General features: G+C 39.7%; 6 protein-coding genes across 6 annotated transcripts; 3 read left to right on the top strand and 3 right to left on the bottom strand.

Moving 5' to 3' along the window:
• Window positions 1-557: 557 nt before the first annotated feature.
• On the bottom strand, window positions 558-16,215 carry fkbp5 (FKBP prolyl isomerase 5). Its single transcript, XM_080845514.1, has 11 exons — window positions 15,955-16,215; window positions 11,721-11,844; window positions 8,428-8,572; window positions 7,919-8,061; window positions 7,407-7,521; window positions 7,026-7,182; window positions 6,767-6,857; window positions 6,440-6,523; window positions 6,019-6,204; window positions 4,681-4,920; window positions 558-3,060 (listed from the first exon to the last, which is right to left on the bottom strand). Exons 1-11 carry the CDS (start codon window positions 15,981-15,983, stop codon window positions 2,971-2,973), a joined length of 1,404 nt encoding a protein of 467 aa, XP_080701640.1. The 5' UTR covers window positions 15,984-16,215; the 3' UTR covers window positions 558-2,970.
• A 7,238-nt stretch (window positions 16,216-23,453) lies between these two features.
• Window positions 23,454-28,141, top strand: srsf3a (serine and arginine rich splicing factor 3a). Its single transcript, XM_080845523.1, has 7 exons — window positions 23,454-23,562; window positions 24,316-24,369; window positions 24,606-24,816; window positions 24,978-25,109; window positions 26,564-26,602; window positions 26,833-26,919; window positions 27,701-28,141. Exons 2-7 carry the CDS (start codon window positions 24,363-24,365, stop codon window positions 27,726-27,728), a joined length of 504 nt encoding a protein of 167 aa, XP_080701649.1. The 5' UTR covers window positions 23,454-23,562; window positions 24,316-24,362; the 3' UTR covers window positions 27,729-28,141.
• Window positions 28,142-39,043: 10,902 nt separating this feature from the next.
• On the bottom strand, window positions 39,044-44,525 carry entpd8 (ectonucleoside triphosphate diphosphohydrolase 8; the record flags this gene model as incomplete). Its single annotated transcript, XM_080845515.1, has 9 exons — window positions 39,044-39,238; window positions 40,537-40,671; window positions 40,884-40,994; window positions 41,163-41,429; window positions 42,311-42,541; window positions 42,643-42,802; window positions 43,157-43,307; window positions 43,916-44,033; window positions 44,397-44,525. The coding sequence occupies 9 exons, from the start codon at window positions 44,523-44,525 to the stop codon at window positions 39,044-39,046; spliced, it is 1,497 nt and encodes a 498-aa protein (XP_080701641.1).
• Window positions 44,526-48,370: 3,845 nt separating this feature from the next.
• On the top strand, window positions 48,371-51,398 carry trub2 (TruB pseudouridine (psi) synthase family member 2). Its single transcript, XM_080845518.1, has 8 exons — window positions 48,371-48,821; window positions 49,002-49,136; window positions 49,280-49,354; window positions 49,478-49,539; window positions 49,689-49,770; window positions 50,173-50,245; window positions 50,465-50,601; window positions 50,854-51,398. Exons 1-8 carry the CDS (start codon window positions 48,707-48,709, stop codon window positions 51,225-51,227), a joined length of 1,053 nt encoding a protein of 350 aa, XP_080701644.1. The 5' UTR covers window positions 48,371-48,706; the 3' UTR covers window positions 51,228-51,398.
• Window positions 51,399-51,723: 325 nt separating this feature from the next.
• On the top strand, window positions 51,724-58,597 carry hdhd3 (haloacid dehalogenase-like hydrolase domain containing 3). Its single transcript, XM_080845522.1, has 3 exons — window positions 51,724-51,815; window positions 57,022-57,356; window positions 57,649-58,597. The coding sequence occupies exons 2-3, from the start codon at window positions 57,027-57,029 to the stop codon at window positions 58,039-58,041; spliced, it is 723 nt and encodes a 240-aa protein (XP_080701648.1). The 5' UTR covers window positions 51,724-51,815; window positions 57,022-57,026; the 3' UTR covers window positions 58,042-58,597.
• A 2,769-nt stretch (window positions 58,598-61,366) lies between these two features.
• tgfa (transforming growth factor, alpha) lies at window positions 61,367-71,908 on the bottom strand (the record flags this gene model as incomplete). The annotated part of the gene is made up of 5 exons (XM_080846085.1): window positions 61,367-61,395; window positions 61,891-61,980; window positions 68,866-68,975; window positions 70,923-71,072; window positions 71,763-71,908. The coding sequence occupies 5 exons, from the start codon at window positions 71,906-71,908 to the stop codon at window positions 61,367-61,369; spliced, it is 525 nt and encodes a 174-aa protein (XP_080702211.1).
• Window positions 71,909-72,089: the final 181 nt, after the last annotated feature.

Raw genomic sequence — 72,089 nt, forward strand, 5'->3', positions numbered from 1 at the left:
TTGTCTGGTTTAAACGATAGCATGATGGATGTGAAGGAGGTGGAGATTTAGCAGTGACATAACTCACCAAGTGTGGACCGCATGTTGGCCTTGCCACATCAGTTCTGTAGCCTTGACTTGTGAGCCTTCCCTACTTTCCCTTTATCCACTCGGATCCCAACTATTTAAAACGACACAGAGGTCAGGGGGCAAGGATGGCCACAAAACTGCAAGATGCCAAATATTTTTTTTTATCCATGTCACTTTCTTTTAAGATGTATAAGCAGTCCCACTAAACATCAAAACTAAATTATGTGTTGATGCACCTATTGTGGATAGATTTTAATTGTCCCCCATATTTAGGTTAAAATAAAACCTATTTTAAAGTGGGAAATAAATTAAAAAAAGATCATGTATGATTTTCTAGTATCTGTGTGCATTCCAATGCTTTAGGCCCATGTAACTCTTGAACATGATACATAGTTAGGAGCTCACACCAACAAATACAGTTTAATCAAAAATAATGAATGCATCATTACTCAATATACTGCTTCTGACAACAAAATGTTGCATTTCTGATTTTTGTTTCAGATTTAAAATATTTATTTACAGTACTGCTCATTAGCCTCTTAGCCTCCATAAAATAGTTTTTCAAGTATTGGGTTTTCTCTTTATATACTTAAACAGTGTTGATGACAATGTCTTATGAAGTAATGCCTTAACTTATATCTGTATTCTGTAAAAACTTTAAACAATACATGTTTAATTTTTGCAATCACATTACAGGTTGATTAGAATTTGATTAGACTTATATTTGTACTTGTCCATTAGCTTCAGTAATAGGTTTTAAAGCAACTTGTGTGCATTTTTTGTCAAAGTACAGATAGATAGAAAAGCTCAATTCAAATAAGAGACTATGATCAGACTTAACAACATCCAGAATATTCCTTCCTAACATGACTTAATTGTATTTGCACAAAAATTATCAAATCTTTCTTTTCACATATTCTCATTGTATATTCTCAATTCTATTCACTGGTAATAGGCAACTTTGGATGAAGCAAAGATGGAAGTTGATTTGCAGTATTTAAGAACAAATGGATCATAATATTTATACATTCTCTTTTGACACAGTGGAGCCTATGAAGTATTTCAAAAGAGCACCCTCTATTGGCCAGTAGCTTTAACACATTTAAAAAATAACAGATGTAATTGAACAAGGGGCACAGTATATATATAGTTTGTCTTACAATGGTGGTTTGGTATGGTCTTAATGGAGCCTAATTCTTCTCCAATATATGATTTTCAGCTATTCAGTCAGTTTTCTTACGTGTGTTGAGTATGTTGGTTATTAATAATACCTGCACTGTCACAAACAATAATGATTTCCTTTTCCTCTTACTTTCTTGAGAAAAGCTTCAACTGTACATCTTAAAGAAAAGTTGAATCTTATAATGCATGTAAAATTAATGTCGTTATTGATTACCAAGGCAATAGAGCTTTAAACAAGAAGCACAATATGTTGCAGATGTGAACAGAAGAGAGGAAAGAAGGGGGAACAATTTGATGTCTCCCAAAGCTATGAAAAGATTGTACAAACATGTTTGGACACACAATAAAATATGAATCTGAATAAGGAGAACGCAGTGAGCTTTGATTCTTTCTTCTTCTTTTTTTGATAACTGTAAAACTCTCATTGATACTGCTGTAAACATTCAAACACTTTATAACCACCCAATGCAAAATAAATGTGTCATCTAGGACAACAGTTTTATCAATTGATCAACAGAATACATTATTGAATGGAATCAGTACAAACAGCACTTGATGTAAACTACCCAACCCTTAGGTGAGAGAGTTCAAATGACACTATGTCTGATGAGTGTTCATGACAGCATTACTCCTTCAGAGAGCTGCAGAGTTTAAGGACACATTGGAAGAGAGATCTGCCACTACAAGAGTAAAAGGGTCATATAAATGAAAACTATCAAAGATTCTATAACATGGATGCTGCCTGATATTTTCATCTGTTTGTTTTTGTATACACATATGTGCCCATATTGACCACCTCATTGTACCAAAATAACATGCAAATGAAGCTGTTCTCTCCCTTATGTTCACAGCTGAAGTGTGAGTGAGAGAGTGATGTTTTTCCAGAGTGATGCAAGGAAAATTGTGTTCCCAACCAGGAAGCGATCCAAAGGGTCTTGAGTTTTTGGATCCTTCACTGATACTGAGGCAGGATATGCTGTATGTCCATAGCTTCAGCAGAGTGTATCCCTCTTTAGAGTCTGATGTGACTTTGTCACGTTTCAGTTTTTTTCCCTTTGGGGAAGAGTGCACTCGTCTGCATAATTGAGAGAACTTTTAACACTTTAAACAGTGTCAACAGAACGGCCTCTTGTATCTTATAAACTTAATATTCATACTCCTATTCATGTAAATGCACTGCGTGTAACACTCGGGTCCATGTCCATCCAGCTGACAGACACCTTGTCCCTTTGTGCTAAATAAACAGAGACAACCAAAGGAATACTGCATCTAAACCAAACTAAATCTAGAGCATCCACACAGTTGCATAACAAATTATTAAGAGATCATTCATGTAATGCAATATTTAACTTTAAATTACACAGAAAAAGACAGACAGAGAGATTGGTGAAGCACAAAGGGTAGGGAGGCTAGTTGCAAGTAGACATGTAGGAACCATGTGCAGTTTTTCAAGCTTTCCCCAGTTTTGTCTTGTTTTGTTTTGTTTGCGACCCATGTCTTTGACAAAATGATGTTTGGAGCCTCCTTTGTCCCAGTGTTTGAGTCAGGGCTGATTTGTGTATTTTGGTGGATAGGGGCATGAAGCGCCATAATTCCCTCACAGCCCCCCAATCCGGCTGTTTCAGTGTGGGGTGACAGGGGAGACCAGACACCCGGCCCCTATCTGCGGTCCTCTGGGGATGTGGCTTTGGTAACGGCCCCAGTGCTCCTCCTCTGAGATCAGGAACAGTCCTGACTTCTGCGCTGTTTTCGTTTACTGCTGAGGTCGCCTGCCTTGCTGCCATCTCGTTTCCTTTTTAGCTGGGCCACCTTCAGAAACACAGAGGTCAAAAGGTTACACAAAAGAGACAAGTAGAATACACTCTAAAGCAAAACCAGCAATGACATAAAATTGAGGAAGTAGCTTGCTTCTCCTGTAAGAACCTACAATGTACCGCATACACAAAACTGTGAAAAAGGAATGGGTCCTCATGTGTCCTGTTTCCAGGAAGCTGGGCATTGCATAGATTATAAGAGCAATCTGGTTCCACTTGTTGAGAGGTTTAACATATCATTTTATAACTTTGTAACATGGATAGTGGTAGATCGCTTTGGTACATGGCTGTTTCATTTAATGAGTGTTCTTCCTTCTGTTACGCAAAGCTTCAATTATGTCAGTTAAAACTGTGGTAACCAGTAACCAGGTCTAAGGACACAAAGTCAAAACCAATCTGAACCTGTAATGTTATACAAATGCACACATCAAACAAATGTAAACAAAGTAAAAATGCTGTACATTTATGTCCTGCCTTTTAGCTGATTGTGAGCTTAGCCCTACTTGTTAGCTGAATTCAACTCATAACTGTAACTATAATTTAGTGAATTCACCTATGTTCACGTATTTTACACAGTTGTATATATATTGTTTCTTTGATGACTATTGTTTCTAAGTTTTGTGAGAGTTTACTTCGCTATAGCTATATGACGAACTACAGCAGATGGAGAGCACGTTCAGCCACAGACTTATCCCTCCTCGGCACACCACAAAGCGCCTTGGCCAGTCCTTTGTGCCAGTAGACATCAGACTCCACAACCAACACAAACGAACATAAGTTATATGTAATGTACGCCAATGGAGTTGTGCTATGCTGTCTATTTATTTTATCTATTAATTTATTTCTTATTCAAATTTGTATTAAGTATATTTTTGATGTTTATGTATATAGATACTTGATTCCTTTTCCTACTACCTTGCTGCTATGTCAACTGAATTTCCCTCACAGGATTAATAAAGGTTTATCTTATCTCTTATCTTATTTATATATTACTTGCCAGTAGTGGTAGAGAAATGAGAATTTTGTCACCAGACTGCATTTATAAAGTGCTTTTCTACTCATTAGAGAACTTAAAGTGCTTTACCGGTTAATGCCTCACACATCTACCCATGCACACAGCGACAATGGAGGCTACAATGCAAGGCACCAGCCTGCACATCGAGAGCAGTTATTGGTTCAGTGTCTTGATCAAGGACACTTCGATACATGGCCAGGAAGAGTCTGAATCGAACTAGCAACCTTCCAATAGCCAAACAACTCCTTTACCTCCTAAACCACTGTTGCCTCAGGGAAACTCTGCATGTAGTTCTAGCTTAAGTATGGTTTTTAACGTAAATGAGGTATATGTACCTTCCTGCAACCATCCTGTTGTGTTGATGTGTTTGTTTGTAAACAGTGAATATATTTGATGATTAATTTAAGTTAATGCTTTCACTATTGTCACTATCTCTCCCTATTTTTCAGGGGTGCAACAGTAACAGTGACTGAACAGTAACACTGTGTCTTGTCTGCTTATGGGAACACCGAGGCAGACTAAGATAAGACAAGAGCCGCAGTCACACAGAGATTAGGAGAGGTCTGCAGGTGACAACATAAAACTCTTTATCTCAACTACCTTAGCATCGTGTTCTGCAAATCTCTGGAACATGTTGGCATAGATCTTCTTGTCCTGTTCATGGTGCTCACGCATCTTCCTCTGGCAGATAGTGATCTGAGAATGAGCGGCACGGTTGGAGGGGTTCACCTGGATAACATGCCGGAAGTCTCTTAAGGACAAACTAAGCTCATTCCGGTGAAGACGAGCCACCCCTCTCCGATAAAGGGCCTTCTCATTTTCAGCATCAGTCTCAATCACCTGCAACATGAAAGACATGGGATATTGATTTTAAATGTCCCAAACTCAGAGGGAACATGGACACATAATACCTTACTTTACTTTACTTTACTACTCTGCCAGAGTATCACCCTCTCAGATTTGATGCATGTCTGGAAACTCTTAGTAAAGAGGTATTTGAGCCCTGTAGATTTTACCACCAATCAGCGAGCTGTATGAGGAGGTTTAGCTAATGATAAAAAGGAAGAGCTGCCCTTTAAAATTCAGCTAAAACAACAACAGTCGAGGGTCAATATAGATGCCATGATGGATTCTTAGAGTCAGAATTGACTAGAGTAGAGGGCGATTAAACCAAATATGGCTATTCTACTATTATTTTGTATCATCTGATTCTGTAACTCATACTCCTGGATGTGTACTCTGTCTGTCTCACTGAGACCTGAACTGTTAGCATATGAACCCCTTTCCCCCAGATAGCCTCCTTCCTACAATTAACAACCCCACTGTCTCCCCTGCTATGTCCTATAGGGTGTGGTCTTAATACCCCACCCCTGTAATTTCTCTGACTGAATCGTATAAATGCTAACCCATTCATACAGTCAGGTAGGCCATTCTATGACCAACACGCTCACACGGGGTCTCCACACTTAAATAGACTCTAAAAATCCTGGCTGTGTCATCCAGTCCATTTTTCAAGTTTGGCATGCTCATTAGATTCTATCAAGGGAAACCTGATCAAACTTCTCCCTACTGGGTATAATGGGGGTAATCAGTATGAAGGGATTTGCCAACTGGCACTGATTAGCCAGGGATTGCTAGATTAGATCTTGATAGATCTATGAGTTGATCCAATCACTTTTTAGGCACTCCTAATTAAAAGGGCACTAACCTAAATAAATGTATCAAGGCTTTCTACACCACCATATACAATAAATGCCACAAAATTCACAGGAAAGTCAAGACAGATTTTGCAACCTATTGACCCATTTCCTAACTTACTAAAGATCATTTTGTTGTGGGAGTAATCTAGATCCTGAGAAATTAACTGCAGGGGACACATGGGCAGTAGGTAGAGTGCAGGGTTTAGAGTGCAATGATAAAGGGGTGGTAGTCTTGTACCTTGTTGCAGTTCTCTACCACATTTGAGAAGTCCCGTAGTCTAAGGTAACAGATTGCCAGATTGAGGTGAGCAACTAGCAGCAGGTCCTGGATGCCCTGTTGCTGGTCTTTACTCACTCCACACTCCATCTCCAGCCAAGACACAATCCGCTGGTACTGGATCACAGCTTGATAATATCGACCAGCCTGTCACAAGAAACCATCATTACATTTCCTCATCAACATCTTTCAGCCGTCTCATAAAACCAGTATTTGGTGCCCTGAATTTGAAATGACCTAAATATAGCCGATAGGGTTCACAAATATGTTACATACATACATTGTGCTGACATTCACAATCTTTTTCTCTCTCACAGACACACACACACTGGAACAGACAACCAAATTGCCGAAACGGAGAAAGCTTCACTCTTGGTGTTACCTTGAAATATTGAGTCCCTTTCTGTTTGACCAAAAGTGACTGCTCAAGTTTGTCATTCAGGTCCATTTCCCAAGATTCTTTGGCCTAAAAGTGTAGAAATATGTGTCAGCCCTTCAGTGAATACCTTCAAGTGCAGTAAGTGACTGATAAAACAAAACCCCAGCCTTTTCCTATAGACAACTGACACAAACTTAATTTGATATATCATATAATGTGGGACTTGGTGATATTAATTGGCAGTGACATTTTTGATGTGCAACGAGAACAACAATAAGAATGCAAACAAGAACAAGAAGTTATTTTGAGATAAAATATCAGAATAAATACCTTTACAAAGTCTTTAAGTGTCACTTCATATACCACACTAGCATTTGGTCCAATGGCATACCGCTGTTTCCCCTCAGTTCCAAAACCATATCTGTCAAAACAATCAAGGGTGTCACATTCCTCTAATATTTACAAATGAGTGTGCAAAGACAGAAGCTATACTGTACACTTCCTTTGTAGTATACACTCTTTTCACAAAGACATGTAATTAGCAGACTTCAATGTGATTGAAGTCATGGTCAAGGAGAGCGAAACTTACTTGGGCTTCAGATACAGCAGGCAGCACTCTCCCTTCTGCATCTTTTCCATGGCCCTGTCCACTCCCAAAGGCACTCCAGCATCCTCTGACTCTCCCACAGTGAAGTGCACATCCCGTGTCTCAAACACTCGACCCCCATAACTACCCTCTAAGTGCACTGGGGACAGAGGCAGAGAAACTCAACTAAATTTCAGATGCATGCTTTAATCCTGGTAGTATTTAAATAAAGCTTTCCGGTCTAATATAATGGCGCTGTATAATCACAAACCGTCAAATGGCTTTCATAAAAGGTTATGTCATATCAACCCTCCATTATTAGGCATACTGCGTTTTATGTAACAGACACTATAGGTTGCTTTGTGGATGCCTGAGAAGCCTCACCATGGACTGTTGCTCCATCATTGGGATTGTCGAAGCCTTCACCTTTGACCTTTATCCTCCGGACGATGCCACCATCTTCTGTCAACTCCTCTCCACTGAAGTCCAGCAACTCCACCTGAGTCAAATATTACCCGAATTAAATCAAATCTGTATGAACAGTTAAAATGTTCATTTTTAAAAATGTGGCCATGAGAGATCTCATCTGTGGTTATTTAATCTCTATCTGTCAATATTGTGGTTTAGAGGCATATATATATACAGTATGCATGTAATTGTAACACTTATCCATCGCAGTAGTGAATATAGTAAACTTGAGTCATCATCTAGCTCCCTTCCGTTTGTGTATTCTGTGCCTATCTATTTAGTACGGTAAACCTGAAAAAACCTATTTTAATAGCTGATTCCATTTTATTAACTATTATTATTTTTCCACAATCCACAACTGAGGTGATACTGGATAATTCCACACTGTGTGTTGGGTTCTTGACTCCACAGGAAACAAGGGGTCTTACCTCAAACAGCAGTGAGCTATTGGGGGGGATTTTGGGGGGGTTGCCGGCTGTACCATAGGTGTACTCCGGATAACAGAGGAGAGTGCAGATCTCTCCTTTCAGCATGGAGGTTACGCCTATATCCCAGGCCTTAATCACCTGACCTACAGCAGAAACATAAACAGAAGAATCATCAGTGTCAGCAACAGCTTCTTAGATGGAATTGCATCATAGAAATTAAATTCACACTGTTTAGGCAGATTTAGATGTTCAGTGTGTTAAATGAATAAAGGCCAATTTAGTGATCAGTCCCGTACAGTAGTCCTGCAGTCCTATCTATCCATAATCATGCAATAGTACTACAATAATGTCTTTGCGAATAATGGTTGCTTCTATAATCTGGTTTAAAAAAAATGATCAAATACTTTTCTTCATGCTGTCATGTTATTGTGAGGACATAGGGATATAACTTGAGTATGGTTTTAGGGCTATTATGAGTTTTACTGCATCACATGACACAAACGTCATACCTTTGCCCAGGTTAAAGCTGAATGGCTCCTTGCGGTCAAAGCTTGAGTCAAACCGTTTCCCATTGAGCAGTTTTCCTGTGTAGTGAACAAACACCTTGTCACCGATCATGGGACTCTTCCCCTTCTCTCCTTGTCTCTTCACCACCTGTGTGAGGGGAGAGAACAGAGTTACAGACATGTCAACCATAGGCCTCTTAACTCCACCATCCTTAGTTTTCTTCAACACAGAAACTGAAAGACATGTCATATAAACATATACCATAACATATGCTACATGTGTGCATGAAAGAATTGGAATATAATCAATTACAGGCATATGTGCATATACAAGCACGTATAATATACTGTTTGCCTGTGCTTTAAATTACAAGACCAGCAACAGTTAGGGGTATGATAACCTATAATTGGTTCTTACATATCTAGTAGACAGGCAATAGTTGTTCATTTTGTATGTTTCCATTCCCATACTCTTGAAAGCTAATTTACCTGTACGGCATTTACACAGTTGTTTAAATCACATATTAACAAATGGCAGACCTATGTTTGGTGTTTTGGCATTTCCATAAATAGATATTATAGGTCATGGCTGTTGAACCACATTGTGACTAGAGCTTTTGTTTGAATGAATACAGTTCCCTCATGTAAAGCCTTTGTGCATTGTGCCCCCTGTACCTACACATTGTGTGTGTTAACTCACAGCTATACTGCCATGCAAACCAGCTCTCAGCATTACCTTAAAGTGAGATACATCATATAAAGAGATTTTACCTGTTTGATCTGAAATGTAAAAAGATCTTCCCACTTAGAGCTGGGAGAAAAAGTTGATACAGTGCCGTATTGCAATATTTTTAAAACAATTAAAGTGGTGGTGCAAAATATCGTAAAATATAAAGAAACACAATGATATTGTATCATGGCCAAAATATCACGATAGTATCATGTTATCAACTCTGTGGACCCCAAGAAAATGGCCAAACGGCCTTTTGGGAGCCAAGCGGTCAGAAGGATTTTGATATTCCAACCCTACTTGTACTTACAATATATTTTAGAATTGGTTTCAGGACTTTAAAGACTTCCCTCCAAAAGAACCACATGGCCTTATTCCATTCTGCATATCAAAATGATTAACTTCTCACTTCACTGTTATGTCCTTACATGGCCCTTCAAACTATTTGATCAATAGCTTTGGGTTGTTCTACAGTCCAGATTAAGGTCACAGGCCCATAGGATTAGCTCATCATCTCAGAGTCCAACCACGCTCCCACAAATGTGGCATAGACTGTCCATCTGATGCTGCTGCTCACAAAGCTGGCACATGTTCTATTGTAGCAGTCCATACTTACTTAAGTTTTCATGGGGACACCAGGCAATAGACAATAGTTTCATTTTGGATATTTGTCTACAGGCCCTTCCTTTTGAAAGTAGGTAGTCCTTGCCCAATATTTTGTACCATTGTGCACAGGACTTTGTTTGGCTTTCAATGCTACTTTTGTCAGAGCTTTGCCCTTGGGGTTGATTTTTAAGAAGAAGAACAATTGAGGCAGACTAAACATTCTGTTCATTAAACACTAAACATTCCGTTCTGTACTGTCTAACCTGACTTGTGTGCTTCAGTAGATCCAGATCCAAACCTCAAGCTGAAATGAAGGTTACATTTCTCCTATTTTGTATTTGGCTTGTCTGTAAATGTCATCTCCCCTTATAAGTGAAAAGTACCTGTGGGCATGGTACCTGTGGGTCTAAGCATAGTGTGATATTAATCTAATTGATAGTATATTGAGTATGTTGTAAAAAAGAAAAAAACATGCCTAAAACACTAAATACAGTTTAATAGCAATAATATTGAAACATGCCCACAGGTACTATCATCATCTGTCATCATTGTGATCACACAACTTAACCTCCTTTCAACCATTTTAAACAAAATAAGACCGACTACTTACTGAGCGAATTAACTACCAAAAACCATGCACAACAGAACATCACAAAAGTGTGAACCCTCTGTTTTCCGTCCTGCTTTTACATGACGTCACTTATATATAGGTATAGGTTATTGGCTAATACAGTACATGTTAAATTAGACTTCCTTGTCACTATCTTCTTGGACCTTGTGTTTCTCAGTTTCACAGTTTATTTAAGTTTATTTAGTGTGTTGCTAATTTAAGTATTTATTCTTATAATTTGTTGAATTGAAACAAAATCTTAATGATAATTCCACAAGAAACTAATGACACCAGTAAGATCTTTCAATACAATACAGATATTAAGAAACAGATTAAACATGTTCTACAAATTGGCAGCCAGAGTGGTGAAACTCGTTGGGCTGAAATGCTTTTGAAAGGCAACTGCCCCAGGGATCGTTGTAATAACATCAAAATCACTACATGTCAACAATTTAACTGTTACCTCTGAACAGTCTCAGATTAACCATGATCCATTACTGTCAACTTCCTCAAGATGACATTAATTCAGGATGTCGATAAATAAATTTAACATTGATGAATAGAAACAAAAACCGGTTTAGTGTTGCAATTTGTGGGTATTTATCACTAATGTACTCATATATTTTGTCCGCATAGTTGATCATGAACTTAAAACCGATGGAACAAACCCAGAGCCAACAAAAAAAAACAGGATGAATTGCTCTTGGACGTAGAGCCATTTTGTAGGGCTGTATTATGCTCTAGATTTAAGGACACCAAAACAAAATATCCCCTCACAAACTTTTCAACCCAGACAATCGTAAAGTTAAAAGCATGACAAAAAAGTTCAAAGCACAGCCAAACGAATGTGTTTAGTAACAAGCACAATATGAACAACACTGATGAGACAACTTCCCTTAAATTATTTTAAATTATCTCAAAACTCCACCTTTTGGCGTCTAATGCACACCGACAAATTCTGTTTTAACTAGTCCATTACTGTCTGAGTGGATCAAGTGCCTTATGTCTGAGTCACAAAGTAACCTGCAAAGATGTCCATGGCAGTGTGTCTCTCGTGCAGCGGAACATTGTGTTCCAAATTTCTATTGACTGAAAGGTCTCTGAACAGCAGCCCAAAAAAAGACCCACCCAGGATTTGCACTCAACAGTCAGATACAGCTTCAATTAAACATTTTTTTTTTTTTTTTACAATCACATAGCTTGGTAGGATATTTGTCAGTTTTTTGTAAAACCATAATGTACCAGCCAGCCTGAGCTCTGCAGACATTCAAAGAGAAAAGTGCATTATAGCTTAAAGATGTGATTTGTACCAGAGAAATGGAGAAATCAGTAATAAGACTGCAAGCTTACCTTACAAACACCCTTATCTTTGTTCGGAGTGATGTCAATACCTTCTTTGGCAAAGAGTGCTGTTATGGACCGCCCATCTGTGAACTCAGCCTTGTGCATGTTAATTTCTGTAGTCCCACTACCCCTGGAAATAAAAAAAATCAACCTTATACAACACAACTATACAACTACACAGACAAACCTTCTGGACTGAAACAAATCTGAAACATTGAAAACCATAACTTTAGATCCTACAAGTATCAGAATTAATTTTGTTAAGCCCTGATCACAAAAAAAACGTACTCCCTTGAGACAGTATGTTGCACGGTATGGCTTCTTGTGTATATCTATCAAGCAGTTGTGTCCATCATATCTCTTGGTTAGAGATCTGTCGCAGTCCTTATCTTTCTGTAAGTATTACACATCTGGAATACGTTTCCAAAAAGCATTGTTGAGCAACCACCTTGGTAACCATGGAAAGCGAGTGTTCATAATAATAGTCTCTCCATCATTTAACTATGGTAGTTGCTCAACGACGCTTTGAAGAAACTCATCCCTGGTCTGTGGCCTCATAATTCCATTTTGTGTATATTGACTACTCTTGTATTCTTTGATATCTGTACAAATTGTGATTGGGCACCCCTGAGACACACTGACAATCCCTCTCGAGGCACGCCAAGGTCTGCCTCTGCATAAGAGCCTCTACTTAAAGAAGTGACAAATTCAATCTCTCACTTCATGTGTGTAAAAACTATAGGCTACTTGTGAAGTATTCATAGAAAACCATACCCTGTACATAATATATTGATTTGTGTTATTAAAAATGATTCTGTTAAGTTTCATGGATTCTAAGACTGTTAACTACATTCTGTTTCTCTCTTTTAACATTGGCAACAAAAAAAAAATCCCAATTAATTTGATCAAATGACTCATTTGAAAGAGTCTATCCTATCCAACAGTGTGGGATGATTTTATTTTTTAGAGAGAACTTTGTCTTTACATACAAAGAACAGTAAAAGCAGTCCCTCTTAAATCAGGCTAAAAGTACTGAGCAATAAGCAGGTTTGCTGTAGAGAGCATTTTTATATAACTTGTCTGATCAAACTGTATCATACTGTATATCTGAACAAATCTACTTGCCCTATATACTGTATGCTTTATATCATACACATACAGTAACAAATATTTCATTTTGTTATGTCAATGTTTAATGTTCTGGCTAACAGGACTTTCTACATCGGTGCATTCCTTGAGTCTTGTTAAACAGACACAAGAGTTGACATTTGACACGTTTCGAACTGTCAGTAGAACTTGCAATGTCTGCCAGAATTCTTCAGAGGATTACTTATATTGTTTATATATTGGCCTGATACTACACACAGTTGCTAAGATACTGCTAATGATAACAAGTTTCCAAGTTCCAAGTTTACAATTATAGGAAAAACCATAGGAAAAGGTTGTCTTAAATCACAACTGTTCTGGGAAATATGTATCCTTTGTTTTCTTGTAAAGTAATGACCTCTACAGTCACTGGAACTTAAGTGCATTCCAAAGATCTTGGTTGGCAGGGTTATATATACTGTATATAGGGAATCTATGCAGGCGTACTCATAGAGTTGTGATATCTGCATACTGGGTACCAGGCAAATCTATACTTGCGAACTGAATGATGTCTTGATGGATTTTAGAAATATTTCAATGTGCTTTAGAAATATTTGATGCTACCTGTGATAAAACTCAAATCTCAAATTAACAATGGCAACAATTCTCCCCCAATTTATTGATTAACAAAAACGGTGGGATATCAATTTGTGTATTGGTGTTTGTCCACATCTTATTTTGTTCTACCATACAATTTGTAGATGAAAGAATTGCATTTCATGTTATGTAAAAAATTGACGAAAATGTAGATTTGGACAAATTTGCGTGCGTGTGTGGGGTACGTGTACATATGTTTAGGTTGGCATAGATGCAGGTTGATATGAGTTGCCTCTCTGAGTGATCCTTTGTGCTTAAATACATCTGAACTTTAACAGGTTGAGCACAAAAGAGTTTGTCATGTGAGACTGGTGTTCTGTCTGTGTGTGAGTGTGTGTGTGCGTGCGTGCATATGTGTGAGAGACAGAGTGTATGTGTTTGTTACCACACCGCTGAAGCTTGTGAGTGTGTGCAGGGGAACAGTATGTTCTCTCTATTCAGAGTTCCTGGCACAATCTGATGGTGTTCGCCAAACTAACTCCACCAACTCAGCATTAGCTTCCACTGGCAAAGCATCATCGTTGCCTCACAACAGACCCCAGACTGAATGAAGGGAATGACGCATCCACTGTCATACAAGAGATGCTCTCTTTAAAAAAAAAAAAACATCATGGATTTAACACCTCTTTCAACCTTACTGCATTGGATTATATTCCCCTGAGCAGATGATGCATGTAACGCACACAGATCTATTAAGTATGCATACATCGCAGGTGACGATAGTCACACTTAAAAGGCCTATATCTAAAAATGGGTATCTCAGTCCTGACAGTTGAAGCGGGGGGCTTTTCAAAAAGAACATACAGTACACTACAAATGTCACCGGTAGACAGAGAGAGCAAGAGAGAGAGAGAGAGGGGAGGGGGTGGTACTTTGCGTAAATATTAGTTCCACTCAGCTCTCGGGAAGAGATGAGGGAACAAAGAACAGCAACAGCATAAAGAACAGTCAGTTCGGGCCACTCATGGTCAGCCAGTACAGACAGGCTATGACTCAGGGTTCTCAATAACAACTCAATGCCTCAGTGTTCATCTGGACATACACAGATTGTTTCACACTGGAGTGAATATGCTTTCAGCCTTAGTAACAAGTAACTTAACCAAATCTTCTTCCAGACAGACAATGTCTTATTATCTACACATAGCTGAATATATTTTTTCTTGTCTCTGGTGATGTGACTTTATGCCATGAAGATAGTCTGAATGTCTTGAATGCCTTAAACAAATCGATGCTTAACCGATGCTCTCAGTTAATCTTCAAGCTTAGCTATTGTACACAATCACATCTATAAAAGTAAATCATAAACAGTCTGTCATCATTTAAATGACACCAAATACCGTCCGGTATAACACAGAAAACCATTTCTCTCAGCCTTGAGGCTCATGCAGTTCAGATCTCACATTTCCCATACTGACACTCCTCATAGGCTACAAACAAAAAACAGTTACATTTGTGACATTGATTGGTTGACAGGTAAACCCACTGCCAAAGCCTTCTCTACAATAATCAGACTATTAGCCTTATTCATATCAAAAACATTTCCTTTGCAAAAAGGGAACAAATTACTGAGTACAAAAGATGAGCCCTAAAGTTTACTTAAATTAATTCACAGGTGATTCCACTGCATGGTTCTCACCAATCAGAGAAGAGAGAATTAATTTCCAGACCGCAAACAGAGTGCAACATTAGATGCATGTTTATATATGGCTGGAGACAAGAAAAATGTTTGCCTATGAAGATGTGTGAATTAACATATCTAAACGCAACCACTGGAACTGACACTGAAAGGATTTGTTGTTTAACTGTTTTTCTGTTTTTCTTTTCAAAATACAACATATTAGAATGTGTGGAAGAAAAGGGAGTTTTTTTGGCACAAAAGGCAGTAGGTGTTCTTAAATGACCCCAGTGCGTGAATGTGTGTGTGTGTGTGTGTGTGTGTGTGTGTGTGTGTGTGTGTGTGTGTGTGTGTGTGTGTGTGTTTGTGTGTGTGTGTGTGTGTGTGTGTGTGTGTGTGTGTGTGTGTGTGTATGTGAAAGATTGAATGAGAACACTATGCAAAGCTTGTTTTGGGTTAAATGAGCTCTGAAACTTTTACTTTACTATTGTGCTGTAAATTCATATCTGTTAAGCCCTGACACACACACACACACACACACACACACACATACACACAGCTGCTTTCTCAACATATTTCAATACAGCCGGTACATCACTGAGTAGCCTAAATTAAAAACATCTAATAATAATACACTAAAAGACCAAATCTATGTCTAGATCTATACAAATTACAATTATAGATTAAGTATGGGGTGTGGTTGTATTAGTCCTAAATAATGATAACGTTGATACGACTAATTAGTCTAATACACTGTATCATCCCTAACAGGTTAATACATCCTATAATATCTGGCATGACCACCACCATGCTGTAACACTGTTAAGAGACACATAATATACATGTTCTAAACGTTTAAAAAAAGAGAAAAGACTGACTTACAAGCTGGTTCTCTCGCTTCTCCCCCTCATGTGGTTCTATATCCGTAATGTAACTTCAGCGAATCAAGCCGGCAACCTGTACTAGTACAGTGTCACGACGCTGGCGGTAAAGCTGTGTTCAAACCCGCCCTCTCCCAGCGAAGGTACTTTGTGTTCCATTAGCAGTCTGACAGACCACAGCCCCCATCTTACACACATGCATATGCGCGCGCACACACACACGCACACGCACACGCACACATACACACACATACAAACACACTACCCGTTACCAGTACAGCCACATGGGGAGAAGGGAAAACTAAACGAGAACGAGGTAGAAGGCGGAGAGAAGGAGGGGGAGGGCGATTTACTGAAAAAAAATATAAGGGCAGGTCTTGGAAAGTATCCACTGAGTAACACAATGTTCCGGCTGTACTGTAGCTTGCGCTGATGAGAACACAGTGTCCTAGTAGACACCCTGACCCGTAACCCGTTAAGTGCCGGCTGCTGTGCCGATGCAGGGAACAGGCTGTACTGTGCACACATCTCTGATATACAGTTCGAAGCCTACAGCATGAACGTCGCGTTTTATGACTCCAGTAGTTTAATAGGAGCGATAAGAATCCCATCTGGCAGCTATGTCATTGGAAATACCTTGCGGGATGGACTACCAAATGCATTTTCTCAGTCTGAATGAATAGAGTAGGCTACATTTTGCATGTGTTTGGAGGGAATTGCTGTTTGGCAAAAAATGTCGCTAACTCATTTAAAAATTAGTGCTAATAAGGAATTGCTTAGCGTCTAACTTTAACTAAAAGCAACATATATTTTGATTCGTGATTAGGCTACTTTTTTATTGCTAAATTCGTTTTAAGCATGGGTTTCACTTGGATGTTCTAACAGTTATTTTTGCTTTACCATATGGACTTTCACCTATAGTGTTGACAGTTAACACAATGTAGACCTAGGCATAAATATTACCTTACATCAGCATAACATTGCCATTTTCAATTAGACTATGCATCATTGTATCCCCTGTTTTATTAAGCAGGAATTTGACTGACCATATATCCATAGCATGATACTTGGCTAACCCTATGTAAACTTTTAGGAATATCTGGTCCACTGATCTTTGAAAGAAGCTGAAATCAAGTTATACTATCAATGAACTATCAAGGGTGCCTCTGCCATTTCTCGTCACGCTGCTTAGGCCTTTTGTACAAATGTAAGCACTGCTGTGAACAGCTTTAGAATGTTGTATAACTATATTTAACTGTTTAATTATAGTTTAGAATTTGATACAAATACTTTGACATAAATCATGTGACTGCCACAACTGCCACAGTGAAATGAAGGGTGGCACTAGGCCTTTACCAAAAACTCTTTCAGTAGACCTACGTGTTCAAATTCAAGAAATGTCTTAAGACCTGGTGATCACATTGATAATGTTTGCAACAACACCCCTATCATTACACCACAAATTAGTCAAAGAACCCAATAGTGTTTATACAACCCCAAAAAATAATGTAAATCCACATAACCGTCTTAAGGTAATGATGTCACTTTGACACAACATTTGGTCGTGGCTACCATCTGATTAATTCATTCAGGACAAAGCCAAGGGGTTTAATCACTCTAAAGTTAAAGGGCCATTAAACAAAGCACAAAGGTCCCAAAACAATATCATATCAAAAAGCTGCATATAGATGGAGGCAGCAATATCAAATGGACAGTCATTCAGTTTTTGTGGTGTTGACAAAATTGACAGGTCAGTCATAAGACCCCCATTTAACAGCTAGCTAACTATAAGGGAACTACTAAGACATCCCCAGATAAACGTTTCAGTGTATTTATACAACCTAGATTAGGGTAAAATGTAGGCTTCCTATCCCCCATGTCTAGTTATGGGCATCATAACATTCGTTACTTAGTTGAAACTAAATCTCCCCTTACAGCTAAGGTTGAAATTTAACAAAAATTATACCTAAGGGAATATTCACTCATGGAACACCAAATATAATCTTTCTTAAAACTGAATTAGGCCAATAGTTTATATAATTGCATTATATAATTGCATTATAAAATAGCGTGCGAAAACGTTATTTCAAACATAACATCTTTTTAGGGATGATGTGGCTCCCTCATCCTTGTTTCATGAGGGTTACAAAAGCGCTGTTTGATAAAGCAGTTTCTGTATATGATATCCTGCTGCTGCCTATGTGAATACTCAAACTGGCTATGGGTCGATTTGGCTTCGTCCTTAATGTATAACTATGAACCTCTGCCTCTTAATTTGATTAAAAAAGACTTGAGACTCCGACTTTCATTGATGGCTACATATCCCCCAAGAAGGTGAATTGAACCAACATGTAATATCTTTAAGCTCTCTTGTTGATAAGTTTGTCTTTGAGAAACATACCCAGAATTAATTTTGTCATTCTGCATACTCAAGCATTTAGAGCGCATAGAACTGAATCTTTTTCCTTAAAGGTGCAGTCCACAAGTCTAATCCCATATACATTTTGTCAGATTCAACAAATTGCTCCTTACGGTCCTCTAGCTATCCGTTCAGTGTGAACCCTCTGGCGTTCAAACATAATCCTGGCTCTGTGGGGAAAAACAGAGGCAAACAAAGCCAATCAACATGTCGTTTCAGAAGCACAGAAGAGTTTAGTTTGATAAGCTGTTGAGCTCAAATATGAAAAAAACTTTTGCCAGAATCACAGACTGTTTTTTATTATTGTCCTATTTTAGCAATGGAAGTTGTTTAAATTAATTCTGGTGGAAGGTTGTAAATATTTTAGCTCAACAGCCAATTTCAGAAAACCTCGCTATAGTGGTATAGTGGATGGTGATCGCAAAGCACGATATAGTGGTATAGTGGATGGTGATCGCAAAGACTTGTATTTTATACACATTTCACAGGCGTCATGCTAGAATGTGTGACATACAGTATATGTAAAACAAGCACACTAACTAGCTATATATTAGCAGATAAACAGATTTGCCTTGAGTTATTTCTCAATGTTTCCTGCAAAAGCTGTTTGAACATTTCCGTGGGGTTTTCGAGCCCTGATCACATAACAACATAATGAATAGTCTTGGCAGCTATGATAGATATATTTATCTGTGGTTCATCATAAACATATACCATACACATGAATGTTAAGGGTGATACAAAAACTAGTTACCTACAAATCCATACCTCAGATATCAGTTTTTAATAAAGGCATAGCCTACTGCTGCTTTAAAAATGCATTACCACATATTTACACAACGCAAATGTTATACATATTTGCTTTGTACATTTTATATCTCATACCTGTATGTCTACAAAACAGAAGCAGGCACTGTTTTTCTTGACATCCTTATGCTCTGATGTTCAAGTGAATTATTATTATTATTTTTTTTTACAAAACACGCAACTGTTTCCTCCATTATCAGTGGCTCAATGTGCCTGTGGGTAGTCAATGGCAACAACAGTCCCTGCCCTCTGCCGGTGGGCGTGGCCAATACAACAACCAACTGTATGGTAATGCTGCTGAGAACTAATTACATGAAATCTAGATTAAGATCTGGGCTTTTAGTGATACATCAGTGTAATGGATTCTATACAGTGTTCCTCTAAGTGCATTCTCACTCATGGTTTGATAAATTGGTTGTGCACTTCGAGGCTCTTCATGCCAAAAATGTGGTGATAGATTGTTTGAGAGACATAGTCAGTACACCAAAACAATTTTCTTTTTGCTGTCCCACATGATGTACACACAGTACACAGTGTCCATTGCACAGGAACAGAATGCCCTTGTTAATTATAACACTGCTATAGTTAGAGATGCTTACTAAGTCAATGAATAATGTACATTCATCACAGAAGGGGAAATAAACAATATTCAAAATGTTACATCATTATTTTGCCATTCTCTTAACTGATACACATCAGTTGTTGTTTTTCCTTTGTCTTAGTGGTAACTCTCCATGCAGTATTTTTCAACAGATCTCTGAATCATTGATGTATGCTTTGTTAGTGCCATAACATTGGAGAAAACTGTATCTGCATGTAGTATACTGTCTATCCTTTAAAGTATTTAAAGTGTAATGCTTTCTAGGAGTACACTTAGTAGTTAGGCTTTGTGACATACTCCTGACATTTGAAAGCGTATAGGGTTGTTCAGGTCTCGAGATCAGCAAGTCAATTCGTAGATTACAGTAGCAGGTTTAACATTCAAAATTGTGTGCGTCAGTGTGTGTGAGTGAGTGATGTCTGTGGGTGTGAGTAGATGCATGAGCGACAGAGAGAGAGAGAGAGAGAGAGAGAGAGAGAGAGAGCGATAGCACGCGCACGCGCGACAGAGAGAGAGAGAGCACGAGGGCAAGTTCATGCAAGGCTACCCAGTCATCAGGAAGTGCAGCAGAACAGAGTGTGCTGTACTAATCTGATTGAAAAACACACTGTTCTGTGTGCAGTTACAAGGGGAAAAGATGTCTCAGACGCTTAAAGAGAAAACAGCCGTTGAGTGATTCCTCCAGATTAAGAAATAGCTCATCAAAAGATGATAACCCAGTGGGGAACCCCTATGTGAAGTGAAAAGAGAAACTGAGACAAGAGGATTAAGAGATTCATTTACACACACACACACACACACACACACACACACACACACACACACACACACACACACACACACACACACACACACACACACACACACACACACACACACACACACACACACACACACACACACACTCACACACACACACACACACACACACACACACACACACACACACATGCTCAAAATGAAACTGAATAGCATAAAGCCCTTGTTTGCGTATGAGATATCTGTGTTATGCAATCCCCTTGCTTCTGCCTTATCCTTCCTACCACTGAACTTTTGCCCCAGAGAGGTCAGAGGATGTGAAGAGTGAGATGTCTAGATCTTATCCCACAAACATCCGCAATCCCAAGGCCTCTAATGCCCATAGGCCTACATAAACTCTTTGCCGTTTATAGCCATTTACACAATTTACACTAACCACATACACTAAAGCTTGTCATCATCTAGTTATTAACCTGTGCCATTTATTTATCTTCCTTTTTTTGTTTGGGATAACTCACTTATGGAATTTAATTAAGGAAAGATTATACTGTATCCTTTTTAAAATAACTATAAAGTTACATGAGTTACATGTTGCCTTGTATGAGTTATGAAGAGTTGAGATGCCTATTACTAAATCTTTATTATTTAAAGTTCACTGTTTAATTAATCAACATGTTATGAATCATCAAGCATTTTTCATTGTTATGAATAATTAAGAGGTGACACCTAAGAAGTTATGGGGATTATGTGGTTAAGAAGACTACATGAAATTGCAAAAATTACATTTTTATACAGCCTACATACATGCAGACCTATATGCATCCATACATACACATGCATACATACCTAACTACATACATACATACATACATACACACACACACACACACACACACACACACACACACACACACACACACACACACACACACACACACACACACACACACATACACACATACATACATACAAACATACATATACATACACACATACATACATACATATAGACGCAAACGAAATATATCAAATACCTTTGCTAGTGTCCTAAGTAGGCTAAGCACAACTTGTAGACGTCGAGTTCACATGATAGGGGTGCAAAAACACACACACACACACACACACACTCACACACAAACATACATACATACATACCTACATACATACATACATACATACATACATACATATATACATACATGAATACATACATACATACATACATACATACATACATACATACATACATACATACATACATACATACATACATACATACATACATACATACATACATACATACATACATACATACATACAGTACTGTGCAAAAGTTTTAGGCAGGTGTGAAAAAATGCTATGAACTAAGAATGCTTTGAAAAATGTAAACAATAAATGTTTATTTTGTATCCATTTACATGATAAGACTGAGCACAGCAACAAGACACAACGTAGTTATACTGCATCAGCAGGGTCTCTCCCAGACAAAGATTTCAAAGCAGACAGGGGTTTCAAAATGTGCAGTTCAAGCTCTTTTGAAGAAGACGTTGAGGATCGTACACGCAGTGGTCAGCCAAGGAAACTTAATGCAGCTGATGAAAAACACATCAAGCTTATTTACCTTCGAAATCGGAAGATTTCAAGCAGTGGCATCAGCTCAGAACTGGCAGAAACCAGTGGTACCCAGGTACAGACATTTACTGTCCAGGGAAGTCTGGCCAGAAGTGGTCTTCATGGAAGAGTTGCAGCCAAAAAGCTCTACCCCGACAAGGAAACAAGGCCAAGTGACTGAACTACGCACGAAAACATAGAAACTGGGGTGCAGAAACATGGCAGAAGGTGCTCTGGACTGATGAGTCAAAATTAGAAATATTTGGCTGTAGAAGAAGGCAGTTTGTTCGCCGAAGGGCTGGAGAGAGGTACAATAATGAGAGTCTGCAGGCAACAGTGAAGCATGGTGGAGGTTCCTTTCCAGTTTGGGGCTGCATTTCTGCAAGTGGAGTTGGAAATTTGGTCAGGATGAATGGTGTCCTCAATGCTGAGAAATACAGGCAGATACTAATCCATCATGAAATACCATCAGGGAGGCGTATGATTGGCACCAAATGTATTCTGCAGCAGGAACATAACCCCAAACATACAGCCAATGTCATTAACAACTATCTTCAGCTTAAAGAAGAACAGAAAGTCCTGCAAGTGATGGTATGACCCCCACAGAGCCCTGATCTCTACATCATCGAGTCTGTCTGGGTTTACATGAAGAGACAGAAGAATTTTAGGAAGCCTACATCCACAGAAGATCTGTGGTTAGTTCTCCAAGATGTTTGGAACAATTTACCAGCCGAGTTCCTTCAAAAACTGTGCAAGTGTATCTGGAAGAATTGATGCTATTTTGAAGGCAAAGGGTGGTCACACCAAATATTGATTTAATTTAGAATTTTCTTCTGTTCCTTCACTGCATTTTGTTAATTTATGAAGAATTGATGAAAATAAACTGTTAACACTTCCATTTTTGAAAGCATTCTTAGTTTACAGCATTTTTTCACACCTGCCTAAAACTTTTGCACAGTACTGTACATACATACATACATACATACATACATACATACATACATACATACATACATACATACATACATACATACATACATACATACATACATACATACATACATACATACATACATACATACATACACACACACATACATCCATACATATGGACGCGAACGAAATATATCAAATACCTTTGCTAGTGTCCTAAGTAGGCTAAGCACAACTTGTAGACGTCGAGTTCACATGATGGGGGTGCAAAAAACACTTACAACCCCTAACCTCTTAGTGGCGCTGTAACAATTATTTTGTGTAGCTTTTCATTCTACAACCGGAACCATAAATTAAATCGAAGAAACAACAAGTATCTATGGTTGGTCGGGCATCCCCCATCTTCACAAGCGAGCGGCCACAAGGGTGTGAAGAAGTGGATCTGTCGTTTGTGTGCAGTTGAAATCCAAACTTTTGCGGTAAGCGATTTTTTTCTCAAGATAATTTAGTAGCCAGACACTTTCTGGTAGAGTAGATGCAGCGCTAGATGCCTTGGTTGAGTTGTATAGCTTAGCGAACTATTCATAGGTAACGTTAGCTAGCTAGCTAATAACGTTAGCTAGATATCTAGCTTGCTAGCCAGCCAATAACGTTAGCTAGGTGACTAACGTATTCAACAAGAGGCTGTGGCGGGTAATCACGGGCCTAGGATAGCTAACCAGATACACACGCGTTTGTTTTGTTTAGCTAGCTATCAAACAAATATCTTTGTTTGAATGCTTTTTTTGACTAGGTGCGCTGCAAGTCGCACCTAGCAATTGTATCAGCCTACATGAGTGATGTGTTTGATCAACCATTTAGCGACGGCTACCTACCGAAACAAGGTATTGTTCCCTAACAAAATGTAGCTGACTAAAAAGTGGATCAAATGCCCTCGAGTTGATGTGAAGAATGCAAGATCCCATACCTAAATTGTATTACATTTTTCCGAACCTTTTTCTATAGCCTAACGGTACAAGATACAGGGCATCGGTCAAGAGTTTTGTGTTCGCTGGTGTAGTGTTTATCGTCGTTTCTTTGGAACAAAAGATTAAAAATCCGAATCGTTGCATAAACTTACGATAATTATTTCCCCCACGTGTAAAGTTACGTGCTACTACTACTTGTGCAGTATTGTGTATATTACTCGGGATTTGGCGAGAAATGTGACTTAAATGTTGTTTTTGTTGTAGATTACCACGGTGTATACACACGGTCTCTGCCATTTGACTGAACAATAATGGGAGGTACGTATCTTAATCTGATATATTTAAACGGGTTGTCTGTGTTATCACCCTACCTAATTCACATTTTGTCTTTGTTTTGTCTCTTAAATAACTTATCTGATGTGATATTTGCAACTAATGGATCCCAAACTGACAGTAACTGGATCAGTTGAGCACTGCTTTGAAGAATAAACCTGAATTTTCAGGTCGCAGCTTGACTTCACTTGTGTTCAGCTTTTCATTTGTGTTTTGTTTAGATCCCGCCATACACAGAGATTGCCCACTTGATTGCAAGGTTTATGTGGGAAATCTAGGGAACAACGGCAACAAAACAGAACTGGAGAGATCCTTTGGCTACTATGGCCCCCTGCGCAGTGTTTGGGTGGCCAGAAATCCTCCAGGTTTTGCGTTTGTTGAATTTGAGGACCCCAGGGATGCAACAGATGCTGTGAGAGAACTGGATGGAAGGTAACATTCATTAATGAAGAGTAAAAAGCAGTCTTGACTGAACTACAGTGTTAGTGGGGAATATCTGAACTTGACTTTTGATTGGTTTAGTCAGTGGAAGACTAAATGCTAAGAAATATTCTACATATGCTTGTACTGACCCCTTTTGTGCTGTTGCCTAGAACACTGTGTGGGTGTCGTGTGAGAGTAGAACTGTCCTCTGGGGAGAAACGCTCCAGGAATAGAGGACCACCCCCATCGTGGAACCGCCGCCCCCGGGATGACAGGCGACGCAGTCCAAACGCAAGACGCCGGTAATGTCTCTCTATCTCCTCTTTACATGGGTCTGAGCAGTCCTCTCCCCGTGACCTGTACACAGACTCATCCCAATCAGCTCAATCTGAAGTGGAAGGGTGGGTGTCGTGAAGGATATTTCAGTAAGCTGGTTTACAAAGTTCAGCTAACTTTAACTTGATTAGACATGCCAAGAATAAACCTGCACAATATATACATCTTCACGATCCTGGAAGGTTTCGCTAGGTCAACAGTAAACCTGCTTCATGACCCTTCACCCTGTGTAAGTGTGACTACGCATGTATCATACATCACTGTCTCTGACCCAGAAGTCTGCCTGGGCCACAAGGTATTTCCTTTAATGAAGAAAATTCAGTACTTGCAAATGTAAAACTAAGCACTGCAGACACTGGCTTATTTTTGTCTGTGTTGCAATTTTTGTGCAGCTTGTGTTTTTTTGTTTTTGGCTCTGTATTTTTATTAATATATTTACTTATACATATATATTAATGAAGATGACCCCCCCCCCCCTTACAGAGACATCACCATGCCTCTTCACCCTCTGAGTCTGTCAACTAGTCTCCTTTCTCCATCATGTGGCCGCTGACCGCCGCGCCCCAATCAGCTCACATGACCCACGCATGGTCCAAAACAAAAACCGCCATCGGCTCCTGAGCATGCCACTCTCAGCCTCTTCCTCCTCCTCCTCCTCCTCCAACCACAGCCAGTCAGCAGCGTTGTAGCTTCCCCACATGTCTTCACCTCAGCCAACCAGCAGCAGTCCACAGCTAAACAATCAGAGCACAAAACGTACCTCCTCAGCCAACCATATCAGTCGACAAAGTTAACAGCTACACCAGCCCCAGTAGCAACCACCTGGCAAATTCTGCCTGCAAATTCTACCCGTCTGATGGTCAAACTGGTTTCCGTGCATCATATCCTCTGTAGCTTGTTGAAAAACTAGTAAGTTGTTTTTTATACACTACCACACATTTTTGTTCCACTTTTTATAGCCACTTAGATAATATTTCAAATTGGAAACAAAAAAAATCCTTGCCTACTTTAGTGTTTCCAGTTTAATAAGAATGTCCCCTCCCCAATCTTCACACATTTGCTCTGTTTGGAAAGTAGCTGGATGTGTGCACAGTCTGGGTTTGAAAAGGTAAATTCAAAACCCCTGAACTCCTGTTTGGACCTGTTCGGTCTCACCCAACACTGAATTTCTATAATTAGTCATACAGTGTATACCCATCCTCTTCAGCATTGTGTTGCATAAGCAGAGAGCCAAACAAGTGGGTAAAACCCCGAAGTCCAGTGACCTAATGGACCACCTTTGGTCTCCCTTCTGTCACAGGCTCTCAGGGAGCAACTTTCCTCCCACAGGTAGCAGAGACCTGAATGGTATGCTTAAGTTCGGCAATCCAGTAAGATGTTTTTTTGTAACATTCTTCTCTCTGCCCCACCCTTAATGTAGCTCACCGAGGAAGAGGAGCTTCAGTCGCAGCCGCAGCAGGTGAGCTTGTCCCACCCTCACGAGTTAGTGTCATGGTGGTCATCAGGCCTGCCAATGATTTGAGGATTTTAAAGATATTTGTCAATTTCAAGACATTAAAGAAATCTGTATTGCAATTGTGGATTTTCAATGTTTTATTTTTAGAAAAAAAAGGTTATTTAAGTGTTCATTTCACATCAACATGTTAGTTTTCTTTTTTCTGTTACAAAATCCCATGCTTTTATTTGCAGGTCCATGTCCAGAGACAGGAAACGGGAGCGTTCTCTCTCTCGTGAAAGGAACCACAAGCCTTCAAGGTCCTTCTCAAGGTCAAAGAGGTAAGTTGAGAGAGAATGAGAAGGCAGAACACGTTTTTTTGTTTTTCAAATAGTGACTGGTGTGGTGTTCCTTTACAAGCACATCTTGGTTTTGCAAGTTCCTGTTTGTGGTTTCTCTCCGAGTATGTACCACCTCTGTTACACCATGTCCACCATGAAGCAAGCCTTTTGTCTAATGGTTGTGTTCATCCAAGTCACTTTTTTTATGGGATAAAAAAGCCTTGAGGGACATGACGGATTAAAGTTCTTACATGTGTCCCATGTATTTACATTAGATAGTAATTTGTTGTCATAAAAAAAATGCCTCAACTACCTAACATGCAACCACAGAGGATCAGCCACTATGTACAGCTAAATTGATGCCATGTGTGATATTAATGCTTGCTCTCCACCACAAAGCCATGCTAAGCAGGCAGCATTCTTGCAAACATTCATGCCAGTCAAATATACAATTTGCCTATGGTTTGTTTCTCCCACGCAATTGTCAACAGGAAATTAAGCAAGGGTTCATGGAATCATTGCGTTGTTCTGTGGATAAATCAGAAATGTAGTCATGCCATTAATATAATGGTTCTGTGCAATACAGAATGAGAAGTTTTATGACTTGTGAATTTCTCTGGATTGGCAGATGGTGTTGTGGATGACTACAATCTACAGATTTAAAAACATTTTATATACTGTTAGACATTTTCATTTGATATTGCTTTCGTAGATTAAGTGTTTTGAGTAGACTGTAACTGAAGGCCCATGTGGCGACGCTAATAACCCGTCTCTCATGCAGCCGCTCTAGGTCTAACGACAGGAAATGAAAGCGGTGAGGAACTACACGTGTTCCTGGTAGAAGAACCCTTTTCAAAAGGATGTGATTCGATGAGTGTCTATCACGTACCTTCTCATTTTCCTCACTACAATGTGAGACTGTGTAAACCGTCCCGGGTTAACTGTAAACAAATATCAAAATTCTCAATATTGCTTCTGCATTTTTTGTTTTACAATCTGCTCGCCCAGTGTTTTAAAAGGTAAACGTCTCTTTCTCTCAACTATACACCCTTTCTGTTTGCCTTTAGCAGCCACCATGGTCTTGTTTATGCTGTAACCCCATCGAACAACCTTAGCAGCTATCATGGCCTTGTTTATTCTGTAACCCCATAGAATTTTTTTTTTTTTTTTTTATGAAATTGTTGAATGTTTCTCTTTCTTTTAATTAAAACGTTAGTGGTGACTAGTAGTCTCTGTGGTTTTTTTTCTCTCCTTTAAACCGCTTCCATAAGCATTCCTGTTAATGACAACAAAGCATTTTGTACAACGAAAGCCAAATAACACATCCTAAATACTTTTAGTAGGCATGTGTTTTTTTTCTTGAAAGCAGCTACAGAGTTTATTTAAATATGACTAATGTAATTGTAAAATGTGAAGGTCAAATGCCAAAGCTTAACTGAAAATCCTTAATTCTGTGATGCCATTACTTTTATAAGGGAGCCGTGAAGACCAATTTTGTTCAGGTCTCTGTTTGTACCTGCTATATTCTAGCAGAAGACATTTTGAGTCGCTTTGTAAGATGCTGTTTAGAATCAGTCAATTGTCTGTGTGACACATCAGTAGAAATAACACTTTTTGTACAAGGAAGGCAGTGTGCACTAAACAAATAAGACTGGCAGTCCTTGTTAAAAATACAAAAAGTAGTAACTGTTGCATAGTTGGTGGAGAAGCTGAATTAGAGAGGTTGGACAGAATATGGCAACTCCTGTTGAAATTGGATTTGGTTAAGTTGAAACGTCTTTCTTGCTCTAACAGGAAGTGAATCATGCTAGCCTACTTAACACTTTGCTCCGACTGCCTCGTGTAAATAACACAGGAAGTTCGCAACCAAAATTACCTGTTAAAAAAAGGAAATAGCCCAACCTCTACATTTCTTAACTGTTGCGATGAAAACGCAGAACTTGATTGTGAAATTGGTGGATAAATGTATGTAGACTTGCTTTCGGTGAAATACTGAAATTTACTTTGGCACCAAAGGTAAGCATGAAGTTACTGTCCCATTTATGTGATGTACAGCTCCTTTACTTGTGAGGGTTTTTAGTTTTTCATGTCCGCATGTTTCCTTCACACACAATGCAGCACATTTCAGTTGTTAGACAATTCAGATCTTGACCATTTTGTGTAGGATTATTGCAAAAGTTTCTCATCAAAATGGGACTCTACTTTCAGAACTAAAGGACTTTGTGGCTATGCTTGTTTTGGCAAAAAGGATTAAAGAACCAGAGACAATTGTCACATTTCAGTATTATGTTATTTGCTAGTCAAGTAGCAATACCTTTTTGGTGTTGCAGTGGCTCTGTGTTTAACCATCACGGTAAAGTTTACGATGCTGTAATTCAAATTGCTAAAATTTGCAGTCGATCTCTAGTGACAATCTGTAGAGATATCAAGCATAGGGCGTGAGTGCATGTAGGGATAGGCATATAGGTAGCTAATTTTATTACATCCTCATTCATTGTAATTGTATGGTCATGTGAAGGAGAAATAAACACATGTCATTCCCACTAGCCTTGCAGGCTTTTTAAATGGAAGCTTTTCTTATGTCAAGAAATGTATCACCAAAAGGCATCAATTAACTAGCTGGGTAGCTTTTATCAGTGTCAAATCTGCTGTTGATGAATTTTACAAAGCAAACTGTTTGCTAAGTACTCTTTTATTGAGCCATGTGAACTTTCATTTTGGATTGTTTAGGCCCTCAGTGTCTCTGCTTGCATCTGACCACTAAACAGTCTCGGTGGTCAGTGGTCACTCCGCCATATTTCTGTCTTTGCTGCACCACTCCGTTGAGAGGAAGTGTAGAATTTGAGATATCTTCCCCAAGTATCTCTGGGCTGTTAGTGTAAATTAAATAATTCATGATGAGAATGTGTTTTATATATATGGCCCATTATCACTGTACTTAATTTATATTTAAATTACATTTGCATTTGTACCGAGGCACCAGATAATAGCTGATAAGCCACCTGACTGTCCATGTTTTTTAACACAGGTCTGTCAAAAGTCATGTCTAGCAGAAAGTCCAAAAAAAGAATTGGCTCAACACGACAGCGCAACCTAGGGCACAAGGCAGAAGAAAGGGAAGCTAATGAAGAGCTCGCTGAGACAATAACTGAGACACCAGATGAAGCCAGTAATGTTCAAAAAGCAGGGGTACTTCAAGAGTTTTCCACTGTCCAACACATGCAACCATTGTACTCAGGGGAAATGCCAAAGTGCCAGCTTGATGTTCTCTCTGAGAACATAGAGGGTGACCAGCATGATCCAGCCAAGACTAGCTCAGAAAGACTAGAAACTGGAGCACTGGCTGAACTTTGTGAGGCAGAGACAAGTACTTCTGGGAAGAAAAAGAGAATGGGTTCAACTCGAAGAACCAAGCAAGAATTTAAAGCAGAAGAGAGGGCAGAGGAGGAGGAAAAGGATAAGAGCATGCAGATGATACAGGAAGAATTTAATATCACAAAAACAGAGGATCAGTATTTAAAAGAAGAACCACATGCACCAGTGTCAGATCAGGCTCACACATATTTGCTGGTGAAGGGACTGACAGAGAGGCCTAGGGATGAGTCTCCAGGCGAAGAACATAGTCTTTTGTCAGAGCTGGATGTCAAAACAGAGGCAGAAACCTTTGTTCAGTGTCCTACACCAGCAGTAAATCCACCTTTCGGTGTCACAATCCCCCAAGAAGAGGGGGAAGGTTTACTCAAACAATCATGCTTCAATTTGTTTGAGGCCAAGGAGATCTCTTCTACTGATATAAGACAAGATACACCTGAACGACTTGATGGTCTTCACCAACAGAGAGAAGACCAAAGTCATGAAGATGTAAGAGAAAGTGATGAGCAAAGGAGGACAGAAGAGGTCATTTTGGAGGTGAGTTTAAGCATAGGAGACATATCTGTTAAAGAACACATTAAACACCATGTATTGCATAGAAAGGAAAGCCAGGAAGAAATGCCAATTATGAAAGTAGATAACACGCCCCTTAGAGAAATGGAGGTGGAAAGTGCTGGCATCCAGACTTTTTCATTGCAGATGCAAGATATGCCACAGGGAAGTAGAGCGCGAACAACAGCAGAAAACATTTCAGAGATTAAAGAACATTTACAGATCTTTCAACCTGGTAATACCAATACTGATGGCCCAGTGATAGAAAGCTATGATAAGTATGGAAATCAAAACAGCTTACAAACTGAACAAACCATTTCTATCAACGTTTTTCAAGAAGAGGATACAAACTCAGAACTAAATGTTCAAAGGCCAAAGAAAAGAATGGGCTCAACCCGGAAAATTGTCAAAGGAAACAAAATGATAGAAGATATTGGAAACAGCCAAGACGAAGCGCATGAGATGAGAGAGGACACATTACTAAATCCAGAATTGACTGAAAAGGAATTGTCTGTCATAGAGGACACAAAGTTCAGACTAAAGACAGTAGTCAATGACAAGTTCGATATGGTCTTTACTGTCAATGAAAGAGGGGCACAGTTAGAAGAAGCGGGCTTTGAGTTTGAGGAACAAGAAAACAAACATGGGAACCTGATTCTAGATGAGAACACTGAAAGTACACTGATTGCAATGGATGCTGGGGCATTTCACTCAACAGAGAATATAACAGGTGACAGTGGGAAAATGACAAGCACCAGTAGTAGTCAGCTTCTCATGGAAGGGAACATGGATCATCATCACAATGAAATAGACAACCAAAGAGTTACTGAAATTGCTGAACTGAATGCCCCTAGATTGAGAGAGAGAATTGAGTCAACTCATGAGCCTCTCCAAGAAATCAGTACTGAGTCTTTCACAGATAAACCAACAGTGGGAAGTCTCTGTGAGGGTTTAAGTCATTTTGAAAATGATTTCCTAGCATCACCACCTATGGTAGATCACAGGGAAGCGACGGTAGATAACTCACTGAACCTGCAAAGAGAGAGTATTGACTGCACAAAGACATGCATGTCAGACAAAGATGCAGTTGAAATAGCTGAATATTTCAACAATCAATCAGAAGTTAAAATTCCCAGTGAAACGTTTAGTTCTTTTGAAGTAGCAGAACATTTTAAAGGAGCTTTTGTGAGGGAAGATGTTGACTACCTCCAAAAGCATGATGAGGGAAAGGCAGAAAGTCCAGAGTCACCTGGAGACCAGGAGAGGCAAAATAGAACAAACATGGCGGTATCAGAACAGCCAGAGATTGATAATCAATTATCATCTCCTTCAGAGGATCCCTGTGCAAATTGTGCAGGCAATTCAGCAGAGGTCATTGGTACCATTCCAGATACCACAGTTGCCCCACTAGATGTGCATACAGAGAGTTCTAGCCTTGAGACATACAGCCCTGATATCCAACACTGTGACGAAGTTGAACAAGGGACACAGGCTCACATCCTCATCTCCACCATGAAACCAGAAGTTCCAAATATTAGTACCGATATTTCTGATGCATTGCACAATGAACAGACCAAGCAGTCTGTTTCTCAACCACTTACTATGGAAAGCACAGATACATCGGAAATAAGAGCACAGTATGACGACTGTGAATCCGCCTTCAAACTTCCATATCATACAGAAGAGGCATGTGTAAAACAGGGTGCCTCAAAACAGAAGAGAAAGATGGGGTCAACCCGCAGGACAAAGAGAGAACAGAGAAGGGAAGAGACAAGTGAAGTCATGAGTACAGATGGAGACTATGCCAATGAGGACATCAATATCAAAATGAACACAGATACTGACTTCCAAGTAGATGCAGAAGAGGGAATTTTAGAAACAGGCATCATAGATGCCTTAACGGACAATGAGCCTTCCACCACTCAGAAAGACGTTGGGATTCTCAAGATGGCTTTGAGCTGTGTTGAACAGGACCGGTATGGTGACTGCAGCCCGTCAGCTGAAGTGATGTCATCATCTGTCCTACAATGCAATCCACTGGAGGATGAGCAAAAACAAGACAACCAGCATCAGTATCTTGATTTTACTGCACAACAATTAGATGGTAATGAGGCCGCAAATCTAGAAGCTGGCAATGAGATATCTATATTGGTAAAGGAAACATCAGAGGGCCTCACAACAAGCGAAGCAGAGCCTTTTAATGAAGCTTTCATAAGTAAAGATGTTAAACAGCTCAAAAATCATGAGGAGGAAAAGGCAGAAATTAGTCTTGAGTCGCTTGGTGACCAGAACAAGGAAAACAGTATAAGCCTGAAGGTATCAGAACAGGCAGAAGTTGTGAATTGGTTATCATCTCCTACAGAAGTTCAAAGTCCAGATAGTGCAGCTATCACAGTTGAGAATGTACGTGCCAGTGAGAAAACAGAGTCTTTCTTCCTTCAGTCTGGTGTTGGGACTCACAGTGAGACTCTTGATCCTTTAGAACAAGAACACCTGTCATCATCTCCTACACCAGATCACATTCCAGATATCACAGTTGCCCCACTAGATGTGCAAACTGGGAATTCTAGCCTTGAGACATACAGCCCTGATATCCAACACTGTGATGAAGTTGAACAAGGGACACAGGCTCACATCCTCAGTTCCACTATGGAACCAGAAGTACCAAATAATGGTACAGTAGCTTCAGAATTTTTGCAAGATGGATGGACCAAGCAATCTGATCACTGCGAATCCTCCCTCAGACTTAAACATCATGAAAAGGAAGGGAGTTTAAAACAGAGTGCGTCAAGGCCGAAGAGAAAGATGGGGTCAACTCGTAGACAAAAAAGAGAAACCAATGAAGTACATTTGGATGAAGAAACAAAATCTTCGCATGAAACAGAGGTTATGACTGTGGTGGTGACTGAGATTGAGGTGCAGCAGGAAGAAAATGTCCAATCAGAGCAAATATCATCTAGAGAAAAAATACATTCAGCTGGTGTAAACACAATTCCTGTTGAAGGGTTTAATTATCAAAGTAATGTCAACCCAGACTGTGATGCTATGTATTTATCAGGGCATTTTGAGGCAGCACACATAGAAACTCAAGCAGGCCTAGGCAAAAGCTCTACTGCCAAGGAAAATGAACATTGCGAGAAAGATATCAATGCTACTTCAGGAAATAAGAATGATTCAACTCACAGAGTCCATAGAAAGCGAGAAGATGAGGGAATTGAGAGCAACACAGAAGACACAGGAGAAGTGAAAATAACCAGACGTAGTCTTAGAAGCCATCAAGAAAAGACAGAGAGAACACATGTTGTCATGGATGGGATACCCATGAATACAGACACAGAAACAAGTTCTTACCATGCTAATGAATCACTGGATAAAAAAAAAAGAAAAATCCGTGATAAGCAAAACACTGAGGTTATGCCTTGCATTCATGTGAACACATTGGATTCACCTCCTACATCAGAATTACCTAAAACAGATCAAGAGAGAAGCAACAATTGCTTTGATAGTAAAGATGAATTAATTGAGAAAGAGCCGTGCATTTTGGCCTCAACTATTACCACAACAGAGCAGCCACTTTCGGAGGATATAACCCGCAATGACAATCATTCAGTTCATGGATACACTCAGGATGACAAACCAGTGAGCAGTGGCACACCACCTGCTTATTACCTCTCCAGTGAAAACACTCTCAAGTTAACCCCACTGGAAATGTCTGATTCTTCAGAGGAGAGTAAACCACAAAAGAAGAGGGTAGGATCAAGTCGTAAAATATCCCAACGGCAGCATAAGATGGGCAAGAATGAGAGTCATGGTGAGGAAGATGAAAGGGATGAGGATTCAGATGGTTTGACTAATACAACTACTCAACTAGTTCAGCTGGAGACTAGCGATGTAGATACACATAATGATAAATTGACAGACATCCATCAGTGTGAATGTTCAGAACCTGCCAGTGGACTCCATAACCAACCTGAGGGCCATCCAGTCACTGAGATGAATGATCTGTCACTCTTAGGACAAATTGAGATTTCTGAGTCAAGTGGGTCCACAGCAGCTGAGGAAACAAGCTCCAACAACCTCTCTCATGATGACAGTCAGAAGGAACCCAAATCCATGCTTCAGAAAAGGAAGATGGGCTCCTCTCGTAGAGGTCAAGGTCTGGGAAAAAGAGGGAAAGGAGAAGCAGAAAAAGTAGATGAGCATATGGATGACACATCGAGACAAGAGGGGGGTGATACAGCTCATGGGGCTCTTCTTCAAAATGAAGGAAGCTCAAAAGAGAGCTGCTCAGTGCTCCTTAAGAACACACAAGACCTGCCAGTAGTGGGTGAGCATTTACTTGCTTCAGTTCAGTCAAGTGAGAGTTATTTACAACCACTGGCTCAGGCAGAAAGGCCTGATGAATTAATTGATGAAAGAGTGCTACCTGCATCTGCTCAGAGCAAGCCATCAGTCCTCAGTGTATCCTCATCACCCTTCTCTCAGTTTCAAGAGGATAGCCCAAATAAAGATCAACAAACCAGCATAAAGAAAAGGAAAATGGGGTCAACTCGTAAGAACATGAGGAGACAAGGGGAAGAAGAAACGAGTGACCTAAAACCAGTTCATGGAAGTATAGAAAGATGGAATGATGACACTGCATGGGACAGTACCATTAGTGATGTGGAAGATCTGCCAACTGGGCCAACTGAGACAGCCACAATCCAGAAAATTACTGACACTCAGGAGCAAGAGGACACCCTGCCACATGACGAGAGAGCTGGACTTGGCTCCGCTGGTCAGAAGAAGAGTCCACAGCGCACAAGGAGGAAGATGGGCTCCAGGCATGGTGGTCAGGGCTACAGAGGGATAGGCCTGGAGGGATCTGAGGATCAGCCTGTTAGCAAACGTCAAGAGAAAGATGGCAGCATCTTGCAGGGAACCCAGGAAAATGTCCATAGTAGGGTAAATATGCAGGGTTTTACTTTTTCCATCTCTAAAATATTTACCCTACTGCCCTTTGATGAAATCAAATGTAACTGACTGCTTCTTACAACAAAAAAACAATAGTGTACATAAATGTTGAAAAGTCACTTTTAAACTTCTTCAGTAAGATTCTGTTATACCATCTTTACAGGGTGTGGCGGAAAAAGGACTTTCTAAGTTAACATTTACTGGTGATGAAGAAAGGCAGAAGGTGAAACTACCAGATCCTTCAGGGGCAAGGAGCAAACTAGATTTAGAGAGAAAGTATGGACCAGGTAAGTTTGAGCGCAGGCAAAGAAACTTTTATCCTTTGTAAGAAAACTATCTAACTAATGAACCCTTCATAGTTTGAATAAGGAAAATATAAGTTAGTTAAGGCATTTATTAAAGAACAAAAGTAAGAAAATCTTATTTTTTGTAGAGCCTCTGGCTTTTGCACAAACTCTCAGAAAAGCAGTTATTTACTATGAAACAGATACCTGTAGAGATTTTACTTTACATTGTTGGTATACTACCAAACCAGGGGTTTAAGATTTGTATACAATATGTTGAATTGATAATGCAGATTGGTATATTCATGCGTAAAAAGATTAATACAAAAAATGTCATATTAAACTTTATCAACTAACTCTTCAGAGAGCACCACCTTCTACAACCTCTCCAATTACTTTCCTTCATTAGGTGACACTCTTACTTCTCTTGAGGAGGCAGTTATGTTTAATATAGTGATGGTTGGAGAGAGTAGTGTGGGGAAGACATCTTTTATCCACCAATTCCAGAATGGACAGTTTTTTGACGATCACTCTGCCACCATTGGTAAGTCTGATCTCTTTTATGTTCTCATTTTTTATTTTCAGTACTAGTCTTCTTTCCTGTGTGTTTATATGCATGTGTATAAATGTGTTTGTGCATACATCACAGGTGTTGATTCCTGCATTCAGACATTGGCTGTGGATGGTAAATTGGTAAAACTTCAGATATGGGACACTGCTGGTCAGGAGAGGTAAGAATATTATTAATATAATAATATAATAGTCGGACTCAGGTGCTGTGAAGAACAGTTTAATCTCACAAGTCAGTTAACATTCAGAAATGATTTAGTCTATATTTATACAATAATCTTGAATCAATGTTTCAACTATAAACCTAGAAAGCTTCTTTTATCAGTGACACAGACATTATTTGGATGAATACTTTAACTTGTTTGTACATAACATATTGTTGTGAGTATTTTATGTTGATATCATACACCTACCATATCTTTTTCAGGTTTCATAGCCTCACCCGCCAGGTGTTACATAAGGCAGATGGACTGATTCTGATGTATGACATTTCATCCTCTCAGACATTTTGTGCTGTTCGCAAATGGATTTCCTGCATTGAGGTAATTGTTACTGAATAAAAGTACATAAGTAAAAGTAAAAAAGCTGCGTTGGTGAGTGCTTTTTCCTTGAACATTTTTGCCAGCATCCTTCAATTCGGACAAAAACATTGTGGCTCGACCAGGAAACATCCAAAGTTACAGGCTTTCCTGTCATCCAGTTATTGTGTGTGTGAAGGAAGGGGCAACACTCTTACACTAGCTATGTCTGAAAGAAGTTTGGAAGAACGGTGAATATCTCTTACTTCTCCTTTCGACAAAACATTTCCTGAGACATCACTTTTGTGTTTGTGCTTAACAGGAAGGGGCTCGTAGTGAGGTCCTCATCATGCTTCTTGGCAACAAGAATGACAGTGAAGAGCGGCAAGTTCTGCATCCTGAAGGGGAGCGCTTGGCTCAGGTGCTGTGACATCTCCTTAAAAATAAGTGTTTGAAGGCAGGCTAGTCTAAACTCTGGCCAGAATAAAGATAATGATCATGTGGGTTCCATGAATAAGTAGGTGTAATTTTTCCCCAAATAACTGTGTTTGCTGAATTAATTGTATTTAAGAATGATCCATAATATAAAGACATTTAGACTTTCCTTTGTCTTATAATTCTTTAGGAACATAACTTCCATTTCATGGAATGCAGCGCTGCAACAGGTCACAATGTTCCACAGGCCATGGAAACTTTGGCCAGGTAAGGGGCCCTCACTTATCCGTTGACAGGATCAAAATGATATTCTCACTTGTTTTAATTTCATTGTAGGTTGTCTGTGATCAAACTAGATATTAACTTTGATTGCTTGTTGGTGCAGGTTATTGAAGCAGACAGTGAAGGGGGGTGATGAAGAACATGTGACATTGCACAAGAAGCCCCTACAGAAGAAGTCAGGTTGCTGCTGAGGCCTCACTCTTTCCTTCATGTTTTCTATTCAGTTTATGTTAATGTTAATTTGCATACTTTAGCTTAAACATTGTACATACATATAACAGAAATTCTTTCTCTTTTAAATTAGACTTCAAACCATTTGCACGAAAAAAGACACTTTACATTATTACAGTCTTACATAAAATATATATTTTTTTCATTGACAATTATCAGAAATGTAAATGTATCTTCGGTTCAACACATTTTACACAAAAAGTAAATTTGTATGTATGAAAATGTGTAAGAGTTGTGTTGTGTTAAAGTAAACAAAAGGCAAATTAGTCAGTTGCTGACCTTTTCCCCCCCTAGAGGAATTCCATTTATTTTGGATCATCTGGAATATAATCTATACAGAGTTCCAATAGGGCTCAGATACACATACGCGTCTTTTTTCAGGCGCAGACGCTTCAGTAACGCCTTGGCAAAGTGCGGAGGCCAAAACAGACTTTTCACAGCTAATAATAATCACTCCGCGATGAAAGCGCATTGATGAAAACCGTTCATTCAAAATTCTGACGTCGAAAATGGAACTATTTTTCGTATTAAAATGTTAATTTGTTGACTGTAGAATTGTTTTATAAAAGCAATACTCGTGGGAGTGGGGTAGGTAAGGGATAATCCCACTCCCACTCGTGCTATATCGCTTAATCATACCACATCTTCCAGCATCAAAACAGGAAATAAGTGATAAAGTAGTTAAGCCCGCCTGTTGCTTGATCTGATTGGCTGCCTGGGCCGAGTGTGACATTAATGAGCGGTGCGCTTCCCTGCCTTGCGCTGGAAAGTTGAGAATAGTTCAACTTTTAAGCACACCTAAAAAACGCTTCAAAGACGCAACGCGTGGTGGAGAAGGGGCGCACGCTTTAAACGCGCCGTACCATAGGAATCAATGCATTTGCTCGCGTCCCGTTTTTACAAAAACGCGTGTGTGTATCTGAGCCCTTAGTGTTCAGGTTGCCAAAAAATTAGGAGGATGACCAGCACAAGACTGAGAAAAAGTGCAAATACAATGAAGAACACCTCAGCAGCCCACTGACTGCGCTGCACTCCTGTAACCACCAGGGGGTGTTTGGGGGCTATCAGATTAGTCAGGTTCAGCATGTAGCCCAGAGTCCAACCAATGTCAGTGTCAGCAACCTGCAGAATGCCAAGGACACACCACAAAAATAATGATGCCTGTTGATCAGACTGTTACAGACAGTGTAGTGCATTCATAACACATTGGATTAGTAACACACATGAATTCGTAAAAGAACGAATCAGAGACGTGAAATGTTTTTTTTTCTTAACTTTACCTTGTTGTCTTGCTTGATTATATTTATTAATATCATTTATTCCCCTAGACATGAATATATTTTAATGCCTGATATATTTAATAAACTTTTTTTGCATTTCTCTTTTCGGTCTTTACTTGCTTCTTTCTATGTCCCCCACCCAAAAGGAATTCAGTTTTAACAGGAAGGGCACTAGTGAGCATGACCCTTTTGGTTGGTGTCTTCATAACGAGCAGTAGGAATGCACAGATACATTCTGTGGTTATTGTGCTGAACATGCCAGCCTTGGGAGGCAATTTTTATGTCCTGTGTGAAAAAACTCTGTTCTGCCTGTTAGATTTATCTAACCAATGACTATGTGATGTATAATTTGGCTGGTTGTTTGTTCATTTCACTACGGTCTGTAATGCCACTTTTGCTCTTGTCTAAACAGTCAGTGCGGGCACATGATGGCAGCACTCCGATCCCATCCAATTCTCTCCATGGGGTCTCCATGGGGGGTTAACTGCTCTATCTCAAAGCACATGGCAGTGACCAATCTAGATCTTGGCCGCCTCAGTTCAAATCAAATGCGGAATGTTTACATCTGCTACCGTTGATTATACAGTAAATACGTTGTGAAATGAAACAAAAACACACCACAGTTAAAGTTGTATTAGTATTGATTGATTCACATCGATATGAATGGATTACATGACTAACAACTGGTGGAAAGTAATATGAAAATATTTGTTCACTGAATTAGCGTTCTGTCCCAAACAGTTGCGTTCCAGTTTCAAAGTTTCAGTTTCGCTTTCAGTATTTCAACGTGAATGAGAGGGAGCACAAGAACTGAGCGTCTAGCAGCGTTTATCATATCATAAACATTATATATGATGCATTTATAGGTCTGTGGGCACAATCTCAAGCACGTGCAAAAGTTGTTGTTGTCCAATTTGAATCAGAGACACATGCGCGCCCAGTCCAATTACCAGCGGAATCGAATCGTGTGTCCAGGGGTTTACATCGGAGTCCAGTCGGACTCAAGTCGGACACAATGAATCTAGTTCTGGGGAGACACATGTGTCCAATATCCAATTTAAATCGGACTGAAATCGGAAATTGGACACATGTGTCCACACTGAATTTCTCCAACAGTGAGGCAGGCAAGAGGCAACCCACCTGTCTTTGAAAGTAGATGTTGTCCCAGGTTTCGTTGAACTTGTAGCCTTGCACAAGAATGGTCATGATATACTGAGCTGACGCACAGTAATCTCTCAGGTACTTTTCTTTTGTGTCAGGATATTCTGCCAAAAGCTAGGAAACAGAGCAAACTTCATATGAATGGCCTTATCTGGAATCAATAATGTAATATTTCAAACACTAGTAACACTAGTCATTCAAATTTACATATGTGTCTTGATCTGGTGACTCACATTCAGTACATGAACTTATGTATGTGAATGATCATTATAAGATAGAGTTTTAAGAGGTATTTGGAAAAGGTGAGAAACAGTGTGGTTTCTTACAGAATTCCAGCTCTTCTTACAGAAGGTCTCTATAGTCGAGGTGACCTTTGGTAGGGGGGCTTGAGGGGCGAGCCCCAGGAAGTCAAAGGTGTAATAGTACGCTGAATAAGCCTGCGGAAATATGAAAATACCCTTTGCATGTTGCATTAGTTTGTATACAACAAGGATAAATATCTATCCATATGGAAAGTAAATGTAACCATACAGAGGTAAAAGCTATGAGTTGATTATTACACAGTTATTCAATTCAGTGTGAAATAACTCAGCAGAGCAACTTACAAAGAACTCTCCATGGACTGGGGGCTGGTAAACTCCATTGAATCCACAGTCAGGACTATGGGAACACTCTGTTATGTTTACTATGATTCGAATGAGATTCAGACACTGATTGGGGTCACTTGTGCCGGAGAAGGTGACACTTTTTTCAGGGTCAATATTTCCTGGCTTGCTCACACAAGGGGAGTCGTAGAGGTCACCCAGTGTTAACGTCAGGTTGAAGCCTGTATGATAGCATGGGTGCAAAACTATGGCAGAAGAACCACTCATCTGGAAAAATCACAAAGGTAAATGTCATTTTACAGACACTTTTATCCAAAGCAACTTAGAAATAACCTGCAGCGATTAGGAATTGAGAGGGTAGTTCAAACTGGTCATTCTTGAGGAAGAGTGCTAATACTGGCTAGTACCACTAAGGGGACTTCCAGAGTCTATTCTGTGACCGGTCAATGCTGCCATCAATTAAACGCTGACGCTGATCATTTCAGGAGGACCTCTTGAAACTAGTTATTTACCAGACAGGGGCTTTGGCACTTGCCATAGAAACACAGAGTAGCACTGTCCCTGTTGTCAAAGCAAGTATTATCAGGATGTCATTTTAATTCTGCTTTCATTTTTCTACATTCAAAGAAAAGCATGACTCCTGTACAATCGCTACAATACCCCCCCCCCCCCCCTTTTTAACAGTGTATGTAGTGTCTGTGCTTTTAAATGTATGTAGCATTGGCTTTTCTAAAGTCTTTTCACAGCATTTAGTGCTCTAAAAATGTCTTAACAGAAAAGCCAGTGCCCATTTCTGGTTCCTGCCAAGTTTCAAGAAGCCCTCCTGCTGAATGATCATTAGTCATAAATTGATGGTGGTTGTGACCGGTGGTGAACGGTCCAAATCCGGCTTAGGAGGCACTGCCCATAGGTAGCCATACCCTGGAGCTCCCCCTGGTGCAAATGATACCTGTGTGAAGTTTGTGTTAGGTGATATTCTCTAAAGGGACGGCTCTAACAAAAAAGCACATGGCAGCAAGACTGTCCAGTTTGAGCTACTGCTTCTGCAAGATAATTTTACCATTCAATTACAGTACCACATCATTTTCCAATTATTCAGTTGTATGCTATACACTAACAAAATAAACACAAAAAACCCTGGCGCTCACCTCAACTAAATATGCTTGGAGTTGCTTCATGGCCTGGTCCTTCCCAAAGCAAAGGTAGCTGTGAGTGTACACCCCATACCTATGACCGTAGAGCTGAAGAGCAGCTTCAGAATCAGGCTGTTTAACTGGATCTTTGGGACTGAAGGCAATTTGGGTGGAACCCCCTCCTAAATCCAAAGCCCCAAGGATCCTACCTGCTTTCGGTGGGACCCACTTGCCCTCAAAAGTGTGCTGTCATCAACCAAGAACAAAGAAGGTTGTATGTTAAATGTCCATATTTTGACCAGTTTATGTTTCTTTCATTCTAGTCTGAAACACAAAGTAGAACTTACCTTGATGAAACCCTCCAGTATATAGTTGATAGTAACCCAACCATAAGCCCCTTCCTCCATACCCGAGAGTATCTGCGCACCACGGAAGTTAAATGGATAACCATTTATTGTTTTGGTGACCTCCTCCATAATGTGGTCTGTTGCATTCAGATCTTGTAGTCTGGATGTTTAAGATTTTGCAGTTTATGGGCCATACATTATAAAACGATCAAGTACTACCTTGATAAATTATGACATATTCTTTCATATACATATAGTTACATTTATAATGATTTATTTCACATTGTTCTTTTAGTAGTTTTGAGCAATTAACAGAATCTCATGCCAGTCATTAAAAGAAAGCCATGACAGCGGTTAGGCCTAAAGAGGTATGGAAGCTTATTGAGATTACAGGAGATCAGGACCTAAGATATTGTGAAACAATAACAGGGATCATTTGTAGCTCTTTTTTGTATTTCCAGTCTAAAACAAAAGCTTTGTTCCCATCAGATGTTAATCAGATGGTGCACTTTACCTGAGAAGTCGCATGCCTGCCGTCGCTCCGAGGTACACAGGGCAGCTCTGCTGCTGCTCAACAGGTATTGTAGCCTTGGCAACATCTAAGCATTGGCGAAGACTCTGGGCAGCAGCTGGGGGGTCTTGCTTGTAGCTGGATATCCCCCCTCCTGTGGAACATATAGAAATCTCGATGGTTCTAATTGAGTGTGTTTATATAGACATGAGAATCCCAATTAAAATAGCTTATCCCGCTTTTGATCATGGCGTTATGGTGCCGTATGGCATTAACATGGAATAGAGTAATAGGACTTTAAATATCTCTGTATACATAGCATCCTGGTCACTGATTAAAGCATGCTATTTGGCAGCAGTGTTCAGACACCTAAGACATGTAAACCGTATCTCTAGGGACTGCTCCAGATCCCATGCTATCTAGAAATCTATATTTTTCATCATATTTTCAGATAAACAGTATTGCACTATTGTACGGTATATTGATATTTAGTTTTAAAGAATGAAAATAACATGAATGTTTATTTGGAACATATGAGATTGAACAACTACTTCTATTGAACAATGGTTAAAAATTGTAAAACAGTCTGTCAATTATTGTTTGTAAGTGACTGTTACAAACACTTTGTTATTTTGTTGACATCAGAAGTCATTTTTACATTTTGACTTGAAAAAATGTAAGTATACATTTATTTTGAGTTAATTTTGTTGTGAATATTGACGGAAGAAATATTGACAAAACTTTGAAATAAAAGGTACCAACCATCCACCTCGCACACCTTCACCTGTGACACAATCCCGGTGTTGTTTTCCTTGCCTCCCGGCCATTTATATATGAAGAGAGATGTGTGGGAAGACCCAGCATCAAAAACCATCCCATACTAAAATGGAAAATTCACAAAAGAAGGATTGGAGAAAATGTCCCTTCATTTACCGACTCTAAAGTAAATTTGTAACATTTGCCCAATTAATAATCAGAGGTATGAGGTAGACTGTCAGGTCATAAGAGTTCCCTGCAGTCCACCATAACAGTCATTTGGTTGTGGAAATATATGTAATTACATGTTGAGTTCTAGACAGCACCCACTTAAGTACATCTGAAGAGCACTATCAAAGAATGCATTAATGTAGCAATGTTTCCAGGAATAAGGTCACAGATCAGGAATGAAACATGTTATTGACTATTCCTTTACTAGCTGTTTCTGTTGTTCTTTCAGGTGGAGTAAGGGAGTTTTTCACATAACCTGGGTGCCATAGGGCAGGTCCAAAGTGTAGTGCTGAGCCAAAGACAGAACTAAAGCAATGATAGTGGTACAGACAGTAACTGTCACAACAACTCCAAGGATGTTCTTTTTGGCTGACAGTTTCCCCATTCCACCCTATGACTCCACACCTCTGAAAGACAGAAACAAGGTGGATGGGTGCTTAAAATTGTAGACACATATTTGCACAGCACACACACACACACTCAATACCCTAAACATACACAACTCAATACATATTTTCAAATTTGGGCTAAAGTATTCAATGTATAAGATGTGTATATACATATATTTTGAGCTTCCTCTATTTCTATACATTCCAATAAGTGCACTACTGTATACATGTCTAGAGCAGTACATAAGTGGTGGAGTACCAGCCAAAACTCCTGTCAAGATAAACAACCAAAAGCAAGTCAACAATTAACCAAACCAATCCTGTGGATAAGCTGCTATGTTTCACACAGTTTGTCAGACCTACCTTCTCCAAAGCCACTCAGTCAAAGTTCAATATTCACCCTCTGTCCCCTGCCTGTCTGTATACACTGTGTACACACACAGAATTCGGCATACAAAGTGTCAATAGTATTGTCACTCCCATAAAAGTGTCCTGCCTCTCATCCACGTCAGAAATGTCCTAAGTGAGCAGACATAAGTGAGTGTGAGTTCACACCCACTTAAACACACAGACACCCCCCCACACACACACACACACACACGCACACCACCACCACACACACACACACAGCCACACACCACACAGAGATTGCCTGGAAGATGTAATACTTGGTGTTCAGTATAAAGATGGAATCCCTGACATTGATCACTTACAGTATAATAAAGGCTACAAAGTGACATCCCCACATTATCTTTATTATCAGATACAATACATCGGGCCCAGTGGCTTCTCCAGATCATTTCATGTGTTCACTGTTGAATCATACGACCATTGTGACAAACCAATGCAGGAGACAACATAATAGTTGGATGCATAAAATTGTACATAGCAAGAATATTAACCGTATCATTTCATGAAAGCTCCGTTCGTATTATTTACTGGAAAGGGTTCCATTTGTATGTAATTCTAGTTGGGTGGGCTATCTTAATACTATCCTTTACATAAATTGTTATACAACCGTTTCAATCTATTATATGCCTCACTGCTGTTAAGAGGCCACATGGGGACCTTAAGTTGACAGTGAGATACTATATATTAATTTACCATTCCCTCATATTTATGTGTCAGCAAAGGTGATGCTGTATAATGAAACATTGGTGGTCACATTTCTCTTTCAATTTTCAGAAGCATTTTCATCCTGTTAATTGTAAACAATATATTCTATTGAATATGCCAGTGGCCAAAAGAACACTATAGAAACATCCACCAAGGTTCAACTCTGCAATCCCATCAACTCTATGGCAATCTATTATCAAGGATTGTTTTCCCCTTTAGCTTACAGTCTTGGGTAGTTCTACATCGTTCTTATCGGTTGTTATTATCTCAGCAATTTAGGATTTATGCTTTTTTTCTAAGTAACACGCGTTTCTAGGTGATGACCCTGATGGCATCTTGAACACCTGTGGGATTCGCTAATGCATTTGTTCACAGTTTAACCTCACACAAAAGGCTTCATTGTCAACCCAATGCCTCCCACACAAAGGCCATAGCAATGGCCTCCGTCACGGTCAATTATGAATTTCCCACTGAACTATCAAAAATCACAGATCAGGTCTCCCATGAATGTGGAGAGGAAAGAAAGCAAACTCCAATAATTGTTCTGCAGCACGCAAACCGCAGCCCCATGTGTAATTAGGAATCAATATTAGCCCCACACAGATATAACTGACAAGCAAAGCATGAACGTAAACGTGGCAATGGAGGCAATGACACTTCATGTTAGACTTAGCAAAGTATCAAACAAGTCTTCCTACTATTCTTTATTTTTATGATAAAGGTCATCACCACAATACCAGAATGTTGTTAATGTGGTTGAGAGAGAGAGAGAGAGAGAGAGAGAGAGAAAGAGAGAGAGAGACCTTCAAAACCAAGTCAACCTAATTCTAGCGGCTTCTTGGAACCACTGGAAAACCTTAAACAAAAACAAAAAATAATGTAGCAATTCAAGATGGAGAGATATGGATTCCTATACATTTCCTGTACCAAGAAACCCGTAAAACACCTCAAGACAAAATACATAAAAAATTGAACCAATTAGAAACAGTCATTAAGGACTAACAAAACCCACTAAATTACGAAATTACAGAAACATTATTAAGATGTAGAAAAGCCTGTGGACCTGACGACATCCTGAATGAGCTCAATTAAAATCAGCCATTCTGAAACTTTCCAGTTTAATACTTAGAGTTGGCTATTTTTTTAGATATGGGATCTGCATAAATTCATGGGAAAAGTCTTATGAAGCATACTAAATTCAAAAATCATAGACTTCATCACAGAACACCATTTATTAAGCAACAGCAAAATTGGATTCCTGCCTCAATTTAAAACTACAGATCATATCTTCACATTAAACACACTAATTGACATTTATGTGCACAAAATAATGCGAGAAATGTGATTCAGTCCGGCGCAATGGATTTTGGTAAAATTAATTGAAAGCAGTATCGGAGGAAAAATATACAATCAGATAAAAAACATTTGTACTAAAGGAAAGTGCTCAATTAAGATTGGAACAAAGGAAACAGAATCTTTCTTTCAGAGATGTTGGGTAAAGCAGGACTGTAACCTTAGCACCACAATATTCATAAATTAATTTGCGATAACAAATACAGAATTCCTCTGCACCTCTGAAAATACAAGACACTGAAATAAAGTGTCTACTTTATGTTGATGACTTCGTCCTGCTGTCCCCCGCAAAAGAGGGGTTAAAGCAACACCTATCAGAATTGGATAAATGCTTTCAAACCTGGGCTTAATCACAGTGTCAGATGCAAAACTAAGGAAAACACTGACTAAATACAGACTGAGTGAGCACAACCTGGCAGTAGAGGTAGGCCGGCACAGACAGACCTGTCTGCCCAGAGAGAAGTTGTGTTCTTACTGTGACCAGGGAACAGTCGAGACAGAGCTGCACTAACTTATTGCAACCAATACCAAAGTCTTAGAGATCAATATTTTGCAAAAATAGTTTTAAAAAATCCCAGAGTTCCTTTATGTTAGTGATCTGGAGTGACTCCCGACTCTTCTGGGAGAGAGGGAGGACTGCTGTAGACTGGCAGCAATATGTAGCAGCCTGCCATTAGCTCCACAACTCTGTCAACCCCCTGCCCCACATGGCTAATAATTAATGTTTACCAATGAATAATTAACTTGAAAAATGTTTATATCCTGTTACTTACCTACTATACCTTCCATAGCCCCTCTTGTTCCCCTGACCCCCTGCCCTTTGCACTGTTACTGCTCAGTGTTTGTTTTATTTTACTTAATTTATTTATATTTATTACAATTGTGTAGTTTATTTCAATGTGCTTTGGCAATGTTGTATTGTATGCAGTCATGCCAATAAAGCTATTCGGATTGGAACTGGAATTTGCATTTGAGAGAGAGAGAGAGACAGTGAGAGCACTTGCAAGTATTTTATCTTTATGAATAAAAAATTAACTTTGTACTCATAAATTGCATTCTTTACTTCAATTTTGGTCAGCCAGACGATGCGCTACACTGTTTTGCCCAGCGTATACTGTATTGTTCGGTGCGTTTGGGGAAGAAATTAAGACGCAACAATGTGTAGTTTTTCATTTCTTTTAGCATGATTAAACTTGTACCAGCAGAGAGCGCCCTAAAACCACATCTGAGTTGGAAAGCCCACACAAAGTCAAGATGAAATCCAACTAAACTGCTAAACGCCTCCACAACAATAGGTGGCAGTAAGTAATTTCTTTATGCTGAGCTATGCACCTTTGTGGACACACCAGATCTGAAGACTTCTTGGCTTCTTCAGACAAAACCTTCAGTTTGAGATACAACCTCATAGGAGAGATCTCCTCTTATTCTTTTTGAGTCAGGTCAGGGCGTTAAAATCTTAGGTAGAAGATACACATTGCGTGCACTAGGCCACCAAAGAAAGAGTTTCAATGACCCGGACCGCCACCTTCACCCATGTGTAGTACCTCCGCCAGTCAAAATACCCCGACCGAATTTGATGCCGTGTGTCCAAGTCATCTTGGACGTCAGCTGTAGCCTACTAACAGCGACTCTAACATGCGCCTAGTTTCGTTCGTTTTCAGTTGATACAAATATGTTTTTTGTAACTGAATTGTTTTAAAACGCGAAAATGGTAACTCCTGTTCGAGTTTTTCGTAAACTTGAAGGGTTATTCGCTGTATATAAGCCATCCGGAATTCACTGGAAACTCGTCCGTGACAACATAGAAGCGAATCTCCTTAAAGGTGAGAACGAAACAAGTCGTGGTAATGTCACATTCGCTCTTTTTTTGTTAGTTTTCAGGCATTTACACGTGAAATACTATTCATTGAGTTTAAATAATGGAAATAAGCATGTGCCACAGAAACATGAGTGACAGATGGATTGATTTGTGTAATTGTACACTATTGTATTTCCCCCTCTAGAAATCAATGCCGCCCCACCACCTGCCCCCAAACTTGAGGTTCGTTTCAAGGCTTTACCCAGCAGAGAGCCAGGAACAGCCAAGGAACTAACTATGGCAGCTATTCAGCTCCCAGTCCTCGCTACTAGTCCTCAAGGTTTCTTACCTTTGCTTTATCAAGCAATGTAAAAACAAATGCACAAATTATTGTAACAGAGAAGCATACTCACAATATAGGCTTCTATTAAAGACTCGCCTTTGGTCGTGCCTTCATAATTCACATGTTACTCTGTCCTCTAGTGAGAGGACCAAGGTATAGGACCCTCAAGGTGGGAGTGGGCCATCGTCTGGATGCATTCTCGTCTGGAGTGCTTGGTATGTTCCCATCCTTGATGCCATATACCCAGTCTCTGAGTAAGAAGCTGGGTTATCAGAACAGAATAGCTGATCGTTTCAACTATTTGCCTTACCTGAGAATGCATGTCTATTTTGTCTCAGTTCTAGGTGTTGGACAAGCAAACAAGGCCCTAGCAGAGTTCTACAGCTCGGCTGTTACAAGGGTGAGCACTGACGATTGATGTAAAAGCGACTGATATCTGTGTGTGTTGCAAATTGTTGAGAACTAATGATGAACATTATGTATCATGTAAACACAGATCTGAAATTTTCAATTTTTTGAGATTACACATGCTGTGACTTTATGTGGTAGGATTACACGTTAGAGGGGGAGTTCGGGATGGCCACAGACGACTTTTCTGACACCGGACGCATCATAGAAAGGACTACATTTGGTAATTATGGTTCCTCCAACTGATGCTGAGTTTGTCGGTCAAATTTCCACACAGTTACCTTGTTTGGTTTTGTGAGGATGGCCCGAGTCGGCCACCCCACGATGTGGAATGTAGGCTGGTGGAATGGGGTTGCAGGTAGGAAACACACACGGCACAGGAGACAGTGGCTTACTTTAAAAATAGCTATTTATTTACAACCAGGGTAATTCAAACCCTAAAACTTATAATCACACACTTGACCAAAACTAAAGCCCTTAAACAGACAAGGTACAACTCTGTGCTAACAGGTTTGGTCTAGAACCCTCTCCAGATTCAGAGCTGGGTGGCACATTTTGAATGATAATTCAGATGTGCATTTAATACCTCTTTCGTCACACAGCTGTGGTGTTTCTCCTCTTTTAGAACATATCACCCTGGTGAAATTGGAGAAGATCCTGGCCATGATTCAGGGGGGCCATCAGAAAGCTCTCATCACGTAAGTCTGTCCACCATCTTTCTATCTTAAAAGGCTTATTTTGTGCTCACGGGCATATGCTTATGCCTTATGCATTGACATTCATTGATCAGTTGTAGACTCTTCACTAATGTGAATGCAAAGTCTTGGAAAAGATTGTTGGAATGAATAACATTAGGCAGAAGAAATTAATGGGCCATCCCTAACATTTAAATATTTGCAAAAATCTGTGACACTCAGATACTCTGGAGTGGACCTCCAGTCTCAGGAAGCATATGAGCTGGCAGCTCAGGGGATACTGCATCCACAGAGCAAGTCTCCCCCCATCCTCAAGGGTCTGCGCTGCATCCATTTCAAGCCCCCCCACTTCACTCTTGGTAATGACAGTAGAAGCATGCCATCGCTCACATTCTTCCCTAAAATGTACCAATCGGTGTGAATTATCTGGATATAATAGCAGTGTTATATCACAGATAGACTTCTTTCTGTTGCATGCTGTTAGTCATATCAAATGTGTGTTGGCTAATAAGAAACACAATGTGGGCAGGCCTTTAACTAGTCTAAGATCCGACACCTGTACTTTTATCTATGAACCTGCTAAACTTCTTTCTCCCTCTGCTTTCTCTCAGAGGCTCAGTGTGTGAATGAGACACAGCATTACTTGCGCAAACTGGTCCATGAGGTGGGTCTGGAGCTGCGCAGTACAGCCGTCTGCACAGGTGTAAGACGCACACGCGATGGGCTCTTTGGCCTTCAGGAGGCGCTTACACGGCAGCACTGGACCGCTTCAGACATTCAGCGCACCATCAAGGTGCACCACTCAATGCTGAAGGACCTCAAGAAGGCCGACAACTCTGGACATGCAGAGGAGGATGCTCAGCTAGAGCAGCACTACCAGCAGACTGGCACAGGAGAACACTCCACAGTCAGTATCACTGGGACTGGCTCAAAGCAGCTGCATTCTGCTGTAAAGGAAGCAACAGAAAATGCACCATCCCTATAGGGTGTGGTTATTAATTAAAGAAATACAACTGTTAAGTGGGTCTTCATGGATGTTTGGTCAGCTACAAACATTTTCCCTTCTTGATGCTTGATACTTGGATTTGTTGGTAATTTCTTATTTCAGTGTTTTTTTGGACAGTATCTGTCCCATTACGGTTTAGATGTACCCTCTTTTCACCGGCACGGTACCTGTGGTATTGCTTCAGATAAATGTTTTAAAAATCATCTCTCTGGATTATGATTTTTCAGAATATATTTCAAGACGCTAATTCAAATTTGTCTCATACATGATATGGAGTTCCATAGGTTTTGTCGATGGCTATGAAAACTAAGTAAACGCATGCACTCGCAACTCACATATAGGGCAAATTATGCATCATGTTTAGTTCAAAAATGGAGTATGGTATTGTATGGTATGTAATTCAGGTGAACGTGAAGCACGGAACACTTTACCCCGCCGCCTGAACCTCCACACGGATGTTTTTACGGGTCGGACCAAAACAGTCTTTTGGAGGCAGAGGTTACAGAGAGGTTTTTAGTATTCAAATATCGTTGGTCTTACTTCTGTAGGACCAGGCATAGGGAGCAGGTAACGTTAGGTTTCTCTAATTCTACATTTAATTTGTAATGTCCCTTGTGTTGTGTTGATATACATCGTGTGTTATGAGTTGAAGTCTGACTGTTAAGCTTTAGTTACAGTGAGTTTATATAATATAATATAGTGTACCGACTTGTGAAAAAATGGTGTGTGGTGTTTGATCGTTCGGCAAATTTTACTTATTTGGTTTGAGAGCAATAAGCCAATATTTGTGGTAACACGATTTACTGCTAACATCCGTTCCATCCGAATTGAGAGTCACCAGGGGGTCAGGATTTGGAGCTTCCTCCAGTTAGCATTCAAATTGACCACCGACATTTTTTAAATATGTCCGACAGATGGTGCTCGCTTCTGGCACCACATAAAATGACGGATGGTGGGTGTGGAAAACCATAGACATGTATCAGGCGGGTCCTCACATTTGGCAGCGACAGCCGCCTCCATTGCTTCTCGGCGAAACGCGTCGCCGCCATATTGTTACAGGAGCTCTCTGACGTCAGAGGTCTGTCAAACGTGTCAAACAACCGCAAGTTGCCAGGAGCTGCGGTTTATCTGGATACAAATCACGATAACCTTTTACATTTCGCAACCAATTTCATGGAGTATTCAAGGGTTTATGCTCTACGTGAAGAGTGTGAAAAAGATTTGCCTCTACATTACTTTGAATCTCGCTAGTTAAATCGCCAGTCATTCATGTGCATGGGTCTATGATAAACGCGCACCTTGCACAGCTCGTGCACTTTGAAAATACTGAGAAGATCTATAAACTATCGAAATAGTGCTTCTTTAGTTACTACGTATTGACCATCATTAAGAGAAAGCATACATCAAATAGTGAAATTCTGGCAGTCAGTGTGTTTTTCATAGTTTAATAGCTCCTTTTCAAGTATGTGCATTAAGAAACCTTGAACAGTGCAATTGGCAATACACAGTTATTTCACAAATCAACATTACAAAAAAGCTATATATTTCTATAGCAGTAAAAAATATACACATCTCAATATATACATACACATCTCAATAGTTGAACTGTAATATAAATAACATAGCATATATATAATACAATATATATAATATAATGACTCAGTATAATGTGCAATGGAATAACATATGATATATATAATATGTGATACAATATAATATATAATGTAATATATTTTAAGTATAGGTATATATTCATATTATATAATACATATATTTGTACAATTTGACATATACAATCATGCTCATAACATTTTCAGATCTATGCAGTGCAATTGACACAATATAGAATTTCATACAATATATGATATAATATAATAATTTAATCTAGGCTAGAACCCTTTAAAAATTATCGTCTTGCTGAGCTTTTTTCGACTGTTGCCAGTCTGTAATTGCAGCGTGCTCAGTTTTGCAATGTGGTGCAGCCTGATTTTGTAGAATATGAATATATACCTATACTTAAAATATATTATATTATATTGTATCACATATTATATATATCATATATATGTTATTCCATTGCACATTATACTGAGTCATTCATTTCTTAATGCACAGTCATTCATTTCTTAATGCACATACTTGAAAAGGAACTATTAAACTATGAAAAACACACTGACTGCCAGTATTTCACTATTTGATGTATGCTCTTTCTCTTAATGATGGTCAATACGCAGTAACTAAAGAAGCACTATTTCGATAGTTTATAGAGCTTCTCAGTATTTTCAAAGTGCACGAGCTGTGCAAGGTGCACGTTTATCATAGACCCATGCACATGAATGACTGGCGATTTAACTAGCGAGATTCAAAGTAATGTAGAGGCAAATCTTTTTCACACACTTCACGTAGAGCACAAACCCTTGAATACTCCATGAAATTGGTTGCGAAATGTAAAAGGTTATCGTGATTTGTATCCAGATAAACCGCAGCTCCTGGCAACTTGCGGTTGTTTGACACGTTTGACAGACCTCTGGCGTAAGAGAGCTCCTGTAACAATATGGCGGCGACGCGTTTCGCCGAGGCAACGGGCTGAAGCAGTGGAGGCGGCGTCTACCTATACATGTCTATGTGGAAAACGGTCCATGATGACGGTCACGAGGCCATTTGGAAATGTGCATAGTTGCCTTTAAGGCGTAAATATATGTGGTTTGCTGGTAGGGTGGCCTAAACATTTTGCAGGACAGAAAACTGTAGGTAGCCTTATTAAAGTAAAAGACGTTTTGTACGCCCAATGTGTAAAGCCAATTTACAGATGACCAGATAGAAGCGCATTCGCATTTATCATGCAGATTAATAAGGATTGCTAATATACGTCATGAAACGCATAGAACTGTGGGTACGTTTGGCCAGGTCACTGCTTGCTGCTTGAAAACAATTGAAGTCCAAGCAGCAAGTAGTGAACTGGTCTAGTACGTATTGAACATACAGTAGCTGTAAGCGGTCAGTTAGCGGCTTCAAGCACTTCAAAATCACACCAAATGCAGCGAGAGAAATTAAACATTGTCGGGCCATACAGACTAAAATTAAATAAAGACGCAAAGACAAGGTATATCGAAAAACTCAAAGGAGTTGATCCCTATGAGCACAGCGACTGGTCAACCTGTCGCCCAATTTCCAGAATCCATATATCTATAATTATGCCCGCGCCGACTTGTTTGTGCCGCGGATTCCCAAAATGCTTTGCGTTCATGACGTCACATTAGCAATCTCTATTAAAGAGCAAATAACAGCGAAGCTTGAATGCATTTGAACCGTTATAGCACAGAATTCATACTGCAAACACCGCCCTGAAATCAGTGTAATCTGCTGAGAACTGCTGAAGCTGCTACCTCTACAAGAAGCATAGGCTGTTGCATGGATCTTACATTTGCAGTAAATACAAAAACGTATATTTCATGTATTCAAAATCAACAAATAATATTAATAGGTGCTTATGTAGGATTTTGTTAGGGTGGCCAGACGTCCTCTTTGACACGGACATGTCCTCTTTTCGAGACCTAAAAAATGCGTCCGGCAGGGGTTCCAAAAAGATGTTGCCTCGTCAGATATTTGTGTTTCTCTGGGTCTTTCACAAACTAGTTAATACGCCATTAGAAGTTTGGAAAGGATATCTCCCTTTCGCGAGCTCTGACTGTAGAGAGAACTGTCATTGTTCGACTTCCGTCTAAGTGTTGCCAGATGTACGATAATTATCCTCCAAATACGATCATTTCGAGCCTTTGTTAGATACTTCGCCATTTCCAATCTGGCAACACTGAGCACAATGCAGCCTCCAGTATTTACAGTGTTTACAACAGCACATGACATCTACATGTGAAAAAGATGTCAAACCTTCGTCGCGGGGGAGGGGGCGGGTCATCTGCATGTGAAAAATATGTATAAACTTCGCTGCGGGGGAAGGGGCGGGTCATCTGCATGTGAAAAATATGTCAAAATGCTATACACTACCCCGCAACAAAGTGTCCTCTTTTTCACACACTCAAATCTGGTCACCCTAGTTTAACCTCCAGAGATATGCTAAAATTAATGTCTTTTTTCGAAGTCATAATCGCACAATCTACCTATATATTTCACAACATGACACCATTGAATGATGCTTTTATTGTTAACAATAAAGAATGTTTATAAGGAGGCTCCTCCCGTACACTAAAGTTGTGCATGCACTGGCAGGTTTCAATCCACCAATCGAGACATCATACTAGGGGTGTAAATCACACCCATCATGGCGATTCGATTCAGTATCGATTTCCTGACCCAACGATTCGATTATTTTCGATACTCATGAATACACCACGATACGATTCGATTTCGATTCGATTCGATTAATTTGTTCTTTTTTTTACCTTACAGGCTAGACAATGTTTCAGATTTGAAATAAATCAATGAAAGCTGTTATATCGTTATGCATTTTATTTGAGAAACAACAGCCAATAACAGAAGTAGAAAAGTTGTACTCCACCTAGGCCTATGACAACCTCATTCACTGAAAAATAATAATGCCCCTGTTATAGATTCTGAAAGGCCTTGCATCAAAAAGTACTGTACAAAGTACAAAGTGTTAAGTAACAAAAATAGGCCTATACCACATTCACTATAGAATAACAATACTCAACAAAATCAGTGCAAAAGTGCACTAGCAGCAAACGGTAACAAAAAATAGGCCTGTAGTTAATTCAATTTAAAATGACAATGCTCCACAAAATCATTGCAATGAGTGCAAATGTGCACTAGTAGCAGCAAATGGTAACAAAAAATACCCCTGTAGGCCTACTTCATCCACTATAAAATAAAAATACTCATCAAAGTGCATTGCAACAAAAAGTTAAAAAAAAATATATATATATATTTTTTTTAAATCGATACTCTTGCGGACGTGTCGATGCATCGTATCGTCGGCTGTTGGATCGATGCATCGATGCAAAACGATTCTTTTTTACACCCCTACATCATACCTTTGTGGCTATCTGTATTGTGGAATCTGATTGGCTTTCTGTCGAAAAGGTGATGGAAGTGAGCATCCATGAGATGACTTTTTTTAGATTGGTACTTCCTGGGCTGAGGTAGCTAGCAGTAGTGAGGGGTGGTACTTCCTCACTCTCTTCAGGTCTATATTATCCTCCATGGTTGTCACACAGCCTGTGTGACAACCATAGGAATCTGGTCAGGAAGACCTTATCAAGATACATAAAGTTGAACGCTCTGTGTCTGCGACGTGACTGTGGCTCAGCTGTGCCACTCAGTTCTCCATGCAGTTTACAGCGTAAAATGTTATATAAGGGGAAATTATATTAGCACCGTGAAAGTCTGTCTTCCTCTCATGGAAAGTCATGATTCAAGCCATAAATCAAAATAAGATGTTTTTGTTGGTGAATTCCAAACCCTCATGCACTATTCCTATCTGATTTCACAGAGAGAAGATTGCTGAACATAAAATTGTTAAAGCTCTTAGAAAGTCGTGCTTAGAGGAAGGTCTCTTGCGGTACATCAATTGTCAAATCAAAGATGCCAGACAGGCGGTGATGTTTGCCTTGTTCTGTGTTTCACAAACCAAAACACCCAGTCTGCAGGACTGCATATCAAGCTCAGATTTGAGAGTATTACAACATCTAGCACAATATCTGGACAGCTGAAATGGAAAGCATTTAGTACACAACTTTAGCTGATAGGCTTATACATCTGGGTGAAAAATGATTGTGTTTGGGCTTCCATCTTCCAGGCGAGATGCGGGGTGCAGTGCGCTGGGTGCTGTGGGATGTAAAGGACACGCTGCTGAAGGTGCGGCACTCGGTTGGGGAACAGTACTGCAGTGAGGCGTCACGTCTCGGCCTGGACCTGCCGCCCTCACAGGTGGAAACTGCCTTCAAACAGGCTTACCGCCGCCAGGCCAAACTCTACCCCAACTATGGCATGGCACAGGGCCTGGGGGGACACAGCTGGTGGGTGGCGGTTGTGAAGGACACTTTCAGCCAGTGTGGGGTGCAGGACCCAGCGATGCTTGACAAGCTGTCCTTCAACCTCTACCACAACTTCAAAAATGCTGAGAACTGGGAGGTATTGATACGCACAGTGATTGATATGTAACTGTAACTTCATTTGGCAGCACAAAGAGCACCTGGCTACGTCTTCAAAACATGCTGGCTTGGAAGCAACACCACAGCCCAATTTATTTCAGAAATTGATTTCTATCATGCCAAACATAATTTGTGCTTATCAAATCAGCTGGCATTCAGACCCCAAAATTCTAGCTCTTACATAACACAAAGATGTGATAAATGTTATAACTAGGGCTGATGACTTATCAAATGTAGCTTTTAACAACACGTAATGTGTTACTTTACATCAGGTGTTTCCAGACTCGGACCGTACATTACGGAGCTGTATCGCCATGGGGCTGAAGCTAGGTGTGGTGTCCAATTTTGACAACCGCCTGGAGGGCATCTTACACAGCTGTGGGCTTCTTCCCCATTTCAGCTTTCTGCTCACCTCAGAAGGGGCCAAGGTGGCTAAGCCTGACGCAGCCATCTTCCACCAGGCCTTGCAGCACTGCGGGGCTCCTGCCTCCAGTGTTGCTCACGTCGGGGACCACTATGTCAACGATTACCTCACAGCACGCTCTCTGGGCATCAGCGGGTATCTGCTGGACAGGCAGAGCAGCACACAGCACACGGATGTTCCCCCTCAGTACACTATAAGCAGTCTGGATGAACTGCCAGCCCTTCTAGAGCAGAATCTATGATAGGTATTTTTTTATTTTTATCCAGGGCAGGGCAGGAAATGTGCAATGAAGAGATTTATAGGTCCATAATTGTGCACTGGATTTTAATCATGTACATTTTTACCTCGATGACTGATGGGGGTATAGATGGGACATTGTAATTTAAATACAATCTAGTAGGTTACCAAAACTGCTAATTTATCTTATGGATTGACTTGTCAAATCTCGAGAGAATGAGTTTGAGTTAATACATTAAACGGTTGGATGGTTTTACACACAATCCTTTTGGGTCATTCCACGCCATATCACCTAGACCCTTACAGTTCATGTCATAGATTTTCATGAAAAATTAAATCTATTCAATGTATATTTGATCAATGTAGCTGTACAGCTGTGCACCCAACAGTTTTTGTGTTAAAAATGTGCAAAGTACCAAAACTGGTCATTTTTGCTGGACTGAATCCACATATGTTTAACCTCATCAATGCCTACAATTAATTGAGCTGAAATGTATACTGAATATATTGATCTGTGTTTCTATTTAGCTATGAAATAAAGTCAAACAGGGTTCAGCGTGCATTCATCACTGTCTATAAATTAATATCTGAGGCATTAATCAGTGTTTATTTCCCTGGTTTTATATGTGGTATTTGCATAGGTCTATCAACCCTATGAGGTATATCGTTCTTCAACAAAAATCAGACGCCTCACAGTGACATAATAATGTAAAATTCAAAATGTCAGTTTTCTGGGAATTTTGACCCTTGATTATCTTTTTCACAAGTACCAGTAGCCGATTTCCTCAAAGATCACAGATGTGCTTTTTTCATTTTCATAGTGAAATATTTTTATGAAAATAGACAATTAGTAAATGGAACTTTTAAAAAGAAAAAACAAGAATCCATATAAATGTTTATGGTCCTTGATTTGACATTGACATGTACATGAAAGAGACCACAACATAGTTGCCGAAGAAAGATGGATTTTGTCACAAATATGTTATGATGATGTAGACAAGCTGTGGCAACACATTAGAGGGATTTTTTAACCTGGGCCCTTTAGGGTAAAAACTTGAACTAAGGGCAATTAACGATCAAAACCCTTCAGTATAGAGTTAGAATGTAATAAAGCTGGTAACTGTAAAACAGCTGTACAATAGAATTCTCAGGCAAGCCAGCAGCTTGTTATCCCCACTGACAGGCTCATAAATGTTGATGTAAGGGTCTGAGAACATGGAAAGGATCCCTACGGAGATACACCTGCACCTGTTTACCTCAATTTCAGCTCAATCCATTACGATTTGTGAAGTGAAGAGGTGGGGTTAAATATATGTGGATTCAGACCAGCAGTGGTAGTGTGACAATTGCAGTTTCTTGTCTATCCACAGGATGGTGTACACTACCTTTCCTCTCACATGGAATAGACTCCCCAGCTATTAGTGTAAGGAAATTATTTGTTTCCATTTAAATACTTTACAGTTCCAATGCTTTTTAATACATGATGCTAGTCCAGTTAGTCATGGAAAATTCATCAATCTTTTAGGGAAATTTAATTGTCTTTTTTTTTTATGAATCTTGTTTATTAATATGCTGACAATAGAATAGTTTAAAAGATGCAACTTATTTATTTGAATGGTGTAATTTTAATGATTTCTGTTTAGGAGTGTCTCATTTAACATAATAATACAAATGATACAACATTGTTTGGTGAACTAGCCATAAGTTTACCTACATACTTTATACTATTAACACAGGTTACATATTCAACTTTTCTATCTAAATTCAGACAGGAATGTTCAGTCAGGACACTCTAGCTAGCTGGTAGTTCTCTTAGCACACCTGAGAACCTCCCCTCACATTCTAAGCGATCTTGATCCTCAGCAGTAGCGCCTGTTTCAGTGTGCTTTAAGAGCATTTCTAGATTTCTAGGTTCTAGACTAGAGCATTCCGCTAGCTGAGTTTGATGATCTCCGTTGTCTGATTTATTTTCATTTGACCCAGCAGCAGCAAGTGAAGCTACTTAACAGCAATGGCACATAAAGCACATCTAGCCTAAACTGGTTGTGTCATAAACAGAAATAAAGCTCAACATGTTTTCACAGTTTTATGACCAAAGTTAAGTAATCCATTACACACTCTACCTAACTTAAATCACTGTTAATTTAAAACACAACAAAATACGTTTTTACTGTATTTAAGGTATGTTTTGGAAGGTTCGTAATCTGTGTAACATCCTAAATTGAATTAAATTGACATGGTCCACTTCAAATGGAGCATTAGAATGGGGAAGAAAGGTGATTTTAGTGACTTTGAACGTGGCATCTTTGTTGGTATTTGAGAAACGGCTGATCTACTGGGATTTTCACGTACAACCATATCTAGGGTTTACAAAGAATGGTCAGAAAATGTCAATATGGACCGTTTCCAGCACCTTGTTGTATCTATGCCACAAAGAATTAAGGCAGTTCTTAAGGCAAAAGGGGTCTAACCCGGTTCTAACATGGAATACCTAATAAAGTGGCCGTTGAGGGTATGGTCAAATGTAGCTAAAATACATCAGTTAGCAAGCTAGCTTTTAACAGTGGTAACTGCAGTTTCTGGTGTTTGCAAAACAGGTTTTAGACCTTAAATAGAATTAAGATCATTAAGAATATTTTAATAATTAACTTCAATCAAATATATATATATATATATATATAAAATATTTGAGTCAAGTATTTTACCATTCCCCTAAGACAGTCTGGACTGTCGGCAGAAGCTTTTCCACACATAAGACCATGATCTTGCCTAGGACATGCCATTTTGGCTTTTTGGGCTGACTTTAAAGGAAGGGTCACTTAATTCGACCAAAAGTGTATTGAATTACAATCATGAACTGCACCTTTAATACTGAAAAGCAATTTAGATTAATTGATGGCATTAGCTACATTTTCGTTTGAAATATGAGCAATACATTTAGGTGAAAGATTTAGTTGAAAGTGATGAAATATGTCATTTAAACAAAACATAAGCACGTTGAATATCTTCAGTCACAGTTGTAATCAGTACATCTAGAGTACTTAATCTAGTGTACTAAAATAGCAAGTTATTGTGCGCCTTTTACTCTCCTTCACTTTTTGCGCGCAACATGTTAAGTGAACCCAACCCATGTTACACGCATACATGTAACACATGTCAAACAATTGTTAGACAATGTTTTCCTGCAGTGTATAGATGTTATCTGCTTTGCTGCTATATATTTGGTAGCCTGACTTCATTAACCTTGTATTCTGTAATTTAGTTTGGTAATTCCGTCCTACGTAGTCTGAGTATCCACTCTGATGTATGGGCAAGGAACACTTTTAGGTCTAATACCCGAAGACCTTTTCCTTCCCATCTGCTCAGAGACAGATACAGACAGAGAAAGCTTGGGTGGAGATCAGAAGGGAAATTAGATAGATGGCCAAGCATCTGAAGGGACAAGAGACAGCGATAAATAAAAAGAGTGGAAACAACAGCCAGACAGCACAACCCATGTGGTACAGGGAAATACACCATGGGTTACGTTACAACTGGAGTCCTTCCCACCCCTCCCTCCCAACCTCCCTCTCTTTCTAAGCTGTCTGTGTATCTACGGCTAGTCCCCCAGCAGAGATCTTTAAAGCAGGCAGGGCTTTGGTAGCTTAGCCAGTCGACTCTAAAAAGCTCCACACCAATCCAATTTCCACATAATAGGATTGGCAACCACAACTCATGGACATATGAGGGGGTGAGAGAGAGATGCTAGGGGTGTTGCACGAGATAGCTGTGGCCTGTGAAGAGAGATCTGGTCTCCAGAGAAGAACACAAAAAAAATGAAAAAGGAGGTCCTTGCACGCTCGCTCTGACATACTCCATGCATGTTCCAGTGCATGTTCCAGTGCCTCTCGTGGGCTAATGCCGGGCACTCCATTTCTCGGACGCTCCTCACAGAGCTTTTTCTCTGCACACAAAAGGGTCTGGAGAGCAAAACACACAACTGGCAAATTCAGTAAATAGCAGGAAATAGGAGAAACCTTACCCTCAGCAAAATGAGCACTCTGGGAAGAGGGCTCTTTGTCCAATTGTGCCTGAGGTTTTTTAGGGAGTTTTTATGTTTACATTTCTATTTCGTTCTCTTGAACTATTCAGAAGATGGAGGAAATAAATGGATGCCACTTGAAAGCAAAGGAAGAAAAAAATGGAAGGACAATGTCAAAAAGGGAAAGGCTTGGCATGCGATGGGGAAGAAAACTCTCCATTCAGGGCTGTCACTAGCATGAAAAAATGTGTTGAGAGTGGGCAGAATAATACAAAATTAAGACAGAAAGACACATCAGACAAACATCAGCTTTCAGTCTTCATTGAAAAAAGTAGCATACAAACAGAAATAAGTCACACACATGACGATATGCAGTTGACGTACAATACCCATTGTTCATAACACAAGCAAACGTACTACTCTTATGACAACACCATTGTTCATTGGGATGGTCACTGTCAAAATGGGGTTCCTATCCACAATCCAAAATGGCTACTTCATAGGCATCATACAAAGGTATACCTGCTGTGTACAGAGGTAAGGTTGACCATGGATGTCACCTACTTAATTTACAATATGCCATAATATCTCTCAGCTAACAAAGGGCTTTATACACATAAATGGAGAGAAGAAACAGTTTGCATACAGTTACATATTGCCTTTGAACTCTCAACTGATTATCAAGGTACATTTTGAGAGCTTAAACTGACACAAATGTCAAATGTAGACCAGAGGACACAAAACTGAAGGATCATTACAGAAAGGCTTCAGCCTTGATGAAACATATGAATGGTGTTTGTGGCTCAATTTAAATGACAGGACTTGCCAAGACTTATGCTATGCAGCCATCATCTCAACTCAACCCATTATCATTCATCAGTCAAGGAAGATCTTTAAATTATACCACACAACACCCTTAGGTTAAACTGATTCCATAACTGACAGACACAAATCATTTTCTGAACTGCAGTAAATTATATAAATTGTCTTCTCTCTTTTCAGGGTTCTGGCATTTCAGGGGAACAGCAGAATAAATCACTTCCCTATCCCCCCAACACAGAGATTGTGTACAGCCTTTAAGCATTAATCATCATTGGTCTTGCAGACTCACACTGCAGCACTGCTTCACATGGAGTCACATAAGAAGCAAAGCTGAAATAATAATATCAAACAACTTCAATAAATAAACCATACTATTATAAACCAAACCACAATAAACAATAAACAAAATGTAACCATCTCAAATACGTTTAGCCACATAATCTATGTTTGCAGACATTTGAGGTATTTCACAGGACTCAATTGTTTTTCTCTAGATGGTATTCTTTTTTCTTAAGCCATTTGGACATTGACAAAATCAGTACATTCTTGTGAACAAACACTTGGCAGGACATCTTACGCTCTCAGGTCTTATCCTACCCACAGAAGTCTATAGGGACAGAGGGAAACTCTTTTTTTCTTTTGCCCTGCTGTCTTCTACACTGTACACTAAACTGCTTGTAAAGGCAAGACAAAACAAATACTTCTGACACAGAACACATTATCCTGTTCATCACTCATTAGGCATCACCTTCAAATACAGGAATGCCATTTTATCAAGCAGATAAAACCTTTTTTTTTTTATCATCAACGCTAGAGAAGTACACACCTCCCCCAGGCTCCAGAGGTGACACTGAGAGGATTTACAAACAGTGCTGGTCCCTGCATGACCTCTGCAGAACCCATGACATTCCTTAAGAATATAAGTTAGCATGGTAGCTTTGTTTAAAACATGTTGTGCTATGGTGCTAGTGTGCTCTTGTGTGGTTCTTGTGTTGGTGCATCTTAAATGTGAAGGTGAAATATATTTCTTGAAAACGTGCTGCATTCTGCTGATCAACAGAAGGCTTTGGAGTGGGTTTTTACAGTGACATAACCTCTTAGCTAGGATTTTCCACATATGCAGGATCAAACCAACTATTTGTTAGTGGTACTTCATCTAGTTAAACAGATTAGATTAGAAAAGTTGATTCATATAATTTAACAGTTTCCAATAAAAGGGGCATTATGGTCAAATGTGCATACAATTTCTAGAGAAAGGTTTCATTTGAAGTAAATAATGGAAAATATTTTAACTAGACTTGAAGGACATCAAGGTTTTTGTTGAACCTCTGTTATTGAAGTCAGTACAGGTAACTTTTAGCCCTAGAGTGATCTTGGTTGATTCTAGGCAAGTGAAAAATCCTGTCTTTTTGGCTACAGATTATTTTATCCGCTAATATATGTGAAAATATTCACAAGTGCTCTATGTGATCAAATGTGATCGAAAATGTGGTGACACTTATTTCATATAAACATTGCAGAAGCCCCTAGCTGTTTGCACACTTACTTCAAGAAATGCCAGGATAAGAACTGGAACACATCATGTCTTTGAGCCATGTAAAATATGTTTTGAAGGCTGTACGTACTTAAAGTGCAAAGATTAAAAAATAGGTTGGTCTAATTATGAAATAGCAAGACAATAAATGGTACTACAGTGGATAAATGTTTTAGCAATACAACTCTCCTCTCCAAAGCATACTTAACAACCAGTTAGCAGTCTCAGGAGGGAAATATGCAGTCGAAAGTAGCTTTCAAAGTACCGTGCATTCGATTTTTCCATGAAGTGGTCATTGTCCTTTTTGTCATTGTCCGTGCGTTATGGCTCTGCTAATGATAATCAACACACAAGTCTTAAATTCATGCCCCATTTTTGTCCACTTGTGGAATAAATGTGTAAACCCCTCATGATTAAATGCTAAAAACAAAAGAATTTAGTTAGGAGGATTGGCTCCTCTGTCAGTGTCTTACACCATGTAACTCAGGGCTAAAATACAACCGTGCTTGTTGTTTTCTGTACGTGACCAGTTGTTTTAAAAAGTGATATATTTAAAAGACAAAAATGGAGGACAACCCTGGAGTGTTTTTGAGGTCAAGTACCATATGTGCAATTAAAAGTCACATTCCTAATTAATAATGTTCATTCTTAAGATCCTAACACTATCAGAGGGTTAAGTTACTGTTCAGGTTGGGTTTATAGTGGTGTGCTAATTCTTTGCCAGAAGTCCACAGAACTTGAATACTTGCTTACAAGCTTGTATCTTGTGGTGTGGTTAATCTTCATTCAGTCTTGTTTCACACCCTCGTTCCCTCGTTGGTCTTTGTCTGTGATCTCAATAACTTCAGGGAGATTTTTGACATGGAAGAGAGACACAGGGTCCTTCCATCATCCACTATCATAACAGGTTTGTTTAGTGTCCCAATCCGTAGACCACTGAGGAAATAACTGCATCCATCTCTAAATCCATCACACGGAGTGGTCTGCCCGTCTGTGGTTGAGTCCAAGTAATTCCACACAATAGGCAAGGGGCTGGGAGAGAGGGTGATGTATGGGCAAGGGACGGGCATCTGAGGCACACTGCAGATTCAGCTTTCAAACCACTGTTAAAAAACAAAGAAGCATATTCAAACAAACAGTGCTATGTCCAGAGTCTGTTTCTAACAGCAACCAACTGCAACAGCATGTGCATGAACTCTATGTGAATCCACTTTCTGTGACAAGACAAGAAAATTATCAATGCTTTTCTGGGCTTAATCTAGGCTTTGAATAATCAAATCAGCCATCATATACTTGATTGTAGGTGCCCACCAAATGAGTTATCTAATAAATAAGAGGAAACAGACAGAACTACACTTTCTTGATGCTCTAAGAAGCTCTACATTTTTTTCCCCGACCTAGCTGTGTTTGTGCTCTACTGTATTATATTGGCATTAGTCCATCATTACAAAAATTCTTTGGTCAATAATGTTTCACTGTATTTATCTAACAACTGTAATTTTGCCTACATTAGGCCCTAATACATGTGCCAATGTGATCAGAACAGTTTATTGTATGGTATTCGCGTGTAGGTGTGAACATTTTCAAGGGAAACGGCTCTTGTCGTTACGTGTTTACATGTGCAAAATGTAAAGCGTTTACATTGCCTCGGGCATGCGCAAAGACCACGGAGATGTGCTCCCACCTGGTTTGTTTACTAACAACATCAACGTGGATCCGCATCGTGCACAGGCAGTGTAGTGGCTTAAAGTTCCCTTCTTTCTATCAGCATATAGTTCTTAATATTTTCTTTGAATAACCACTCTCAGATGGAAAGAAAACGAGTCTACGCGTGGATGTTTCAACAACGGTAGAAAACTGTGTTTGCTCCGTCTTTTACTGAACTCATAATTATATGACAGTGGTAGGCTATTAGTTACAGTTGAGACACCCGAAATAACTTGCATGCGCAGCAATCCTGAGACGTGATTTTTAGTTTGCACATGAATACTAACGTCTTCTTTGATCCCAGGAAATTTGAGCACACAACCCATCTCCCTTACGGAGATATTGGCGAAAGTTGTTTTACCTACTTCATTGCAAACGTCTAGTTTTGCAAACGTGTCTAGTTTTTGTGCAGTAGTGAATAGAGTCTCAGTCTACTACACCATACATAGCATATCATGTTTGTAGAAAATGATTAAGGTGCAACAAATGGCAATAAGCATATTTAAATTAAATGATTCACATTGCAAGTAAAATGGTGCGGCTGGAGCAGATACAGGGAGAGACAACAGTGATGCAGTTTGGATGTAGCGACAAACGTTTATGTGCTGTAACAAACACTAGTGTTAACCAGTAGGCCTATGTGAGTAATGTGGGTTTTATTAAAGCATAGCGTGTGTAATGTGTAGCTATTTCATTCCGTTTATTAACTTTTCCGGCTGTCTGTATGTATTTACTAGACAGCAGTAGACGTAAAGGAAAGGGAATTAACCCCGGCAGCGGAGCATTTTGCGGAGCATTTTACTCCCCTGCATTCTCTCTACAAACTTCCATATAGACGCGGGATCAGCAGAGGAAAATCTTTGTTTCGTTAGGCTATTAGTTATATTTGAAAACAGCCAGTCATTGTAGCCTACCACTCGTGGAATAAGGAATTTCAAAGAGATGATGGAGTGATTTGACTCAGAAGTGACATTGGGCATTGGCAGCGCGATATGTTCAGAACAACTTAAACTTCTAGCTCAGTAACATCAACAGCTAAGAAAAAATGTAAGAAAATAGTCGGAAAACTTTGATTTGCAAGGGAAGCAGGCAAGTGTTGGGGTTGTTACAGTATATAGCCTACAATGTGGTGAAATTTCGGAATTAATAGGCTCGAGTGGCGTTTCCTAAATATGCTTTCTTTCATTTTGCAAAAAACAGTAGGCTATATTACCATATTAAAATGGTGTACCAAATTGCGTTTTATTACTGATAAAAAATAGGCCTACTAGCCTATTGGATCAGTCTCCTTTCAAGAACAGGCAAGAACTTTCTAGCCTCAAACTTTCTAGCCTCCTGTCACCGTCTCCCCCCAGTCACGCACCGACTCCCCATGACACATCGGCCTGATTTGACACGCCCTTTTCTGAGCCGAACGATCATGGTAAACCACCTCCCTCGAAAGGCTCAGACGATCGGCGGAAAAACGAACAGTTCACATCTAGACCCCTTATACATGAGGCAATTGTAACACGTTTGCGAGTTTCTATCGGTGCAGACGCGATGTAACAGCTTTACATTGACGCATGTATAAGGGGCTATTGTCTTGTTCTGAATACCTCATGTAAGACTGTTTAGCATTGAGTGAATCCCCATCTGTCCCCAATCCTAGTGACCACAGATTTAGTCTAATTTAGTTTTTTTCCCTTCTTTGAGAGGACAGAAGGTCTAAGCCCCTTAAAATGATTTGCTAAGTGTCAGTGAATAATGTACATTTATATGACTTCACAAGATGATACCTCGTGCATAGGGAACATGGCCTGGAAAGACATGCAGAGAAAGGAATGAAAAAAAAGGTGATTTAAAGCATGATGGGGGGAAAAACAAAGACAATACCATGGGACTGACTCTATGCTATGGCAACAATGACTTCCATATATCCTGTAACTCTCTCACATATGCCTATGCCAGAAAAACGAGGTGAAGTTTTTAGCTGCCAAATTTAATTCAATAAAGAAAGCCTTACCCAACAAACACAGCAACCTTAGGAACATGATAATTAGACATCCTGACTATCCAAGATTCCTACAATTCCAATTCTAATTGCATATATTTATGTGGTTAGCCAGAGCCTTACAAGAGGGCAAATGATGGTATGATCATTTGTATGTTTTGGTCCAAATCCCCACACTGCTCAATTGGCTCTCAATCAAACCTGCAAGGTTGGCATAAAGCAGAACTGACAAGCCCTCAAGCTCTGTACAACTCTGGTCCACTTTTAAACAATGGCCTATAGACATGGATTTGTTTTAATGATTTGTGAAAGCCATTAAAGCTCTCTGCTATTATATGGAGTATCCCACCCAAAATCAGTTTTTCACAGAGAACAGGGACCATGAGAGCACTCGGGAATTTAATAACAGATGTCTAGGACGAGCACGGCAAAACAGAACTATACATCGATGGTTTATACTGAAGGCAACTCAAAGTTGAGTTTGTCTTTGTGCCGTCCTCACAGAGGGGACAAAAGACAGATGGGCCACCAGGTGAACGTGAACGCTTCAGCAAAAAGAGCACAGTAGGCCATTTACACATCTCACCTCCCATTCCAGCTCAACGTTGAGTGACAAAACCCAGATCCCCCATCGTCATGTATAATTAAGCTCCCCACGACAAACACGACAAAAATGACAATGTGCTTACAAAGGGAAAAACAAACTAAAGTCGGGCCAAAGGTTGAAAGTACGTGACAGTGAGTACAGTACCGGTTTCCGAGTGGCAGAAGGAGGTCCTGGTCTTCAGTATACTGCTGGGCTTCTCAGAGAAGCAGGTCAGCAGCCGGCCTCTCTCACAGCCTCCACGCCTCCACCAGCAACTACACCAGAGAGAGAGAAAAAGAGAGAGAGAGAGAGAGAGAGAGAGAGAGAGAGAGAGAGAGAGAGAGAGAGAGAGAGAGAGAGAGAGAGAGAGAGAGAGAGAGAAGTGCACTGGCTAAGTCACCGGTCATGAACCCAGGTGAAAGGGTAGTGCCGCTGCTACTTACACACAGGGCACACTCTGTATAGGGACTCAAGTGGAGTATGCGGCACCAAATAGTAAACTCATAAAAATACATTGAAATAGATAATAATGTACTTTTCAGACTACTACACCATTAAACAAATACAGTCTATACACTTTTTACTTAATCTAAATAATAACATGAAGGAGAAAGGATGGGGCACCACAATCCCTGTGGTTTGTTTTGATTGCGCCCCCGCCATGGTGACTATATGAAGGTTAGGCAACAATTGAAACTCAAACTAAAAATACCGGAACACTATCATAGTGCATGTATACCAGGAGAGAAGTGCTTTAGTTTAGATAGCTGATGCTGAAAAGCCTAAGTTCATATACTGTATTACTTTGATGCTGATGCTAGAAAGCTAAAGATCTTATATTTAATGTTACCTATTACAAGCCTAGTCTGTGGGGCAAAAAACGGTAACGCTAGCCAACATTTAAATGGGTGAGTGTGTGGTTTATTCTGAGAAAGTTGTTTAAAATGTGATTAGCACGCATTAGTCTCTCCTGCTTCAGATGTAACTTTAGCATCTCATCTCATCTCTTGCCCTCAAAGTCTTGCCCTCAAAGCCTTAACTGAACAGACACAATTCCATACTGTTTGGTGCAACATTAAATGGACATTCTTTTGTAGTCAGGTTCAAATCACTTCATCAATGTCCCACGCATACACAGTAAAAAAAAAATTTGCGTGCACATTGCGTTCACATTGTGTTATTGGGTTTTCAGACACCTCATTCAAGTCCCACATGTCACCACCTGAAAGAAATTGGAACTCATCCTAATCAAAAGTTATTGAAGTCGGAATAGGGTAGTGACAAATATTATTTTTAAATTATATTTCACAATTATTATTTTCCATACGCATATTTGAGGAATTGAGGAATACAGATGAATGAAGTGGGACAAAGACTTGCATCTGATGTCATTTTTAAGGGGCACAACTCAATAAACGTTGGAATATTAAATGAATAACTTGGAATTGATTTTTGTGAAAGTAGAGGCTCTAAGCTTTCTAGAGCCTTTACAGCAGGTTAATATTTAATGACATGCAGTTACTCCTTTAAAGCACTTTCAAAGTACTGTTTGAAATACCCAGATTAAATCTAATCCAAAACACTAAACCAGAATCAATCACAGAAGTCAATGAGCTCTTTATCTCTATCCATAATCACTAAATATGAGTTTGTAATTTTAAATAAAACAAAAAAAAGCCACGGAAACATTTTGGTCCAGTAGCATAAATATTAAACAGGAATCCTCCATTCCTCACATACAAACATTTGTACAAAAACCTGCACCATTTATATAACCTTAATATCACAATCAGTAATGAGACAACAATTGGCTTCTGACATTTCCATCCCCTCTTTGAAGGCAAGATACAGTGGTTTATGTGCTTATGAAAACCAGCATCAAAGATATACTTACAGTATTTGAAAGAAATTACACTTTAAACCAGAGCTGCCAAAATCTCCTCCGGCTGAGCTACCCATGCCAACTGCTGTTAGTGCCTTGAAATAGACTTTGTTCCGCTAATGACGCCCTTTAGGAGAGTCTGACTATTAGAGCCAGGTGTGTTCGATTAGAGTTGAGACTAAATTCTTCGAGTGGGTAGATCTGCAGAGGGATGGTTGGGCGGCCCTCCTGTAAACAGCCACCCCAGGGAAAACTGTTCTACAGTTCAGGCTGTGCATGACTAGGAGTTCAGAAGAACTGAGGAGAGACAGAGGATGAGGCTGAGGATGTGGATACTCACTTGAGGAGGGTGAAGAGTAGCATGAGCAACACGGAGCCAACCACACAGAGAACCAGCATGGTGGCCACGGTGTGCTGGCCATGGTTGGTGGCGACCACAGCCAGCAGGTCAGCATGCTCACAGCGCATCCCCACAAAACCCTGGTGGCATCTGGCAGTGTGTGGGAGTTTTGGAGGATGGAGGAACAGAGGAGGGAGAGAAAAAGAGGGAGAGAGTTTGTGATTCCCTATGGATGTGCAAGATTCAAAGGGTTAACGGTAGCAAACCCAGGAAAGGGTGCAAAATAAAAGACAGGATGGCAATGCTGATATTGTAGACTGAGGTCTAGATACATGAAGACCAGTTAATATCTATGACAGCAGATCTGCTGTGCAGGCAAGAAGAGCCATTGTGCTCCATTGTTCTCTTGCCAGTCTCCACAAAGTCAACCAATCTCCTGCATCAGTGTCCCCTAATGATCTTTCACTTGTCCATCATATCAGTGTTTCCAGTCAACCAAAGACAGAAGCTGACAAGGCTACACACTTCTGCGAAGCCAGCAATTCTAATTAGCCAGTGGATTTCACAGATAGAAAGTCATCTTCAAGTAATGCACTCTTCATCAAATTTGAAAATGCTGGCATGATTTTTAAATGATCCAATTAAGCTTATCTGCTACTTCAAACATTAACATGTCATCACGTCTGTTCTAAATGAAATGCTCTCTCAGGAAAATGAGTAAGACAGACAAAAGGAATCCACTGTATTTTAGCCAAAGCCAATGAGAGAATAGAAGTTTGATTTAATTTAGGTGCGGTGCTTGACATCTGTTTGTGGGAGGATCAGAGAATGTGAACTCACATGCACGCTGCAGTCTCCTCCAGGATCAAGAAGCGGCAGGTGCCGTGGAAACAAAACTGATTATGAGAGTCAGGACAGTCATCAAAGTGTGAGTGAACCGCCGCTGCTACAAACTCTGGCAGAGGTAAAGGCACACAGATATACATGTCAAAAGCAAAGCATTACACACACAATCAGCCCTGGCCTTATGCAGCCTCTGTTCCATTTTCACACAGGGCTTCTCTGATCCGATTACACCTTACAGTTACAGAAATAAGTCAATTAGTTTTGCATAGTCTTTTGTTTTGCCAATCGAACATCTTTGAAAATTGTAACTATTAGTATGTT

The sequence above is a fragment of the Sprattus sprattus genome (genome assembly GCF_963457725.1).
Source record: "Sprattus sprattus genome assembly, chromosome: 10".
NCBI lineage: Eukaryota > Metazoa > Chordata > Actinopteri > Clupeiformes > Clupeidae > Sprattus > Sprattus sprattus.

Coding starts and splice junctions, on each gene's coding strand:
- fkbp5 (XM_080845514.1), bottom strand. CDS start 15,983: ATGAGGGGGAGAAGCGAGAGAACCAGCTT. Junction 11,845..15,954: donor AGAAGCGAGAGAACCAGCTT/GTAAGTCAGTCT, acceptor TTTTATTTCCAG/GGGTAGTGGGACTACAGAAA. Junction 6,858..7,025: donor CTGCTGTATCTGAAGCCCAA/GTAAGTTTCGCT, acceptor TTGTTTTGACAG/ATATGGTTTTGGAACTGAGG.
- srsf3a (XM_080845523.1), top strand. Junction 25,110..26,563: donor AGTCCAAACGCAAGACGCCG/GTAATGTCTCTC, acceptor CCCTTAATGTAG/CTCACCGAGGAAGAGGAGCT. Junction 26,920..27,700: donor TCCTTCTCAAGGTCAAAGAG/GTAAGTTGAGAG, acceptor TCTCTCATGCAG/CCGCTCTAGGTCTAACGACA.
- trub2 (XM_080845518.1), top strand. CDS start 48,707: ATGGTAACTCCTGTTCGAGTTTTTCGTAAACTTGAAGGGTTATTCGCT. Junction 49,137..49,279: donor CCTCGCTACTAGTCCTCAAG/GTTTCTTACCTT, acceptor TCTGTCCTCTAG/TGAGAGGACCAAGGTATAGG. Junction 50,246..50,464: donor CATCAGAAAGCTCTCATCAC/GTAAGTCTGTCC, acceptor TGTGACACTCAG/ATACTCTGGAGTGGACCTCC.
- hdhd3 (XM_080845522.1), top strand. CDS start 57,027: ATGCGGGGTGCAGTGCGCTGGGTGCTGTGGGATGTAAAGGACACGCTG. Junction 57,357..57,648: donor AAAATGCTGAGAACTGGGAG/GTATTGATACGC, acceptor ACTTTACATCAG/GTGTTTCCAGACTCGGACCG.